The sequence below is a fragment of the Paramisgurnus dabryanus genome, chromosome 1, assembly GCF_030506205.2.
Source record: "Paramisgurnus dabryanus chromosome 1, PD_genome_1.1, whole genome shotgun sequence".
Lineage (NCBI taxonomy): Eukaryota > Metazoa > Chordata > Actinopteri > Cypriniformes > Cobitidae > Paramisgurnus > Paramisgurnus dabryanus.
Window position 1 is genome coordinate 62118801 of NC_133337.1, and position 72089 is coordinate 62190889.

The window sequence follows — 72089 nt, forward strand, 5'->3', positions numbered from 1 at the left end:
CCAAATTATTAACATTTATGTCTTTTAGGCTAACAGTAAAGTGCAGAGTAAGTTTTGTTTCTGTAAATCCTCAGCCATGATTTTTACCACTTTATTAAGTTTTGCTTTGTAGAAAGCATTTCTTTGAAGTGAATTTCGTTTTTTATAAATTGTATCTTAATTTTAATTAATGTTTAATCAACCAAATGCATGTATTTATTAAATAAAAAGCAAATATAGCAGAGTATATAATTACCGGTCCGTGCATGAAGGCGCCGGCACTGCGCGTTCACTTGCATTGCATTGTTAATTAGAACGCACCTCATCATAAATAAATAAAACTCAGCGTAGGCCTATATGCCTCATACAAGCATTAAATATCTTTGCTGCATTTGTTCTAAAACAAAAACAGTGCGAGACCTGCTTTGGCCGGTGCTTTTACACATTCTGAAGGTGCCCGTTTAATCCATTGGTTTTATCGTGTTGCAGTCTATTAGGCAACATTCCGCATAAAATGGGTTTAGATTTGGAAATACATTACATCTATATTTCAGTGGTAACAGAAAAGGTGATGATGATCATCCTATGTCTTTAATATTACTACCCCAAACTAAAGCGCAGTCTCTGAGCTGTCATTTTATTAAATGAGCCGCGGCAATTTTCAAATGAGCTTCACAAACGCCTTTATTTTCAAGTTCAACGCGATACCTAAACTATTTCGAAACTAAGCACGGCGCCGTTTGCGGGACTCATGTTTCGCGCTGTAGGGGATTTAAAAAGTATTGTGAGGTCTGTGTGTGTGTGAGCCGGAGGCAGAGCGCAGAGAGATGCGAGTTGCGAAATTGCAGGCGCGGCTCGAAATGGCTGTTTATTTTAAATAGCATAGCATATTTTAAACTAATAGGCCTATCAGTTAACCGGTTTCAACCGGCCAATGAGGCTCGGTGGCCGGTCAAGAAAATTTTTCGTTTTCGCCATCCCTAACATTTGGTTGTATTAAATGGCATATTGCACAGAGCCCCCGTGAGTTAATGTATAGAAAAAAATAATGTTTATGTTGTTTTCTTTAAATATGCTTCTGAGGCTGTGGTCTGTTGCATGAAGCTATTTGAACAACAAACTCTTAATTTTCAAAATTCAGAGTAAGTTTGGAGTCAACAAATCCAGATAAATCCAAACTGGTTTAGATCAGGATCAGATGTTGGACAATGCTTGGTTTAAACTTTGTGTTTTATCTAGAGTTTGCAAAGCCTGTGCACCTGAAAGTGAAACCTGCTTCATGCAACAGAAAATGTACTTAACAAAAGGAAAACAGTTAATAGCAATGAAAGTTTAGAGGCTGAGGAAATTCTAGACGTTTATTCATAGTCGTATGACATGTTAATGTTTTTGCATGCGCCGAATCAACGCAAAGCTCTCTCCATGTGTCGACTATTGAGGGCACTTGTCGTCTTAAATAAACCCATGCACACACAGACGGCGCAGCTTAAACAGTCACTCCACATAAAAACGTTACGTTGTTTTTCATTGATCTATTCCATACACTATGAGATACAATAGCGCAACTCTCCCTAAAGTTTACACATCAATATTTGAAGGATATAGGGAGGATTACGTCTGATTGGAACGGGACCGGACACATTCAACCTGTCTTTGCATACAGCTACTCACTTAGTGCCTTTTTAGTGTTAAATTGCTTAAAAGCACTTGAAGGTTAACATTTTAAAACACGTGTAAATTATAAACTATCCCTGTTTAATCCGCGATCGAATCGCATGCGGGTTGAAACGTGGGTTCTGATCAACATGATCTCACAAAGTTCTGATCCGTATGGATAAACTGCGATCTAACACACCACTATTTATTACAAACGCAAAGGCAAACGTGACTTTATATATTCTTTTAATGTACCGTTAGGTAGTCTTCAACTTTAGTAATGAGCATTCTCGACAGTAACAGAGAGGAGCTAGCTCTAACTTACTAATCGCAGGTTTCCACATTCAAGGAAACATATCAAAACTCAGCTCACTCACCTATGACTTTGTTGTCCTTTTTCACTATCTGCATAAAACTCCTTTCTCCGTCCTCTGTGTTTTTCCTTGTTTTTCCTTGCGTTTTATTGGTGCCACCACCGTTCGTTACTATAAGTGTGCACCTACTAATTGACTCCGATAACAACATGTCACGGTAGAGTGGTTCCTCGGGTCTAGACAATTTTTCATAGGCGGAGCCTCCACAAAAATTTATATTTTAATATTTTAAGCTAATAAAAAAAATGTAATATAAATTAATCAAAGCCCTGTAAAATATGAAGTTTTATTTTAAGAAAAGCAAAACCACTAGTACATAATTAATACTGACGAGACTGATGGTGTGGGAGGGGGGGCACTTGGGGTGGCCAATCAAATTGTGGGGGTGGCCCGTGCCCCCCCTGGCCCCGCCCCTGGCCCCGCCCCTGACGTTTTGTAAAAACGTAAAGCATTTACAAATCTTTCATACCATATAGATTGGTGTATAATTTACCATTTAATCGATAATGTTTCCATTCTAACTCTACCCCAAACCTTACCCTAAACCCAAACCCTTTTATACCAAAAAAATGTAAAATATAATGCATTATTTTTATATTTTGCAATGTAATGGACATAAATATGTAACAATAGTAACAATCTAGCATTTAAAGATATTTTAAGCTGCTAATACAGTCCTACCCTATAAACCTACCCATCACAGTTTATTAAAATCATGTACTGTAAAAAATAAAAAGCATAACAGACAGACAAGTGTAATCACAATAATTTATTCATTGCGAAATTTCAAAAGCAGTACCAAAAGTAGTTAAAATTAGGATGTGCTGCAGCCGTGGTCCTCTCTGGAGTAAATGAAGTACAGGGAAATATTAAAGTTATTAATCAATGAGAACATTAATCCAGCTTCTCTCTGTCAAGGTGTGCATTTTTAAATTTCAAAAGTACATCAACTGTAAGACGGCAATGTCACAAATCTGTGACGTAGCATGCAAGAGCCAATGAGTGTTTGAAATCACTGCCGTAAAGCAATGTGTTGGAAAGCTTCTTGAGGTGCAATATTTGAATTTAAACTCATTACAAACGTGAGATTTAATGTTTACGGTCTCTGATAATAACTGGGATCAAGATAGCTGGATAAAGAATTGAATTTGGATCTGTTCCTCGCAATGGTATGAATTTTAAAGATGTGGATTACAAAAAAAATGTATTAAATGAACATCTTTTGTGAATTTATGTTGTGTTTTGGTGTAATTATTATTGCATAGGAGAAAACGACATTGTGTGTCATGACAAACAAACTAAATATTACAAAATGGTTAAATGATTACAGAAATGTCATTCATTTTAAGGTTTTAAAGTGTAGTCCTGTTTAATATTGTGTAATTCTCTGAAAGTCATAAACATTTCATTAAGGTAAATGTAAACTGTCTTAAATAAATAAGTCAGAAAATACAACTGAAAACATGTCATTAATATGAGTAAGTAACAACAATGCCTGTAATTTTAATATTTATGAATAGGAATACGTACAAATTTGTATTGTAAGATGTTAATACGTAAATAATTAACATATTATTCCCGTCAACACATTGATATGTACTATTTTAAAGATCTAAGTGCATGGCTTTTAATTGCTGTAAATGAACGAATAGCCTTCATGATCAGTGTAGTGTGGTGTAGTCTCAGCATATCCACAGGTACAAAGTCATCATATACAATAAATCCATGGGGTAGCATAAAAAAATAGAAAATAAATGCAATATTTGCATTTGTTTAAAGCAAAGCATTCAATTACTTACCCGGCTACAGGTGAAGCAGCTCTTTATGCCTTTTAACATCTCATTATCGGTCCTCATTTATGCCCAAGAGATTGAATAATAATCTTTTACATTTTAATCCTTTAAATTTTTCATATTTAAAAACTTTTGTGTGCTGCTGCGCATCCATTGTGTGTAATAAGCAAATGCGCATTGTCGTCCCTTTTAGGTGCATATTACTAAAACGCTTTTTAAACATAACATAAACAATATGGCCCAATTGACTTTAGATTTTACACCATGTTTTAGTTGGTCAATGGTTTAGTCAATTTTAGTCAATTTTCAACAATGTGCCTGAACACACCTGTTTTTTAGACAAAAATGCCCATGGTTGCAAAAATGGGTGCAAAAATGGGTGCAAATGCATTTGCTATTTAAACAACATGGGGCTGAATGTAAAAATGATAACTGCGCCATGCTGAAACTAGCAAAAACATGTTGTTTCTACACCTGACATTAGAGGAGTTTGTTTTCTACAGTTTACCCCTGAGACCCTTTGTGGGATTTTTGCTGCTGTCTTCTGTCCTCTACTCCTTTTCTAAATAAATCTTCTATTTGCATCAGATTCCTCTGTGTCATTCCTAACAGAACACTTGTGTCGCACATTGCGCTGGGTGCATGACAGGGCTCTATATGTTTCAGTATAAACAGTGCATGACAACATAAGTAAATGTACATGTTGTACATGTAAAAATACACACTTATTCTCATGAGATCATGTTCTCTTTGGAATAATCCACACTAATGAATCACACACAGAAATGTGAATTATGACCCTGGCCCTGCCTGTAAAAACTCAGCTAAAGTAATTTTTTGTCATTTACGGTTTTCTACATAAAATCATCCTACATAATGTAAATACATACAGTGTAAACATAACCTCGATATTGTTAATATTGGCTGAGTAAGATTATGTCAAAGATTAAAATCAATGAGTCCTGATCCCATCATTAGATTATGAGACTTTAGACTGGATTTCACAGACAGGATCACATATTGCTCTGGGCCCCTAACATCAATACTAGTTGAATTGTTGGCCACAGGGCTGCCTGCATCTCTCTTCCTTCACATTGCTCTTACAGCTCTGGTCCTGTGAATAACACAGCCAAAAAAAGGACAAACATCCGTCTAATACTAACGGATCTAATTGAGAAAGAAAAAACACAATGTTCATGAAATGTTTCAAATGTTCAAAGTCATCCAGTTTGTCTCTGACTCATGTCCTCTCCTGATTGTCTCAGTTCAATATTGTCTTTTGAAGAAAGACTTTTCACTGTCTTCAAGTTCAATATAACCTCAATTCTTCCTCTGTACATCAGTCTCTTTTTACTTTGGCCTGTCACCTTCTGTTTGACTCAATCTATCAAAGTAGACAGTGAAATATAGCAGCCAGTAACACAAGGTGAAGCGTAAGAACTGTGACAAAACTGAACCTATTAAACTGTAATATCTTTATTGCAAGGCAGCATAATACATTGTTAGATTTAATGGTCAACCTTTACATAACCTAAGAAAAAGATATCATAAAACCTGACAAAAGAAAGAGCAAATTTTACATTTCTGCAAAAAGTGCAGAAATTTCTGCAAACCTTTGAGTGTTACTGAATGTTGCTGTGACTTTGACAATACAGCTACTTAACTAAGTTACCCAATAACTAACTTATACTCAATCTCATCACACTCACACACATGTTTGCTCTATAAAAGCTCATCACTACATCACATATTGATGGCATGAATCTCATTGATCAGATCATTAAATGTGCTCGCGGCGAGAAGCATAAGTTCCTTTTAACGTCACAGTCACATTCCTCACATATACATATTCTTGATTACTGATTGATTTATTAATCAATGTTATATTGAAGTGATGATGCTGTTGTTGAGGAGAGGCCAGAATCTGTGGTGTTTGGTTTCTGTGTGTAAGGCCATGTTTACATTAGAGCATTTGCGTTTTAAAACGGCATTTTAAAATGAAAACGATCCTCGTTTATACTGGCATTTTAAAAAGAATCTTCATCCACACTATACACCACCATAAACACATGAAACATGACCAATCACGTAACTGGGCATGCGCATAAAAGTGTAAAATAACTTATTACTCTAATAATAGCTTACCTTTGCACGTTTATGCAGCCTAGGGGTGTGCGATATTGACAAAAAGTCATACATGGGTCCTTTGCTGGCAACTATAACAGACACTATTTTTGAACCTATAAAAATGTGTTTGGGAAAGTCTTATACTGTTCTATTTCCCCCCTACAACATATTAATATGATTAATAGGTTAATTTTGATTTTATAACTAAACAGAAAGGTCTTTATGATTTAAAAAGAAAGCATTCAAGTGAACAGTACTAAACAGTAGCGAACTTGAAGCAAAAATAAATTTCAGCAAATGCAAACTTCAATCAAGCATAGTAAGAGGTGAAGTATTGCTTTAGCCTACCAGAAATGTTTATTGCATTCATTTTTAAAAGTGTGCGAGGTCGGTGCACTTCCTCCGCTAGCAACACACAAATAGCTAAAAGCGCAAGCTCCTAAACGAGCATTATATTAATGACGTTGAGTTTATTGTTTTTATTAATTTATATTCACAAAACGTATCAACAAAACATCGATTAAAATTAAGAGACAAATTATCTGAAACGAAATTCATTTTAAAGTAGCAAACAAAACTTACATTAAACTGGAAAATAATGTCTGACCCATTACAATTCTCCCTTCATATTGGCCTTTACAACGCCAATATGGAGTTTAAAATTACAGTCTATCTTTCGTAAGCTAACTAAATTTAAACAAAACATAAACACACTTATACTGTTCTAGCTCCCCCTACAACGTATTAATATGATTAATAGGTTAATTTTGATTTTATAACTAAACAGAAAGGTCTTTATGATTTAAAAAGAAAGCATTCAAGTGAACAGTATACTAAACAGTAGCGAACTTGAAGCAAAAATAAATTTTAGCAAATGCAAACTTCAATCAAACATAGTAAGAGGTGAAGTATTGCTTTAGCCTATACCAGAAATGCTTATTGCATTAATTTTTAAAAGTGTGCGAGGTCCGTGCACGTCCTCCGCTAGCAACACACAAATAGCTAAAAGCCAAGCGCTTAAACGAGAATTATATTAATGACGTTAAGTTTATTGTTTTTATTAATTTATATTCACAAAACTTATCAACAAAACATCGATTAAAATTAAGAGACAAATTATCTGAAACGAAATTCATTTTAAAGTAGCAAACAAAACTTACATTAAACTGGAAAATAATGTCTGACCCATTACAATTCTCCCTTCATATTGGCCTTTGCAACGCCTATATGGCGTTTAAAATTACAGTCTATCTTTCGTAAGCTAACTAAATTTAAACAAAACATAAACACATTAAACCCAACAATACTCAAACATTCATATAAAACAGACATTATATATAAGGATACATGTTAAAACAATCCGATATAGCGTTTAAAATAGCTGGTTGGTAGATACTATTTTTGGCAAAACCTCCGTTGCAAACCAACATTTACATGAATAAAATAATTTTTACTTTGAAAATGATGCGCTGTCACGTTAATATCAGCTGTTCGTTTACATAAGACTCCGTCTACGTTCATTTACACTCAGAGCAACGTCTGAGTTCTCAAACTAAAACAGGGTCTTCAGCGTTTGCGAACGAATCCGTTTATGAGGGTCGAAAACGGTGATGTAGTGTAGATGAAAGGCGTAAACGTAGCAAAAGTAACGCGTTTTAAAACATAAACGCATTAATGTAAACATAGCCTAAGATATCTGTTCAAGAGATCAGCATTGGGTTTGCTTGTGGAGATACCCATAGAGCTATAAAATGTCCAGGTGGTGCTGATAATCAGGATTCAACCTCAATATCTTCATCTCCCAAATTCCAGATCACTAAAGGTCTACTGAATCTTTGTAATACCATATACACTCACCTAAAGGATTATTAGGAACATCTGTTCAATTTTTCATTAATGCAATTATCTAATCAACCAATCACATGGCAGTCGCTTCAATGCATTTAGGGGTGTGGTCCTGGTTAACAAAGAATGGTGTGAAAAGTATCCAGTATGCGGCAGTCCTGTGGGCGAAAATGCCTTGTTGATGCTAGATGTTAAAGGAGAATGGGCCGACTGATCCAAATTGATAGAAGAGCAACTTTGACTGAAATAACCACTCATTATAACCAAGGTATGCAGCAAAGCATTTGTGAAGCCACAACACACACAACCTTGAGGCGGATGGGCTACAACAGCGGAAGACCCCACCGTATACCACTCATCTCCACTGCATTAGGAAAAAGAGGCTACAATTTGCACGAGTTCATCAAAACTGGACAGTTGAAGACTGGAAAAATTTTGCCTGGTCTGATGAGTCTCGATTTCTGTTGAGACATTCGGATGGTAGAGTCAGAATTTGGCGTAAACAGAATGAGAACATGGATCCATCATGCCTTGTTACCACTGTGCAGGCTGGTGGTGGTGTAATGGTGTGGGGGATGTTTTCTTGGCACACTTTAGTCCCCTTAGTGCCAATTGGGCGTCGTTTAAATGCCACAGCCTACCTGAGCATTGTTTCTGACCATGTCCATCCCTTTATGACCACCATGTACCCATTCTCTGATGGCTACTTCCAGCAGGAAGTCACAAAGCTTGAATCATTTCAAACTGGTTTCTTGAACACAACAATCAGTTCACTGTACTAAAATGGCGCCCACAGCCACCAGATCTCAACCCAATAGAGCATCTTTGGGATGTGGTGGAACGGGAGCTTCGTGCCCTGGATGTGCATCCCACAAATCTCCAAGATGCTCAAGAATCTCTTCAACTGCAAGATGCTATCCTATCAATTCACGAGTTCGCCCTTACATCTAATCTGATTGCGAAAGTAATGTCGTGGATTTTTCAGGAGAATCAGAGACGGTTGAGATGTAAAATTCTCTTCAAAGTATTTTATTGTATCAGACAGCTTGAAACACAATACTGGTCATAGGGTGTACACCTGGTAAAATGATAATGACAATGACCCCGTTCTGAGTTTTTCAGTATATTATATAGTGGTCCAATAGCCCTGCCTTTCTTTCACTCTGTACTATCCCAATGCTCAGCAGACTCCTGCCTTTAGGCCCCTTAGCTCCTTCTCATAACTCATGACAACCTGGTGATGCTGTGACTTTATCTCTATAACATTCCAAGCTGGTACATAAATCCTCCCATGGGTGGTAAAACTCAGTGTCTTTGTTCTCTAACACCATCATACAACTATTTCGCTATCCTTACCAAGGACACCCTTATCTCCTCCAGGCCCAGCTATGGACCTACACATTCATGTTCAAGCAACAGAGAGACAACTTTATTTATGTAGACATTAAAAACATACCATATAAAAGATAATACTAATCTGTAAGATAAAACACTCAAAATTTCTCTACCATATAAGCATATTTTGGCGTGCTGTCCTGGGGGAGGGCTCAGGATCCCGGAGAACTCCCCCATCCCAAACTGGGATAGAACAGATTAGAGTGGCGAGTTGGGGTGGTGGAGGGATATCCGAAAACAATCTCAATAGACTGAGGTAGGTAGGATGTCTGTATATGTAGTGTTTGGCTGATTACCAAATTAGATGCACCTTTGCTTGATTAGTTAATTATCTGATCGTGCTCCTCCCGAACCTTGTTAATAAAACATCATTTCACGAGTTCGCCCTTACATCTAATCTGATTGCGAAAGTAAGCATATTTTGGCGTGCTGTCCTGGGGGAGGGCTCAGGATCCGGAGTGAAGCTCGAACTCCAAATCCGGGGTATGGCCCAAACCCGGAGAACTCCCCAAAGGAAGCTTGATGCATAGGACAGCAGCCGGAGAGTAAAAATATATCTGCATTCCCCCCCAAAATATGCATGTTGAGAAATATGCCGGCCGAGCCAGCGGCTCTGCTGCACCGGGCAGGGGGATTCCCGTCCGTCGCAGAACATGGTATAGCTCAGGCGACAGACGGGTGGTTCGCCCTGCGACCGAAGGGAGCCGTTAGTCTGCTGCACCGGGAGGGGAGCCCTGTCCGATGCTGAATAGGCATGTTATTAAAGCGGGGTTGACGCGTCGGACGGAGGACTCCTGCTGCGCCCGAAGGGAGCCAGCGGCTCTGCTGCACCGGGCAGGGGGATCCCCATCCATCGCAGAACATGGTATAGCTCAGGCGACAGACGGGGGGTTCGCCCTGCGACCGAAGGGAGCCGTGGGTCTGCTGCACCGGGAGGGGAGCCCTGTCCGATGCTGAATAGGCATGTTATTAAAGCGGGGTTGACGCGTCGGACGGAGGACTCCTGCTGCGCCCGAAGGGAGCCAGCGGCTCTGCTGCACCGGGCAGGGGGATCCCCATCCATCGCAGAACATGGTATAGCTCAGGCGACAGACGGGGGGTTCGCCCTGCTACCGAAGGGAGCCGTGGGTCTGCTGCACCGGGAGGGGAGCCCTGTCCGATGCTGAATAGGCATGTAATTAAAGCAGGGTTGACGCGTCGGACGGAGGGCTCCTGCTGCGCCTGAAGGGAGGCAGCGGCTCTGCTGCACCGGGCAGGGGGATCCCCATCCGTGGCAGAACATGGCATAGTTCAGACGACAGACGGGGTGTTTGCCCTGCGACTGAAGGGAGCCGTGGGTCTGCTGCACCAGGAGGCGATGCTGAAAGATTGACAAAAATAGTGGAATGATAATGAGATGTGTCTTATGTATATGAACTTATGGGCTGTTGATCGGAATAAATGTTTAACCGATCATGGCTGCATGTGCTTCTTTAATGTGAAGATGATTATACCTGATGTAGCTTTTGAAAGCATCTGATGACCATCGACCGAGGGCCTGTATCTGGTTTTGTGATAGACCTTTTTGAGCTGCAGTAGTTGCTGCTCCAATGCGAAATGAGTGGCTGGAAAAATGCTCCACGGGTAAACCTGACAGAGCTATGATTTGTTTTAAGTGTTTTTGGAACCAAAAACGTGTAACGGGATGGTTGGAGTCGTCGACGAATAGAGGGTCCATTGCGAATTTAGACTGGGCATTCCTGAGTTTTAAATAAGACAAAAAAGCCTGATACGGTTGAATTGGGGATGGGAGATTAAAAATGTATATATAATGGCCTTTCTTCTCTTGGTCCGTCTTACTTTGTTTGATGAAGTAAGCGATTGTTTCACTATCGAGAATGGACAAGTCGGAGATAGTTGGGTGGATTTCCGGGTTAAATGTGGAGTTTATTGCAATTTCGGAGCATCCCAGGAAACCGAAAAAAGACAATAAAAACATGGCATTGAGGGTATGAGCTGTATGGATCGAATGATAACCTGTGCGGAGAATTTGGATACATTTTGTGAGGATGTCCAGGGTTATAGGTTGTCTTGAATCTATTTTTGAAGGACGAGAGTGCTGGATTCCTTTAATTAGAAGAGAAGTTTGAGAATTATTTATTTCGGGGGAGGGGAAACCGTGGATTAATTTATGAAAAAATTGGATGCCGCTTAAATATCCTTTAATAGACCCTACTTGGAGGTTCTTAACGGAATTGAGGTAGGAAATAAATGAAGTAATTATGAGGAGAGAAAAATCTGGAAATTGCAGGTTAAAAGAAAGGTGAAATGTTTTGAAACATCTCCATGCTGTTAGATATGAAGGTGAAACTGCTTGGAGAATAGAATCGAGTGACGCATCGAGGAGCACTTTTAAAGGATGCGTTATGGGAATATGAGTTGTGAATAATGAGGTACTGGGGTTGGTGATGGGTCTGCCTCCGGAGCCAGCATTCTGAATTTCTGGAACATAAAACGAGAGAGAGAATCAGCTATTAGATTTTTGGATCCGGGAATATGTTTAGCTGTTATGATAAATTGATCACAAGCTGAAATCCAGAATAGACGTCTTATTAGTGGCATCAGAGCGAGGGAATGAGAGAGGCCTTTATTTATGCAATGTACGGTTGCCTCGTTATCGCAGTATACCAGGATATTGCTTGTCGACCATTTTTTTCCCAATAGAAAAGCAGCAATGACTATTGGGTAGAGTTCAAACAGTGCGGAGGACTGGGGAGAGTTGAGCATTTGAGGGGGCCATGTAGACGCGAACCAGTGCCCCTGAAAAAATCCACCGAAACCGACGGATGGGGCTGCGTCGGTAAATAATTGAATGTCTTCGGGAAGAGAAAGCAGATCATTGTAGAAAAAGGACAAACCTTTCCATTGTTTCAGGAAGGTAATCCATAATTCGAGCTCGTTCCGAATAGCTTGATTAATGTCAGTTTGGTCATCTAATGCATGCACGGAAGATGCCAGTACGAGGAGGTGAGAGATGAAAGAGCGGCCTTGCGGAATTATGCGCATTGCGAAATTAAGATGACCGAGCATGGATAGGAGATCCCGTTTGGAGCAGTTTGGGCTTTCTGCCAGAGAGGTCGCTATTAGGATTATCCTATCGACTTTTTCCTTTGGCAGAGAAGCTTGGAATTTGACTGAATCTAAATTGATGCCCAAAAATTCGATATATTGGGTTGGTCCTAAGGACTTCTCTTGTGCGATGGGAATTCCCAATTCAGAAAAAACCCTGTGAACTATTGTAATGTTTTCGGCTGGAATGGCATCGGGAGGAGATATGATAAGAAAGTCGTCGAGCAGGTGTATAATGTGAGGAATTGAGTAGTTGTTGGACAGGATCCAACAGATTGCTTCTGAAAACATGTCGAAAATTACTACTAAATGACTACTTTTACATCCGAAGTTACTGAGAAATAAAACTTTCCGTGCCAACGTATCCCGAATAAGTGCCATGAGTCTGGGTGAATAGGCATCACTTTGAGTGCAGAAGTGATTTCCACTTTAGCCAGCCACGCGCCGCGACCTACATTTTTAATCATAGAGATCGCTTGGTCTATGTCATGGTAGAGCAAAGAATATTCTTCGCTGGGTATGAGGCTATTTATGCTGGAGACCAGGCAATTATGTGGAGCTGATAAATCGATTATCAAGCGCTTTTTCCCTGAAAATTTCCTGATGCCACTCCTATTGGACTGATGCGAAAGATTTTAAAGGGGGGGGGGGTCTCGAAAGGGCCGATCATGAAACCCGACTCGACTTCTTTTTTGATTAATTCATCTACTGTATCTGGTTCTGCGACCGGGGATTGTAGATTGTCGCAAATAAAACTATGAGACAGCGGACAATTAGTACCGGGATTGAACCCCTGTTGGAGACCGGATAAAAGAAAATTAGTAAAGTTGGTATCTGGGTGAAGTGCAAGTTCAGAGGAAAGACGCAAATAATTGACTGGAGTCAATAAGTAATTTCTAGATTTTTTATTTGAAGCTTTCATGTCAGGGCATATTGTACGGGCATGAGCCCCACCACAATAATTGCATACGTGGAGATATTTGCAGTGTTGTCTCACGCACTTCCCTCTGTTGAAATTCCCGCAAACTTGTTGGGTGTTGGAGAATGGATTCTCTTTGTTAAAATCTGATGATGAATTAGAGGTTGCGGGGCGAGGGACGTAGCTGGTGGATTTAACCTGAGTTGGTTCTGGGCAGGGTATGATGGCTGGGTTAATTTGTGTGCATGAGGTAGTGGAGTGAGAAACTGACCTGCAGGGGCTGCTGGCCATTGGTAGGGAAAAGTAGCAGAAGGAAAAGGTAGAAGAGGCTGAGTTTGAGGGACTGGCGGAGGCATCCTCACGCCAGCGTCTGCAGCCGGGGAAAAAATAGAGGGTTGAGAAACCAAGCCTGTAGCTGATTGGATCGCTGCAGCGATTGGTTGGAAGGAGGAGGGAGGCAGAGCAGTGTGAGAGACGGCTGAGTCTGGGGCGTGGCCCAGACTTGCTGACGGTCTGTTCTGTCTAGGAGCTTGAGGGGAACTGGAACTTGATCTGGAAGAAGATGACGTTAGAAGGAAATGTTGACTTTAGGTTTTACGAGATTTTGTTACCTTTTTTGGGGTGGGTGAATAATTTCCCAAAGAAATATAAAGCTCGTAAAGTTGAGCTTTGCTCAACGTGCGAGAGAACTTAACTTCCGAGTTTGTCAGAGCTTGTCTCAAACCTGCGACGGTCCATTTCAAGATGGGAGGGATGGATGGTGAAGCTGAGGCATATGAAGATGTTGGAGATTGTAAAGGCTGTCTAGAAGGTGGCGGTGAACGGAGATTGCGCTGTGTAGGAGTGCGGGTGGTGGGCCTTTTGGACTTCCGGCCGCGTGCCGAGATGTGTGGCTCGGCAGAAGATCCGGGTTGGCTCGGGAGTTCTTTATAGCTGGTCGGAGGAATTACCTTGGAGCCAGCTGCTTGTTTTAAGCCGGTGGCTTGCGGTGGAGTGTAAAACTCGTCTGAAGGGTAAAGCTCGACTTCAGACATGTTGGCAGTCAGAAGCAGTATATCCGAAAACAATCACAATAGACTGAGGTAGGTAGGATGTCTGTATATGTAGTGTTTGGCTGATTACCAAATTAGATGCACCTGTGCTTGATTAGTTAATTATCTGATCGTGCTCCTCCCGAACCTTGTTAATAAAACATCATTATGGGTCAACATTTCTAAAGAATGCTATCAGCACATTGTTGAATCAATGCCATGTGGAATTAAGGCAGTTCTGAAGGCGAAAGGGTGTCAAACACAGTATAAGTATGGTGTTCTTAATAATCTTAGGTGAGTGTACATTGTATGTTGTGATGCTACTATGGTTTCATCTTCATGTTTGATGTCATTTCAAAGGCCATGGTGCAATGGTTTTAAAGGTCTAAATTCTATATGTCTAAGTGTATCAAAAGTGTAGAACTTAAGGCATAATATAGGGGAGAATCGGGGCGAAAGTAAATGCAGGATGAAAGTAACAAAGTGATTTTCTCTGAGCCCTGACTACAGGTGCGTTCCATTCGACAGGGTCCCTCCGGAGTGTTCACTGCTCCCTACTCCCTGAGCATGGTATATCAGTTGAAGTGGACTTCACGGACAATAACCGCTCATTTGGAACGGCCTGCAAACGTCATCAAAGAAAGTCAACGACGGGGTCGCGCAGATTGATATAACATAAATATACATAGGACTACATTCATATTTTAATTTTTATTTACTATCACATTTAAAATATGTACACTATACAATTAAAAAACATTGAGTACTACGTAATGAAAAAATTATGTTTATTATACACTTTAATTGACTATTGCTGCTATTACTTGACTATTAACAGAATTGAAGCCTTGCTGTTACTGTCATGCAAATATGAAAGTAAACTTTTATTTGGTTAACTACGTGTATATATGTGTTTTTAAACGATTGTCTCATAATTGCATAGCGGTCTGACCGTTCTGACTGGTGATAACGTGATGCGCGAAATGACAGTTGGGTGATTATCGCTCTCCACTTCCTGTGAAGTGATGTATCGATGTTCCCTGATTCCCTATGCCGTGCGCAGTGCCCTTCGAACTGAACATGTTCGCTCCCTTCGGATTGGAATCTCACTTAAGATGGCGGAATTCCCTGTGAAGTCCACTTCGCAGTCCACTTACGGTCGAATGGAACGCACCTTACATTTGCATTTCAAACTATGACAGCATCTGACAAACATTGGGCCCTATCTTGCACCTAGCGCAATTGACTTTGTCAGTGACCAATGTATCATTCGTATTTTGCAACGGCGCACAGCGGGTTTTTCCCTCCACAGACGCACGTCTACAAACTAGGGAATGAACTTGCGCTCCCTGGGCGGTTCAGCGCAAAAAAAGAGGCGTGTTCCGGCGCAAACCATCCCTGATGCTATTTTGCAGTTTCAAAAAACAATTGCGCCACTGACCAGAAAAAAAAAAAGATTAAAGTCAGTGGCGCGTTGCGCGTTGTTCATTATGCTATTTTAAGGGCGCATGCTTGACCATAATGTATAGCGTGCACAACGCGCATACGTTTTGCATCTAATCTACACAGATGCAACAGTTATTTTTGCAAATCATAAATTGTTAAAAAATACACTAAAAAATATTAACACACGAGATAAGGGGAATCATAGTGGTGAGCATTGTGGTGATAGTTTTTATTTACAGTATTGTGTGGCTGCGTTAAAAAATTCTCATGCAAATAACGATTAAAATATTTTCATAAGTTTGTTGTGTGGCTGTATTACGTTTATTTTATGTAAATAATAATTTAAATGTTTTCATAAGAAACCTTAATATATATTAACTTGATTTGTTAGTTTACTTTGGGGTTGGACCTTGCATGTCTTGGGTCCGATTTCAAAGCCCCCAAACCCTTTCAGCGGTGAGGGTGGACGCAGCAATGTCCTCTGCTGGCGTCAGGTCCTGAGGCAGATCCGACTCCCATTACACGGCGTGCCCGATTTATGCTAGCAAGCTTGGGATTCCCCCGTACAAGGACGTCGGTCTCCTTGGCTGTGAACCGCTCCTGGCGTGCGCCTGGTAAATCCGTCATAATAATAGCAACCCGCCATGGAACTTGCGCCCTTGCGTTTAAAGGGAATGTTGGATAGCGTTCTGATTGGTTTATTTGACGTTACGCCCAAACCACACCTATGAATAATGAACCTACTTCAGATCAACCCCTTATTGATTTGCGCCCGGCGCAAGAGTTATTTCTCACGCCGGGAAAATAGCAACAGCGCCCAAGATGTGCCCACAAACTCACTTGCGCGTTGCGCTTCGCACTTGCGTTTCAGATCGTTAAAATAGGGCCCATTGTGTTTTTTTGTCATCGTTTTGCGCATGTAGGTTTTCGACCATGATAAGTAAATTCTTAAAGCTGTCATTTTTTCTTATAACGCATTGTGTTTCTGTTTAATGTTTTACAGTACTGGTCAATCTACAGGTTATTTAGTGCTCTAACACATCCAGAGCTTTTCAAAATAAAAGTAAATCAAGTTTAAATGTTAGGAGTTCCTGTCGGGGCGAAAGTAATACTCATACTGTTGCATTATCTTATACATTTATATTATTATTTTGATTTAATTTAATTATCATAGTGCTCATACTTTGAAAAAAAAATTATTCTCAAAAATTCAAGTTTGTACTGCTTTAGAAACATGTAATGAAATTGAAATTTGACATTTAATTGAATCATTTTTTGCAAAGATAAACAACAAAATATGTTTGCAGTTACATATTAACAAGGTCATAGTCATGTATATTTACTTAAAACAAGTGTAACACAAAAAATCTATCTTGTTCTCATAAGTGATTACGTTAAATAGACAGCGACTTTTGTTGCAACCTGAGTTGTCAACTTGGTCCATCTTTTGTTTTTACAGTCGCAAGCAGAAATGTGTATGAGGATATGTGACAAAATTTTTTTGACCTGACAGTAGGGGTTCTAACAGACCAATTACAGTGCTTGTGGCCCACCAAGAACTGTAACACGTTGTTGCATAACTCAGGCTACGCAGAGTCAGAGTTATGCACAGCCTACGTCAAGTCCTACTCGGAACTATAAATCACCCATAACACAAACTTACCCGAACCCACACTCAGTCCAAAACTTAAGGTTTATGTATTCATTGTAACAGTATGTAACATAAACACAGTTACGAAACTAACAAAAGTAATGATTGCTAAATTAGATATACTGTATATTGGCAAACCTGTGGGCATTTATACATTATTGAACAACAAAATAAGACTATCACTTAAATGACTGTGAACAACCAATACATTACAAGAAACAGCAGCATATAATAGAGGGGTGCAGTGCAATAATTGAATTTTAGAGGCAAATTTTCATATTTGCTCCATTTAATCAAAAGATAAAGTGTCTGAAGAGGCTAAAACTATTGGTTATGTTCAAAGTGCAGAAAATAACGGCAGAGGGAGGTGTTTGCAAAGCACATGTGAATTTGTACCCTGGTAACATGCTCTGTCTGTGGTGGAAATCCATAAAAACTATTAAAACACGAATCACGATTCGCTGTTGGCATGAGGAAGAGGTTCATCTGTGACTATGACAGCAGTGTCTCCGTATGTAAAACGCTGTCCCTTGAAGAGCAGCTGGAGGCAAAACTGAAACAGTGACATCTTTAAGATTACAGCTGGATCATTACAAAAAAAAGTTTTTATATATGCAAAACACTACTAAGCTCAGCTAAGCTAATTTCAGCAAGCCAACAAGGTTACAGCACCAAGGAACTGAAACTTCTTGAAAGAAAAAACCTTGTAGTAAACCAGGCTTAGCTAGGAAGGTCAGTTTTCCTATGACACATTAATATTACATTTATGTCATATAATTTCTTAGTTAGTAAATTAAAATACAATAAAATGTTAGCAATATAATCAGTGAATTGACTGACTGATTGTAATAAACTGCTTCACTGGACTAAGAAACGTGTAAATCACAAGTGGCATTAATTAATTTAAGTTCTTGAAAAACAGGATTGACTAAATGTCAAAGTTTTGCCTTGGGAATGTAGCTTAATAAATGCACATGTACAATGTACAGCAGGTGTGATATAAATAGATTAAATTGATCTCAGACAGTATAAAATCCCTCAGTTATAACCAATTTCTCAATAGTGACAAGAAGTTTACACACATGCGTCACAATAAAAAATGGTTCATGGTGGATTCCTTATTTAAATGGCGGGGTTTGTTAGCAGAAAAACTAAGCAGAAGAAGAAGACCACCAGTTCAAAAATTTGCATTCTTTTTATTTATTGATTTTTTTTAATAAAAGCTTTGGTTTTCTTTAAATGTCATTTTTTCATTCATGGGGTATTAAGTCAAATTTAATAGGGTTTTAATTGCTGAATGTGTATGAATACAGGATCACTGTTATATCAAAAAGTACTTACAAGTACTGATTTATTTAATAATATTCAGAAAAAAAGTTTGCACTCCAAAATAATGTATTTGTTACAAACAAGATATAAAGAATTTACAAACGTTTTGAGAGCTGAAACGTTTCAGCACCTGTAAGAGCGCTTGGAGATTTTGATAAAAGTAGCTTATTACTTAAAAATGGTTCTCATCTCACCATATCCCGAGGTACAAAGTCGTCATATACAATAAATCCATACGGTATAGTGTTAACTAGTGATGTGACATCTGAAGCGAAGCTCCGGAGCTTGTGTCGAGCAAAAAGGGGCGTTCCAGATGAAGCCCCGATTCGAGGCTTGTATCGTTTCCGTGAAAATCACGTGACGATGACAAACGAGGCCTCGTTTTCTGTTGAATACGTCATTGCTTCACTCTGAGTATCGCCTCCGGATAAAAATGTTTCGAAACTCGCGCCTCTTGTGCGTTTTGCAGTACGTTGCATTGGTTTTGAGGTGTTGGTTGTACGTATGGCGAGTTTGTAGTGAGTTATTATATATCATAGCCTGTATTATATATTATATTACACTTAGTTTAGACGATTATATTAGAGTAAATTATACATAGCCTAGGAAAGTAGATCATTAGAGTAAATTAGCATATATCTAGTTCTAATACCTATAACACGTAATTATTTTGCTATATATATATTATGATATATATAGCCTATATTAGTATTAGTTTTATTATTATATATAGTATTGCTGTTATTATTATTATTATTATTATTATTAGACTAGACTAGGACTGAGGATCCATTGGGATATTGAAACAAACAGAAGCTCCAATATCCCAATTTGTATAAGCTGGCACTGACCGTCTTATGTTGTCCAGCATCATCAGTGCCCTGTGAAAGGGTGTTTTCTAAGGTTTGAGAGGAGCTTTCTAAAAAGAGAAACCGCTTCAATCCAAATACTGTTAAAAAACTTTTGTTTTAAATAAAAACCAGTAAACACTTTTCCGTGTTGCAGTTTGCTGTTTCACACTTCCAGTCCCATAAGCACTGCACTATTGCATTCCCAGTCAGCACTGCACTCATAATAATTTATTTACACTCATTCGGGGCATTCACGGTTATCAATAACCCAAAGAACTACTGAATAGTTTAACACAAAGTTGTGTTTGTATGAGTTGTGTGTACATAGGTTAACACAAGCAGAGTAATATACTTTATTTAATACACAGGCAATAGATAAAGCCCACACCATGAAAATTTGGTTGCTCAGAATGAATAGATTTGTGTGCAATACATTGCTTTCCACAGCAGGTGTCACTAGAGAGCACACTGTTCATGAGGCTTCGGGTAACTGAACCTTTTGGCGAACCAATGGGCTGGAAAGCCTCAGTGGTTCAGGAAGCCTCATTTGGCCATCACTAGTGTTAACATTCATTTGAAAATAAATGCAATATTTGCACTTTTTAAAAGCAAAACATTCAGCTTACTTACCAGGCTGATCATATACTAGTCACCAATCCTGGTCGTGGAGGGCCGGTGTCTCTGCAGAGTTTAGCTCCAACCCTAATCAAACACACCTGGAGCAGCTAATTAAGGTGATTCAGGTATGTTTGATTAGGGTTGGAGCTAAACTCTGCAGAGACACCGGCCCTCCAGGACCAGGATTGGTGACCACTAGCTGATCTCAGCTTCATGCCTTCTAAAGTCCTGCAATCTGTCCTTATTTATGTCCGAGAGAAACCTAACCCCAACTGTCACATACACATATATATATATATATATATAGCAAGAAGGAAGATATCCAGGACAGGGGCGGATCTAGAAAATTATTTATGGGGTGGCAAGGGGGTGGCATGAGAACTACAAGGGGTGGCAATGAAGTAAGCGTCCTTGCATGGTTGTCGTGGATTCAAGAAATTATATACTGTATATACTATATTCGGTGAACACTGGACCTCAAATATTTATAACATTAATAAACGCAACAACAAATGTTCCTATAAGTAAGTACCCAAGCAGCTACATTTAGCATCTCTGTAGCACCCTTTGTCTTAATACTAAGTTAATACATACAGCTTATCAATATCTAAAAACACTGACTGGTTGAACATAATGGTATAAAGACTGTTATATAAATAAAATAGGATTGCCTAGTTTATATTAATGTAAAACATATTTGAAAGGCAAACATCTCTTTCTCTCATAACCCTCTTCTTTAATCCTTTCACTCACTTGATGATGGATTTTTGTCTTTTCACTTCTTTTTAGCTCTTTGCCATCCATATGTTTCTTTCCTTCATTACTTCATCTATTCCTTTCCCTTCCACAACATATTTTTCTGTTTTATTTGTACCTTCCACTCCCATAGTATTTGATTTTTCTATTATTTTTGGTAAAAAGAATGGTTATCAGCCTTTCTTTTCATAATATCCTGGAAAATGCCGCATTAAGTTGTCTTTCAAGCTTTCTAAACATACACAACACTGAATAGTTTTGTCTCCTTAACGAAGACAAATAAAAACATAAGGAAATATCATAACGAGCGATTTCATATGCACATATGGAATATTTTGATTGCTGCAGTAGATAACAAGACATGACGGGCGGCTAAATCTAGAAAGAACTGCTTAAAATAAATGTACTACTTACACAAACCTGCAGTTCAGTTGTTTTAACTACCAAGCAACTACCTCGTGCAATATTTAACATCAGTTTAATTTTTGTATTTTTATCCTGATGCAACATTTATCTATAAATATGACCGTATTTAGTACTCTGATTTGCTGATGTGATGCTCAACTTAATCACTTTAAGACACTAAAGAGAATTTGTTTTGGCAGCATGTGATGATGTGAGGTGCTTTATTAGATCAGAATTACTTTCTAAAGACGTCACGTGAAGAGACTCTTTCTTCATGGGCATAAGTTGCACGTCCATAATCATTCTTGCCTTTCACCTCAACAATGGAAAAGTACGTTAACGTTTGTGCTTTTTATACTTTGTGCTTGCATCCGCTACCTTTGTTTTGAGCTCGTTGTATTCGCCATCGCTCTGTTGTTGCGGGTTTGTGCGACTCGGATCACGGATGGACTGCAGCGCGAGAACCGGGCTGCATGTGAGTGCCTTGGATGGGGCGATGCATCCTTTCACCGCAGTTTCCAAACGTCTCCAACCACGCCAGAAAAGATCGCTAGATTTGTCCTAGTCGCTTTTTTAATAAAGTCGCTAAAGGGGTCTAAAAAGTTTCTTAATCTAGCAACCAAGTCACCAAGTTGGCAAATCTGCGCGGACTTTTTTTACCCTGTAAAAGACTTTCTGCTCGGACTGACTGCATGCTTGTGTATGAACTCTGCTGCCTCTGGTTGGCTAACGATGGAAATTAAGCCAATCACCATCAGCTATGTGGTTGTCCCACCCCGTCTAAGACACACACACCAATCATCGTCAGATATGTGTCTCCCACCCCCAAACACACGCAGAGAAAAACTACATTGCCTTTCTGGTTAAAAGAGCCTACTCGGGTATAAATTATATATATTAGGATACCCGCGCTGGGGTGGCATATGGGGTGGCAATGCTTTTATTTAGGGTGGCAACTGCCACCCCGTGCCACCCCGGTAGATCCGCCCCTGATCCAGGAATAGGGATGGAGACCCCTACTCTATTATCTCCATTAGCTCATTCTCTGTCTCAGCAGATAAATTGAATCATCTGCAGTTATATACAGAGACCAGTGTTTATTAAACTTTTAAGCAGGGAAAAATTGGATAAAATAATAATAGCTCAGCACTATGAGCTCAGTTAAAGTGTCTAGTAAACAACAACAACAAAAAATGTTTCCCAGTATTATTCAGAACACAGATTATCAGAGATAATTCTGATTATTCAGAGATTATCCTCCGTTATAAAAAAAAAAACGTTGATCCCAGAAAATTACCTAAAAATTGCCAGCATCCCTTCTGTGAGAATGCAAACTTATCCCATAGTTGATTCTCATGAAGGGTACCAAGTAACATTGCAGTAAAATTTTCGGAACGCGTCCTGTGTGAACAAAAAGCAGGGGCAATGTCGCCATGGCCGTGTCGTAGTGAGGACATGCATGTCATCGCAACAAGAAGTTATCAGTCAACTTTTTGACACTTGCGTTTTAAATTTAGATTAGCATTCATACCTGCAAATCTGCAAACTGAAATGAAGCAGAGATCAGGGAGCTTCCCACTATCCATGATGAATCCTTCACCAACAGAACAGAACCTTTTGCGCTATTGGTTTCTTCAGAGAGCTAATGAGCAAACTTGAGACGATCGAGAAAGAATCCATCAATGTTCACAAAACTATTACTATTATAGATTTGTTTAAAAATAATTCCACAGATTTGACCAACAAGTGCAGAAACAGCAAAAATGATTTGAATATAAAGTATACCAGCCGGTGCACAAGAGAGTACACTGATCAGTATTCAATTTAACAAATCTAAATCCAGCTTCATTTATTGGGGAAAAGTCTCTGGCCCGCCTGATTCCATGTGAAGATTTTCATGCTTTCGGTGTCAAGACTCATTTAAGCATTATTAAAGTTTGCCTGCTCAGTTACAAGAGAGCAAAAGAGAAAAACTGCTGGAAGTCAAAGGTTTCTGTTAAAGAAGCTCATGCCGCTGTAACAGCACAAGATACTCTCATTCCTTTTAATTGCCTTTCTGACTGAAGTCTCCCCTTGAACCAAAAAGAGATAGAAACAGATTTATTTTAAGCATGCTCTAGGTTAAGCTGGTGAATGTTGATAAATGAAATTCTTAGAACAAAAAATTTAAAGGTTGGAGACTTTGAGAGGTTGTCAATATGCAGAATGGTACGCATCGATGCAATGTTAAAATAAACTTACCTAAGGATGTGATTTTGAGGCTTGCAGCAGATACGAGACACCTCACACCACATTAAACATAATTTTGTAAGTTGTGGCTTCCAGAGAAACAGAGAGGGGCACATATGACATCTGAATATGTCCAGTGGTGATCACTGGTGTGGAATTGAGCATCGAGTCAACTAAGAACCCTTAAAATATCCAGAATCTGATATTCTGTAATGCTATAAAGTTACAATCCTAGACGTGCATAAAGTTAGACATTCACCTTCAGAGTTTTTGATAGGAACAGATGGCAAACCAGCGACTGTGGAGAGAATCAATTATTATGTCCACAGGGGAAAACGTAAAATTGTATCTACATGAAGATGGCAACATGAGGCTGAAACTTATTGCAGTGGTGCAAAGCGATGCAAGGACCCACAATATGGAAGACCAGCACTCAAAACTCTTCTGTTTAGCTATACTTATGTCATATTATAATTCATATCATAAGCACACAAGGATTATTTTTTACCCAAAAAAAAAAAAATTGACCCATCTGAGGTGAGTCATTTTAACCCAGCATTGAGTCATTTATAACCCGGCATGTGTTCTGTTCAATATTTAACCAACATGGATAAAAAATAACCCAGTTCTTTTTGGAGTGCATAACAACTTGAATGAAAAGGTGAATTAAACAATCAAAGTGCAGCACTTTGGTTGTTTTGAGGTCCACAGGTAAAGCTTGGTGGTTCAGGTTTACCCTGTATGATTTCAAATATCATATGAACAATCTGACCTTCTATGCAAAAAAAAATCACAAACATCCATAAATATATTTAACCCTTTCCCTGTCATTGACGAGTTAATTAAGAGAAAGAGCTTCCCTGCCAATGACAAGTTTTTCCTGCAATCCGCATATCTGCTATTATCCACCAGGTGGCGATCTTACCCAACTTATAAAAATCGTAAGTATTCCCTTAGGGCAAATAGTTCAAACTCTGCGTATATGTCAACCGCTCTGAATCTGATCAAATTTTTCATTTGCTATATTGTATGTTTAGATATTTAAAGAAATACATTTTCTGGAAGGCATTAAACTTTTGTGAAAATCATAAAAAATGCTGGTGCTGGCTGACAACTTAAAAAAAAAAACACTGCCGGGAAAAAAGTTAAAAATTATATTTAATTAGTAAGCAAACCCAACAAAGAAAATGAAGGGAATTAATTGAAGGTTGGTTGCACTCGTGGGTTTCTGTTTAATTTATTTTCAAAAACTTGCTGCGTTTTCAGGATCAAATGAGATTTTGAATCATACACCCTTTGAAATCTGTAGGTGTAACTTCATCTTGCAATATATTTGGGTCATTCTACAAAAAAGGTGGAAATGCTTGTCCCTTGCTTTTGCAGACCCCTTAATCGTTTAATTTGACCCAAAAATTGACCCCATAATGATATATATTTAATAAATATAGACTGTCCTTAACATGATAAGAGAGTTTATTTATGTAATTTTCTTTTGTTTCCTTTTTTAAACTTTTTCTTTAAATGTCTGGTCCTGAAAATTGCCCTGTCCCTTTGATCATACATGGTAGTTGAACTGTGTACTTATTATTTAAAACCATGTTTTTTATAAAACAAATCTAATTTACATTTACCTTTAACCCTGTATGAATTTACTACAACACTGAAATGGTAAAAATACACTATTAATATGAATAATATCAAATAAATATTTGTCCCCCAAATTTATGTCATTGGTGTTACCCTACCCAAAGCACCTTTATTTTGAAACAATGCATCAGCTCTTTGAAGTTTTTCTTGGGGCAAAATGTCAGTGGAAGAAGTGCAGTGGAGGAAGGCAAAAGGTTTGTGAGATGTCTTACCTTATTTGTCTAAAATATCATGATATATCTAAGAATTTTGATATAAGATTTTTTGGATGTCATTAGTGTTTCTCTTTTTTATAGCTGGGAGTGTTAAGATCTTTACATAAAAATACATTATACTGAATAAGTATGTGATTGTTACATCTCTGGTGAAATAGCACATGGCTAATGGCAGCCATTTTGTTAAAATGATTGTTTTTTCTGTAAATTGTCATTAGTGTTACCATCATTGGTGTTACTGTGTTACCGTCTTCTCTTATGAGTACTTCCTAATTACTATTCCTTTAACTGACCAACATAAAAGCATACAAACAAAACAAGATGGAAACATTTTTAAGTTTATAAGTTTTATCATATTCATTATCTATTATTAGATTCTCATTTTGTCAGGTATTGAAGATACAAAGTCATGGATTCTTTATTAAAATGTATTAAAAATTAAACATAGATTAAGCTCCCCGTTTTGCGGATTCATAGATTTGACAAGTTAATTAATGCTATTATAGAAGTTTTGGGTGTTAGGGCATTTAAGCAGATTTCCATCACCCGAATTCCACCTTTTCTGTAGAATGACCCATTTATCTGTGTGTTCCGTTACATTGCTTGTGACATTAAGCTAATACCTCAAAAAGCATTTTTAAATCTCCTTTGCTTGGTTTACATAAAGACTGTCGAGTTGAACGCCCTTAACCGGCTTTACGTAAAATAGAGAGCTCACCTGCTAGTAACGGACTGACAGAATTTTCCACAACAATTTGCTAAAAAAGTTTCAAAAGATCCAGTTCGTTCTCTTCTCATTAAATGAGAACACAGTCTGCTTTGAATGTCGTTCTTGTGAGACCTATAATGTATAAGAATCAATTTGTAATGGATGGCTTGCTCTGAATAAGAAGAATCCCATTGTGAATTCCTTTCCTAAATTAACATGAACCGACAGAAGGTTAAGAGGCAGTTATTTTAATTTATTAAGTCAATAACACATTGATGACCACAGCACAGAAGGTCATTTACTGTAAAGCTACTAAAAGCTATTATGTTTCCTTCATTATTTGGATTCATATTTACATAATTTATGACAAAATCATTAGCAGAGATGTTTGGCCATTGATCTTTCAGGTCTGATGTATTCCCATTTCACCATTTAGCAAATGCTTTTCTAAAGCAACTTACAAATGAGGGAGCATTTTCAATTTTGAGCCATTAATAGGCTTCATTTTTTTCAAGTAGAGATGAAGCTATAGGGAAAGATGAACAACAACAGGAGATTTACATAGTTAAACTATGGAATGTTAGGGATTAGTCAAGTGAATGTTTAATGGTTGTGTTTATAGTTTCTTAAATATATTAATGGGCTAATGTTGTTCCAGATGACTGATTAATGCCAATAGTATTTTAATGTTATTAGATCTTATTCTTTCAGACTGTAGGTGTAAAATACTTGTGTATTTGTACTACATTGAACCTGAATTATTTATTATAGGTCATTGTGAGGAGAGCAGGATTACCAGTCAGTGATGTAGGACACACATCCAGAATATCAGCAGCATGACCTCTGTCTCACATGAACACAGCACTCATCTGTCAGTGTTAATCATATATGAAACACAAGCTACAGATTTTTTGATCTTCATGTTTTTTTGTGTGTCTTTATGTAGTGAAGCTACACATGTCACTCATAACCACCCCTCAGAAGAACACAGGGAAAATTCTTCTTTGTTTAATGATACAACATGTTTCAAACAGAGGTGCTGTCCCCTGGAGAGCCTTTAATGATCTGAACAGTTATATGGGTTTGAGGATAGGTTAATGCATTTCCCCAAATATGTGTTTAAATTAGCACCTCGGCAGCAGGCTGTTAACGTCTACAGTAAGTTACTGGTAAATAGCTGCCAGTAATATTGTCATTTCTATAGAATTTATTAACAGTGTATGGTGATCATGACATTATATTGGGGTAATTTTGCAAAGATGACATGTAGCACCCTACCCTAACCACCAGGATTAATTGTAATTATATTACACATTACACACAATTTAGATTATTCAGGCATTTTGATCAAATAACAAAAATATATATATCTTGTCTGTAACAGTGTTTGAGTTTGTTGGTGTTTGGTTTCACCTTGTTAACATGACAGTTGTGTTTCTCTATATTATAAACTAGATTTTGCTGATTTGTTGATAACTTTGTATTTTCAAGCAATCACTCCATTTGAAGCCAAGCTTGAAGCACTGCGCAACATTACACAATAACCAGAGTATGGTTTTCACAACAAATATATACTGAAGTGCCAGCCTAAAGTCCTGCTAAATGTCATGAAAATACTTGTTGATTATTTCATACTATACAGCACAGTTGTCTATAACGCATTACTTTTAATCCAGACAAACCTTTAGCTTTAACCAGGGCTAGATACCAGTGAGAAACCAGATGAGGTAGGTAGACTGAGAGACTGAGACGAACTGGACAGGCTCCATCGGCTCTCATAACTTGAACCGATCCCCTGGGAAACATCGACTCAGGTCTTTGAGGTGAACTGGACTGAGACTCATCACACAGGAACACATGATAGTGCTCAACCTGACTTACACGCTCATGTGAGTGTGACACATGTTGGGATTATTCACCCTCATCACAACCCCAGACTGAAAGCAAGACAGATGCAGGCAGACAGAATGAGAAATATGAGGAGAGCAGGAGACATTTTTAGTGCGGTGAGAATGAAAGAGGTGAGAGACTTGGGTACCACATTGTTCTTTCTTTGATAATAATAATAATAATAATAGGCGCTTTTCAAGGCACTCACAGACACCATACAATATAAAACTAAGCAAAAAAAAAACCAAAAAAACAAGGTAGCCTACATGATAAAAAAAGGCATCAAACAATTTTTTTTTAAAGCTATTCTTAGTGTTGTACTTCTCAAGAACAGTCTCGGTCTCCCGACCGGTCTCAAGACCACTTTTTAAAGGTCTTGGTCTCTTCTTGGAATCGACCGCATTTTTACTCGGCCTCGTCTCGGTCTCAGACAAAGAGGACTCTGAATTTTATTTCGAGACCGGTCAAGACCACAACTGATGGCACATCACAAATTTATTTTTTATCATTAATTTTATGCAGTTTATTCAGGTTTGGCATATGATGTTGGGATTGTTTAAGCATTGTTTAAATTTCTTCTAATGACAATTTTTCAAATTTTATTACTAAAACCACCTGCATTGTGTTAAGTGGATGGCAAGCCATGGAAAGACAGTTCAGATTAAATGGTTAAGTTGATTTTAGCTCTTTAGTGTTTCTTCACTTTTATATGCTTAGACAAAGATAAATTCCCACAAATCTGCAATGCCTTTGATTATTTTATCAACTTCTCTAATACATACGCACACACGCACGCACACACACAAACACACACACACACACACAGACAAGAAGTGCCTAGTCATACACTCTAAAAAACAAACGGTGCTATATAGCACCAAAACAGTTGCTTTGGATCGTAACGATAGAAGAACCATTTTTAGTGCCATATAGCACCGGTGAAGAACCAGTGAAGCACCAGTGAAGCACCAGTGAAGCACCTGTGTAGAACCATATAGTGCTATGTAGAACCATATGTGGTGCTATATGGCCCCTATATGGTTCTACACTGGTGCTTCACTGGTGCTTCACTGGTGCTTCACTGGTTCTTCACCGGTGCTATATGGCACTAAAATGGTTCTTCTATCGTTACGATCCAAAGCAATTGTTTTGGTGCTATATAGCACCGTTTGTTTTTTTAGAGTGTATGCATATTCCACATTTTATCATAAGTGTTTTAATGCAGTGACTTGAACTGGTCTTGGTCTTGACTTGGTCTCGGCCTGTCTTGGTCTTGACTTGGTCTCGACCCTTTAAAGTCTTGGTCTTATCTTGGTCTCGACCTGTCTTGGTCGTGACTTGGTCTCGGTTTAGGTGGTCTTGACTTCAACACTAGCTATTCTAAACAGATATGTTTTTATTTGGGCTTTAAAAAGGGAAATTGAATCCAGGTGGCGAATGTGCTTTAGTTCCACAGCTTCAGTGCTAAATAACAAAAAGCCCTACCACCAAAGGTACTCAACTTAAAATTATGAACAGACAGTGAGTCTGTAGAGAAAGATCTCAAAGTGTGTAAAGGAATACAAATGTGAAAGTGATCTGAGAGATACTGTGGTGCCAAGTTATGAAGAGCTTTATATTTAAGTACAACTTTGAAATGTGTAACGGAAAGGAAGCCAGTGCAGTTCAAAAAGGATTGGAGATAACTGATTAGAGATACGTTATTGAGTGAAAATCCTAGCTGCTAAATTATCTGTAGTTGATGGAGTTTTTTGATGCCAAATAAAAAGTGAATTGCAATAAATATGGGATGTAATCAATGCATGAATTGAATTTCAGTACTATGTTTAGAAAGTGAATAATGGAGTCTGGCAATATTACGTAAATGAGAAAATGCAGAGTGTGAAATGTTACTAATATAAGAGCTATACAAAAGCAAACCATCAAATATAACCCCAAGACTTTTCACCTGAGTGGAAAAGTTAACCGGACAATAAGTGAAGGTTGAGTTTTAGATAAAACAAACCTAGATCCCACAAGAAGGGCTTCAGTTTTATTGGTATTTAACTTTTAAAAAATTCAGTCATTCAAATATTAACATCTTGCAAATATTTAAGGAGGGATAAGAAGCATCAGGTCTTGAGAAAATGTACACTTGTGTATTGTCGGCGTAAAAATTAAAATTAATATTATAAGAACGAAAAATATTACAGAGCAATAGAATATTAATAATAAATAAAAGGGGTCCCAAAACTGAACCCTGTGGAACACCATCAGAAACTGAAACAGGCTATAAGCAATCATTCTTGTCACTTAAGTATGAGGAAAACCAAATAATACAGGGTGAAAAGTTGAGTGATATAAGCCATTTTTAATAATGCAGGAACAGTAGCAGTTGATAACAAAGGATATACTATAGCTGTAATAATAGGAGAGATTGAATAGAAACAGGACTTGACTGAAATAGTAGGTAAAGGATCCAGTGAACATGTGGAGGTCTTAGACTTCCTAAGATCAGCTTAGTGATAGAATCAGCAGGAGGCAGCTCAAAGTGAAAAAGAGTGCTAGCAGACAAACAAATAAAATATATTTGATTATCATTAGACAGTGAAACAGAATTAAGTATGATGTATACTGTATACAGCTTCTCCTTACATATGTTTTTCTTGATATGTGATGCTGGGCGTTTTTATTCTAGCTCCACGCAAAAAAATTGCATGATCAGAGCAGTGTTGTCATGGGCTGACTATATATTTGAATAATTTTTAATTACATTATAAATTAGTTTAGGCATGCATATTTAACAGTTTGAATGAGAGATAACGTTTAATACCGTGTTGTACGTTTGCGATAAAGTTTTGTTCCTGTGAAGAAGCCTGCTAACGTAACATGAAAAGTACTGAATAGTTCGATAGCCTGCTGATAGACAGACTGGCGTTTGATACATTGCCCAATGTCGTGCAAAAGTACAAAATGTGGGTAGTGAACAATGCAGGGACATCTGTAAAGTTTTGCTTTTTGGATTGGACATTATGAGCGCGTTGTTACATGGTATGTCATTGAGAGCAGATCGAGGGGAGCTCGCTGTGTGTGCGTGTGAGGTTGATGCTGGTTTTATTTAGGAAAAAGAAGCAAAATGACTATTTGACTATTTGTATAAATATGTTTTCACCTACAGTAGCAAGAGCTGAACATTAATGCAGTAAGTTTTGGAGCTTTTTTGCATATTCCATATTTATGTAATCCAATTATTCATGCAAATTTTACATTAGATTCATAACAGAATCAGTTACTTGGCATAATCTACATAAAACACAGCTAAATGATCTTCATCATAATCTCTCTTTCCACACAGCATCCTGCTTTTGCCCATGATATTAAGCCAAGTTTACCATTCTGCAAGTCAGATTAAATTAAAAAAAAAATCTATAGACATACTACGTGTAAACAAATGCATATTAATGCATTGTTCTTTCCTAGAACAACCCATAATACACATAATGTTTTATACTAATGCATAAGCCACCAAGAGTGTGTGAGTTTTTATATGTCTGGTTTCATTTATCAATGTTTATCATTTGTCAGTGTATCATTTTTCTTGTTTTTGCAGAAAAAGCATTTCGTTAGCATTTATTAATGCATTTCATCTATGATTACTAACTAACACTGATATGCATCACTATATTGTCCGGTTTGGATCCAAGTTTCACCTGGTTCTTATTTAAAAATTTAAGCTTGTAAAATGAATTCACAACTCATAACATTATTACAAATGTGAAATCACTCTGAATATAAATATTATCATAATTAAACATGTTAAGACAAATTGCTATGTTTTCACTAGACATCATCATTAAGAGCTCTTATAAAATTACTGATGCATAGCATTATTCTCAGTCACACTTAATATTAGGTGACTGCATACTTACATGACACAAAGCATTGAATACATTATGCTTATTGTGTACGTACTTGTTGCTGTTGTAGGCTTTGGGTCAAGAGTTTAACATAGGCTGGATTTACACTGCAAATGTTGATGCCCAATTCCGATTTGTTATCTGTATTTTTGACGACCTGCTAACATCATCTTTTAATAGCAACTCGTATCTGATATCTGCAATTTACACTAAACACTTGGCAAAACATTCAAGGTAGACATACTGACCTGGTTAAACCACAGAGGAAGTAAAAAATCGCAATATGCAATGGACATAGACAAATGAATTATACAATAGAGCTTTATTTTTGTAACAAGACATAAAACTTCAACATTATTCCACTAAGCAAAGCCGTCGTCCTGCATTGCCCTGCTAGGAAAAGTAATGTTATCGCGGGTGGTGTCCACCTGAGTTGATGTGATTTCCCAGCATCACATTTTCAATGACGCATGACTCATGTCTTGAGATGAGAATATCCGATCTGTCTGTTTGCATTGCGGATGCAAATCCAATTCATATTTAATTTACTTTCACATATAAATGAGGCCTAAAACCGGTCAAAGAATATCAGAATCTATGAGCTTTTTTCCTGCTTACACGTTTGTGGGTCATATCTGATCTGTGCCACATGAGGCAAAATTAATCGAAATTGAGTCACTTTAAACATGCAATGTAAATGCGGCCATAGAGGATGACAGGTTTTGACAGGTTTAACCCTTTTTTTGTCTGCATGATCATTATATGGCCTGTGCCCACTGGCTTAAAAATATATGTATTATATTTTTACACAAAAAATCTGTAATAAAAAACCTGGAGGAATGAATGTAGTTCAATAATAGAATCACCCTTTTTTGTCTTAGTGCCTTTTTTGTCTTCCTACCGGTTGCATATTTGTACTTGTATATGTTGCCTCAATGTCAAAAAAACATAATATTAAAAAGAGTGATATAAGTGGGACCAAAATCTCTTATATTTGAAGTTTGAAAAGGGAAGTGGCACACCATAACGATGCCAACAAAGTAGCACAGACTTTGAGAACAGCTCATCTTGTCCGTGTCCAAGCTGCGTCCCGGTAGCACATCGGTAGCATTCAAAAATACTTCTTTTGCTTGCTTCTTCACTTCTGTTTTTCTTCTTGTGCAATGGTTGGCTAAGTCATACAGCCAATCAGAATGACTCAACTGCCAGACGAGCTTCACCACCGATTTGACATGCTTGATACTTAAGCCAGTCAAGGCTCAAAACCTGTCCTCAAAATGACCTGAATTTGAAGTCTTAGGGCGTTGGCAATAGTTGGTATGAATCTGAGCCAGTCTTCAGGTTTAAGGCACTAAGATTTTATACATAAATGTGCAGTATGTGATAGGCATCGACTCACAGCTCTGAAACTCTTGTAATGGATGATGTATCATGACTATTAATCTCAAGAAGCCAGTTGAATGATCAAACAAAACTCAAATCAAAATTGAACTGGCAAACAAGTAGCAGCAGCACAGCGTTTCTGCGTGGTTTGTATCAAGAAGACAGTTGGTTAATGTCGTGTGATGAATAAACTTCATGCAATTAAGAACCATGGTTATGTAGGAGGTTTATATTACATGGATAAAGCTTTCTGCACCATTCTCATTTCAGCTACTGGGCTGGTGCATTTAATCATGCCATTTTAAGAGAGAAGAGTGTCCTTCACAGAAAAAAACACTGGGTGCGGATTAAAAGTTTACTATAATGCAATGAAATATTGATTTATATGTTGCTTGCAAAATTTAAACCATCCATTCTACAAACCTCTTGTCCCATGCAAGGTCGCATTTAAGATTCAACTCATTTTAACACACGTTTTATCATTACATGTGTTCACTGGAAATCACGCTCATGACCTTAAGTTTAAATGTAAACATTTTGGATAAAATTATTAGTTTTCATAAACATTTTGATGAACATTTTGATATGAAAACGTATGCTGGACATACAGCATCATGTTTCTAGTCCTAGTGTCACAGGTCGTAGCGGACCACCAATACTGTGAGTCACGCTCCTCCATCTATTTCCACCCCGAGGAGTTCCCGAAACACCCCAATGAACAGACAGACAAGAGGAATAAAATTATAACAAAGCTTTATTAAATTAACTCTTTCACCGCCAGCGTTTTTAAAAAAAGTTGCCAGCCAGCGCCAGCGTTTTTCATGATTTTCACCAAAGTTTAATGCCTTCCAGAAAATGTTCTTCTTTAAATATATAAACAGATTTCACGGAGTGACGTCTTTGTGGGGGCGGAACCAAAAGTAGGGAAGATCGGTTCCGCCCAACGATGGTTTCCACCCGGAAGACTACTGCAAACATCGGACTTCCGGGGTTTCCCCGAAGAGCAAATCAGGTCGTATTGAGCGCAGGTGCGAGTAATAAAGACAGCGATTGCTGATAGGACATCGAGAAGGAGGAGCAGAGGACAAAAGGAGCTTTGGAAACGCAAACTGTGTGCTTTTTGGTGTGCTTTGTTGCTGTTGTGCAGACCTGTGTGTGTTTGGTCCACACCGATCCCTTGGGGAAGACAACGGAAGCCTGTTCGTGTTCTCAATAGAAGGAAAGAGGTTGAAGGTGACTGAGTGAAGGAAATATCTGGCGATTTACTTTTGACTGGGCTGAATACAAGAGACTTATATATATATATTGGCGTATGGATGTGTTGACTCATGCAAACGTTCTGAGGATTACTCACCAGAGCTGGCGCTTCTGAAGATCGAAGACAACGGAAGAACTGGGATAGGAAGAGAAGACTGGCAGTGTGTCAACAACGAAGTGTGAGTAACGGTAAATGTATTGATACGAAATATTCAGAAGAAGAGTTACCTGGCATATGTTGTGAGTGTGTCAGTGGTGGACGAATTACACAAATCATGTACTTGAGTAAAAGTAAAGATACCCAGGGTAAAATATTACTCAAGTTAAAGTAGAAGTACTTGCTTAAAATTTTTACTTGAGTAAAAGTACAAAAGTATCTGCCTCAAAATGTACTTAAGTACAAAAGTACTGTGATTTATTATGGCCGTATCATTTTTGTCACAAAACTCAAATTATGTGAAATAACTCTCTTTGCTAACCAATCTATTAATATAAGGACATTAATAAATCAGACACTGATGTCTATTAAAATTATCATAAGCCTAAAACCTTAAAAACAAAAAATTTCCTTTAGCACTAAATGAAATAACAGGATTTGAGAGCAGTAAGTCTCATTTCAAGATTTATTTGTTAAATAATTTAACAGTTTAAGTGTAATAAGAACTTGAATTAAGCACAGGTTCACATGAGTTTTCTTTTACTATCTGGAGGTTGATGGAGCCACCTCACTCTCCAGGTTTTCTTTCCTTGATGATGTTACAGTAACATACCTTTTAATGTTGGCTACAATACCATGCTTTCTCTGCAAAAGAAAAGTCTCCCTTTCTTTGACAAATAAAACAAGCCTTACAGAATATAATTTCAGAAACGTTTCATATGCTTTAGCATGTCATATGTATATTGTAATACATAATTAAATGTATTTATATATTTTGGAAGCAAAACTTTTGAAAATAACAATCTCAGTTAATAGGGAGCACTCCAATCCACCTGCCTGTTTAAGCATCATACACTGCATGGCTAGTCAAAATGTAATTTAAATTTTACAACAGTGTTAATAGTGAATAATTTTAATTTCAAAATAACAGAGCACTGAGCTTCAAATACAATGAACTTAAGTGAAACAGCTAACTATACAGCTAACTATACGGCTAAAAATAGCTTCAGCCTGCATAGCTTAAAGTTCATTCATGATAACGTCGTAATTATTTTAGCAACACAATTAACAGTTTTCTGCAAGCTACTGTTAAGATTGCTCATTTAAAAATATAACCAGAATAAAAATGGCTTACCTCTACGCGTTTCCTTAGATTTGAAAGAGTATTCTTTTAAAACGAAATAGCACAGTTTCAAGGCAGGAAGAGAAGACACGAAGGACTCTTTTATTCAAGGACTTAAAAAAAACTCGCGTAATTAAGGCCATTGTTGTTGTGACGGGTCAGTTATCTCCTCCGTTGATTTTGAATGCAGTTTCATTCTCCAAACGATACATTGGCTGGCTGCTGCACTCGCGTGACTCGCGTAGCTTACGTGAAACAGCGCGGCAACCAAAACAAGTTCAAAACGAAGCGCATGCTGTACCCTGATTGGTGGTTTGACGCCTCACGTGTGCATCTTAGTTTTTTTTGTGCATCTTTAGTTTGCCCAGTTACGTTTTTTATCCACTGATAAATAAAAAGGAACGACCGATTTTTTTAAAAATGTAGTGGAGTAAAAAGTAAGATATTTGACTTTAAAATGTAGTAAAGTAAAAGTAAAAGTCTCCCAAAATAAAAGTACTTGAGTAAAGTACAGATACGCAAAAAAAACTACTTAAGTATGTCATGGTCCTGTCAGCCATGTATGTCTTTTATGTGTTTCATGTGACAGGGTCATGGCAGCCCTCACTGTTGTCTTGTTTTGTGTGGAGAGTCACGTGACGTGTGTTATGTGTAGCAAGTGCTCTCCTGTCTGTAGTCTTAACCTTACCCTCCTGTTTCCTTGTTAAGTCTTGATTAGTTAATTCCCTTCACCTGTTTGTTATTGTTCCCTAGTTTAGTTCTTCCCTATTTAATGCCATTCTGTCTGCTGTCTTGTGCTGGATGATTGTGTGTCATGTGTGACACTGTCAGGAGTCCTTGTCTTGTTTTTGCCCTGTCTTTTATTTAATTCTTGTCTTGTTTACCCCCTCGAGGGAGTTTTTGTTATATAATAAAAGTCTTTTTGGTTGAGAGCTGTCTGCACTTGGGTTCTGTCTTCCCCACCCCTGACAGAATGATCCAGCCATTCTAGAACCCAGCAGACGGCTCTGTTTTTATTTTACCAAGTTTAGTTTCGTCTCCGTCTAGTGTTCCTGCCTGTCAGTCCTGTTCCTGATGTCCGTCTAGTGTCTTGGTGTCCGTTCAGCGAGCTCCGTGGGAGTGTTCCTGGTCGGTGGCCTTGCGGGAGTGTTCCTGGTTGGTGGCCTTGCGGGAGTGTTTCCAGCCGGCGAGCCCCGCGGACGTGTGCCCGGTCGGCGAGCCCTGCGGACGTATGCCTGGTCGGCGAGCCCTGCGCACGTATGCCTGGTCGGCGAGTTCCGCGGGTGTGTTCCTGGTCGGCGAGCTCCGCGGGTGTGTTCCTGGTCGGCGAGCTCCGTGGAGGTGTTCCGGTTGGCAAGCCCTGCGAAAGTGTGACTGGTCAGCGAGCCCCGTGAGAGGGTTCCTGGACGGCAAGCCTAATGTCTGGTTCCTGGTCGGCATGCTGAGCAGTGCTGGGTCCTGAGCCCGTCTCTTGTGCGGAGACCGTCCGTCCCGCTTCTTGTCGTGGGGGTCCGGATCTCCAGCACTGTCGGCCCTTCTGGACTTTGTCGTTTTGTCGTGTTTATGTAATGTTTGGATGTTACCTGGGGACGCCTGGAGGCGTCCCTTAAGGGGGGAGTACTGTCATGGTCCTGTCAGCCATGTATGTCTTTTATGTGTTTCATGTAACAGGGTCATGGCAGCCCTCACTGTTGTCTTGTTTTGTGTGGAGAGTCACGTGACGTGTGTTATGTGTAGCAAGTGCTCTCCTGTCTGTAGTCTTAACCTTACCCTCCTGTTTCCTTGTTAAGTCTTGATTAGTTAATTCCCTTCACCTGTTTGTTATTGTTCCCTAGTTTAGTTCTTCCCTATTTAATGCCATTCTGTCTGCTGTCTTGTGCTGGATCATTGTGTGTCATGTGTGACACTGTCAGGAGTCCTTGTCTTGTTTTTGCCCTGTCTTTTATTTAATTCTTGTCTTGTTTACCCCCTCGAGGGAGTTTTTGTTATATAATAAAAGTATTTTTGGTTGAGAGCTGTCTGCACTTGGGTTCTGTCTTCCCCACCCCTGACAAAGTACAGTAACGAATTACATTTACTTCGTTACTGTCCACCACTGGAGTGTGTTGAAGAGTTCCGGCCCCACTACGGAAGGAAACGTGGGTGAGCTGTGGATGAAGAGTGGAGCACGAGTGAGGAGACCGGCCGGTAAAGCATCCTCAATATATGTGAGTAACCGAATGTAACACACTGAGAAAATTGCTAGCGGGTATATCCATTTAACCTGTGCTGTGAGTCTAACCAGCAGAGTTCGGGCCCCACGGGCGAGAGGAACGTGGGTGAGCCGAGAGTGTAACGAGGAGCATATAGGGGTCCGCTGACTATAACTACGTGCCATTTTCCTCCCTGTAATGAGAACAATGCCCAACCAGCCTCACGAGGGGTCTGAGCCTAGTTGGCCAAGTCCATAATTCACGTGAAGTGTGTGCAGAGTGCTGTGGGTGAGTTGTGACTTTCATTGTGTGTGCACACTAAAGCTTGCTGTGTGGTGCTGTGCTTATAGTGACTGAAGCCGCCCCTGGCCCACTACAAATCGTGAAGAGGTACCAGCACGTTGAGGCCTGGATCACATGAGAGAAGGCAACTAAATTTGGATTCCCTGTGTGCTAGCGAGAGCCCGCGCCGATCCCGAGAGCAGGCAGTGGTGAAGCTTAGCTGGAGATCAGAGTGAGTAGTGGTTGATGTGTATCGTATGGACCGAGGGTCATTATTGGACCGGAAGGAGGGGGGAGCCAGGGAAGCGTTCGGCTCCGCGCAGCCCGACCCAAAGTCCCCACGACACCCAAGCAGCCGAGGTAGACTGGGACGTACCCTTGTCGCCTGGAGGCCCATCGGGTGAAGGTACACGGTACACAACTGTCACTGTGAAAGTCCACTGCCCGGAGGAGCGTTGGGTGAGCTAAATCTTGTGAGTAACTTATCTTTGTGGTGCATAACCTACCTTTGCTTACGGCATTACCCTGAAGGAGAACGAAAAGTTTAATTAGTGTGAATAACTTACCTCTGTGACGTGTACATTACCTCTGCTCCAGTAATCGCCCTGACGAGAACGAAAAGCCCCAGTCTTGTGAGTAACTTACCTTTGTGGTGCATAACCACCTTTGCTTACAGCATTACCCTGAAGGAGAACGAAAAGTCTCAGTAGTGTGAATAACTTACCTCTGTGACGTGTACATTACCTCTGCTCCAGTACACGCCCTGAAGAGAACGAAAAGCCCCAGTCGTGTGAGTAACTTACCTTTGTGGTGTATAACCTACCTTTGCTTACAGCATTACCTTGAAGAAGAAGGAAAAGTCTCAGTAGTGTGAATCACGTACCTCTGCTCCAGTGATCGCCCCGAAGAGAACGGAAAGCCCAAGCCTTGTGAGTAGCTTGCCTTTGTGGTGTGAAACCTACCTTTGCTTACAGCAATACCCTGAGGAAGAACGAAGAGTCTCAGTAGTGTGAATAACTTACCTCTGCTCCAGTGATCGCCCCGAAGAGAACGAAAAGCCCAAGCCTTGTGAGTAACTTACCTTTGTGGTGTGAAACCTACCTTTGCTTACAGCAATACCCTGAGGAAGAACGAAGAGTCTCAGTAGTGTGAATAACTTACCTCTGCTCCAGTGATCGCCCCGAAGAGAACGAAAAGCACAAGCCTTGTGAGTAACTTACCTTTGTGGTGTGAAACCTATCCTTGCTTACAGCATTACCCTGAGGAAGGACGAAAAGTCTCAGTAGTGTGAATCCCTTACCTCTGTGGATTGTGGAAGACCCCCCAAGTGCCCAGTGCAGTCCCAGCAGAGAGAACCTAAGGGCGAGAGAGAGAGAGAGGCGAGAGGATTAGGCAAGTAGTGACCACGTACTGGACCAAGCCACTAATTGTGTTCTCCCTGTTCTGCCTTCAGGAAGAAGCGGAGGGCGCCACGGATCAAAGAAAGCCGTGGAAAGGAGTCCTAGCCCCCGCTCCACAGTCGAAATAGTCCTGGAGGCGAGAAGAAGAATCTTGTTTTAAAACTGCCCTTCCCCCTTCCCCCTTGCTTTTAAATATTTAATAAAGTTGTGTTTTAAACGTAGTATACTCGTTTTGTCTGGTCATTGGGGTGGCTTTGGGAACCTCCTCGAGGTGGAAACTAGGAAGGGGCATGACCCTTTAGCTATCTCGGGTCCGCTCCGACCTGTGACACATACAATATACCAAATAAAAGAACAGACCCTCTGCTTTCAAACAAAAAGAAACGTTTTATCCTACCTTCAGTTGTTCTTTTGTAATCAGCTTTTGAATATGGGTAGGTTTCTGCAAAAACACCACATTTTGAGCAAAAAGCAGAGATAATTCAATTTTTTGTTGACGGACTGTTCATAGAGATCCCATTCAGAGCGATCTTTAAAACAGACACGGACATGCAGCCACTTGCCATAGGGCAATACTTCCGGGTTTAAAAAGTTGTGGAAGGGCGGTATTGCGGAAAGACGGAAAATCTCGTCATTGGCGGGGAAGCGTTTTCTCTTAATTGACGAGAACTCTTTGACTTGCGGGTGGGAGTACAGGTAAGTACACAGGGCTTCAACTCTTTGGCTCACATGTAGACATACAGGTAAGAATGCAGAGTTTCTAGTTCTTCAGCATACAGATGGGAATACAGGTAAGTACGCAAGGCTTTAACTTTGGGCGTAAAGGTAGGTATACAGGTAAGTACACAGGGCTTTAGCTTTTGGGCGTAAAGGTGGGTATACAGATGAGTACACAGGGCTTTAGCTTTTGGGCGTACAGGTTGGTATACAGATGAGTACACAGGGCTTTAGGCTTTTGGGCGTACAGGTGGGTATACAGGTGAGTACACAGGGCTTTAGCTTTTGGGCGTACAGGTGAGTATATAGGTGGGTACACAGGGCTTTAGCTTTTGGGTTTACAGGTGAGTATACAGGTGAGTACACAAGGCCTTAACTTTTGGGTGTACAGGTACATATACAGGTGGGTACACAGGGGTTTAGCTTTTGGGCGTACAGGTGGGTATACCGTAAGTACACAGGGCTTTGGCTATTTGGCGTACAGGTGGGTATACAGGTGAGTACACAGGGCTTTAGCTCTTAGGCTTACAGGTAGGTTCACAGGGCTTTAGCTTTTGGGCGTACAGGTGAGTATACAGGTGAGTACACAAGGCTTTAACTTTTGGGCATACAGGTACGTATACAGGTGGGTACACAGGGCTTGAACTCTCGGACTTACAGGTGGGTATGCAGGTAAGTACACAGGCTTCAATTCTTTGACTTACAGGTGGGCATACAGGTGAGTACACAGGACATTGGCTTTTGGGCATTCAGGTAGGTATACAGGTAAGTACACAGTATTAACTGGGATGGGCATACAGGGGAAGATGCAGCACTTTAGCTCTTCGCCATATGGGAGAGGAGGTAGGTGAGAACACGGAGCTTTAGCTCTTCAGCATACAGGCAAACATACAGAACAGTAGCAATGAGAGGAGACACAGTGATAAACAGGTAAGGGTGGAGGCTTTAACTTTTCGGCTTACTGGTTGAGGGAGGCAAGCGACATCCAATCTCCTTTTTCAGGCGGCTGATCATGACGTCATAGCATGAACTGGCATCTAGAAACTCTCAACCATAGAGCTGTTAAACATGAAGATAACCAGAGAATAACTAAACAGCAGTATGCAAGTAAAGACACTCCCTCTCCTGACACAAGGCACAATAATCAAAGCCAACTCTTACTTCCACGGCCACAGCACCACCACCGGACGATGAGGAAGGTCGACCAGTCCCCCAGTCTTGGACATGTGTTGGAATACTGTTAAGCACCAGCACTCTGCTCTTCTCAGGCAGAGCTCTTCCCTCGGTCTAGAGCACGATCACTGACAAACACAGATAAAAGCGCTGCACTGCAATTTTCCTTGTGTATACACTCAAAAGAAATCACCCACCGCACTCCACACACTCACGGTGATATAAGGCCATTGATACGTATCCAGCCCCGGGTTCCGAGTCCTGGCCAATAGTGCAGTCTAGGCGTGGTGGGACAGACACAGAGGGTATTGAGGTCGCTGGGGACTCCTTCCTCCTCCTCTATCACCTCCAACAAGGAAACACGAATATAAACAGACTGGGTAGATTAACAGACACTGGTAGTTATATTGGCATTGAGGGAAATACATCAACACACCACACAGCAGTCATTCTCACATCAGCTCGAAGTAACACAGGGCAATACCTCCGTTGTTTAGGAGGATTTGGGCTTTTGGCAAGAAGACAACACTAGTACTAGTGGTAGCATCCAAACGGGGAATTTCCCAAAATGTCGGACTGTCCCTTTAAATATCCATACTTCACTTTTCATAATACATGACAAATGTTCAAGAGCATTAACCCACCAGATCTGCTTCATTCTTCCTCTTCTAATGCAGATCCAATTAACTACGTTATTTATGTCCTCTAAACATCCTGTATTCACTTCAAGACAAACCACACAGTCATGACAGCACAATGTAAACAAATGGCTTGTCACTTATCTCTTCCGTGTTTTATGTATAGATCTCCTTCTTCTTTCCACCACAGCCTGTAAGTCCAAACATCTGTTCTCACCACCACACCAGCCACTTCCATAAAGCTCCTGGCGGACACATGGAACAAACTTTGCGTTTCCTGCTTCTCAAACAGCCCTTTTTATAAGTCCTCCTCCCTCTCGATGACCCAATCACCGATCGCCACACTCTCTTCACACACCTTATGCATATTATTTAATAAATTATCATTGCTCGGAGTCAACCGGAACCGGCCAGGTGTTACAATGGAATTGGCCCGGGCGGAAATATTCCCAACACTTTAGTTCCACCTGTACATAGTCATTCCGTGACACGAGTTTTTTCCATAGACTGTAAAAAAGAAAGACGATGCGAGGTTGCTTCCTTCCATTGTAATGAATTGAAGCCAAAAATGTCCGGCAATGGGCACTACCATGTTACGTAAAAACGTCAGTTTGGAACCAGGGAATGCGCAGAAGGAATCGTCCGTGGAGCCAGAGGCGAAGCCGCGGTATCAAATGCTCACGCATCCAATTCAACTATGCCAATCATAACGACATGACCTGTTTCTATAGCATCAAATTGCTAGCTAAAATGAAACATATTACAAAAATGAACAACTGAACATATATCAGTGTGATAACAACTACCTTAATGGACCAAAACCATTAGTGTAATTTTTTTTTTTTTTAGAGCCGATTTGTTTGGATGGAGGGGGCGGAGTTTATGACTTGTACTGCAGCCAGCCACTTGTACATCAGCCAGCCACCTTTTCAAGATGTATGAGGCACACCTGGTTTTGCCATGTCAATATTTGTATGAGTGTACATCATTTATCAAATTCAGTGCTATTAATAAAACATGAAAGTTTTAAAAAAGAAACTGTACTGAGTGCAACTATATTATCACAACCTTTTGTAGAAAAGGTAACCAGGTTAGTTATTTTTCATGGTTCTTGGTTATTCATGGTTATTTACAGAAATTAATGTGTAAAAGAAGCTATTAACACTTAACACTCTGATTGGCTGATGAAGTCAACTGCAATTTAATAGATTCAATAAAATCTATTGCATCTGAGATGTTTTTTAAACCTCCGTAAATTCACTTGCGTCTCTTCTTGAGTGTCTTAAGAGCACTAAACTGTAATGATTTGCCAAGATACTAAAGTCAACCATTAAACGTCAGATTTCAGTATGAACTCAGCTATTTCTCATATGATAATACTATTTAGGAAATGATCTAAGCAATGCTATCCACATTTACTTTCTATACATTTTAATGTATGCACATTAGATTTCTATAGGTGTAATATTATACAGCTGTGAGCTGATGATGTGATTGACAGGAACTCTGATTATCTGCTATCACACATCATACATTCATTCATGGTTTTCCTCTGACTGTTTGCACAGAGAGATCAGAATGACACAAAGTCAGATAAGATGAGCCCCTATCACAGACTACAGCTGATATCTTCTGTGATATGAAGAAGAGCTTTTATCACATATTTTATGACACGTCAACACAGAAGAGTTTAAGTTCAGACTGGAAAAAAGAAACCATGTTTTTACAGCTACAAAACGTAACAAATTGTACACATTTTTCATACCATTAAGGCTGCTGTATAATTTTCCTTTAACCATTTTATCAATAATAATACCACCCTAACCTTACTTTAAACCCAAATAATTTTTATAATAAGTATAGGTACAACACATTTAATGTATCGTCCCTGTACTAACACACCCTCTGTGTTATTATTTTTTGTGCCGCCCACCACGGTCCTGCGACATTAGATCAGAAATGTCTTGTCTGCAAGTGTTCTTTATCACTAAATAGAGTAACATGAGTAACCAACTCATTTAAAGTTCAGTAATTGTAACTGCATTACTTGATTTAAAAAAAATACTTCGTTACAGGTTCATTACCGCTAAAAGTAGTGGAATTACAGTAACGGAATTACTTTGTAACACGTTACTCCCATCACTGTTCTTTAACACAACTTGTGTTGTCCCTTTTATTTTTTTTAACATAAAATAACGCCTTAAATGGCATGACACACACAATGTGTAAAAAATTAACACATCATATGCAGTGTATTTTCTGTTCACACATAGCATCGTACCCAGTGATGGGCAGTAACGCGTTAGAAGTAACGCGTTACTGTAATCCGATTACTTTTTTCAAGTAACGAGTAAAGTAAGGGATTACAATTGCAAAACGAGTAATTAGATTACTGTTACTTCCCCGTTAGCAGACTGCGTTACTACGTTATTTTTTAATCTTGATTTTGTTTCGTGAGACTCTCTCGTGTAGTGACGCGAGCCGAGTGACAATGACATATGAGCGCCGCGCCGTCAGTCAGTGTATTGTTGAACGTGAGAAGACAACATGGAGCGCGGAAGAGAACAAGACTATGCAGCGTTTAATGCTTGGAAGTACCGACATTACTTTGAGTTTAACCCAGTTAAAGGTGACAAAAACATCAGCGTCCGCTGTACACTCTGCGTGGGAATAAAACTTTTATCCACAGCGAAAAATTCCACCTCAGATCTAAGCAAACACCTAGCAAGCCGGCACAGCAATGTGAAACTTACTGAAAAAATCCCTGAACCCCCAGCTGACATGACCGCTGCGGCTCCATCTCATACACGTTCACGCGAAATCTGATGTAAAACAACAGACTATATATCTGTATTTCATGGATTATTGGACAAGCTGACGTGACCGCTGCGGCTCCATCTCACGTTCACGCGAAATCTGATGTAAACAACAGACTACTATATTTCATGGATTATACGCATTTGTGGACAAAAATTGTCATTTGATGAATTGACCACTGGAGTATCATGCATATAGGTTAAGCTGTCATATGTACATAAAACATTGAAAAAGCATTTGGACAACCGAGCCTAAAAATGCAAATAAATAATGTTGCATTAGATAACAAAATAATGAACCAAAATAAAGTGCATTTTTTTATAAATGCTAATTTTTTAAAAGAAAGATAAATGTGTAATTTCTGTGCCTCACTTCACCTGTATAGTCATCATTTTTGGATTTGCAATCAAATATCTACTAATAAGAAAGATATAAGGTGTGTGTGCACACGTGCGTGGGTGCGTGTGTGTGTGTGTACAGATGGACACAGATAGTCTGTCATCTGCTCAGGTATGACTGCATTGACAAAGAGCTTCTATTGATGTTTGGTCTTTGATATGATGTGTAATGCACATGTGTAATTTATATGAAACATTTTAAAATGGCAAAAATTACTTCATGTAAACGTAATGACATGAAATTATATCCAGCCGCAGTGACCTTCATCCAGAAGTAGAAATGCTTCCTAGTGACTCATAAAGACGCACGTTGACACATCCACAATGTGAACAGGTGTAAAAGTGAAGATCAGGTGTAGTTATGATTGCAGAATGTTATTTTAGATGTATTTGACTTACACAGATCAATTAATGCTGCATTGATATTGTAAGGTTATAATAAAGCATTGTAATGACCTATTGAATGCACACTTTGTTAAGGTACAGTATGCAGGCTATTAGACAAATTGTTTAATTTCATGTCTTTTATGGTGATTTTTATTTATTAATCAGTCTTTGACACATCTGACAGACTATAATTCGCAGTAAACCTGCTTTCATTGAAAACACAGTAATGACTGCTTACAGACTTGGTGAATCATTAGTTGATCATTAGCTGTTAAACGTCAGTTTGAACATATTAATATATCTAAATTTGAATGTTAGCTGTGCATTGATTCAAATTAGGGATGCACTAATAAAAAATTCTGTGGGACACTGATATTCAGTAACTGTATATAGAATGACGTCTGCCAATACCAATAGTTTTGCCTTTTATTCCTTGTTTCAAGGTATTATGTAAAATCCTCAAAGTGCGTAGTACAAACTACAACTCTGTTGTCATTGTCACCCAATTGACAATAATCACATAGTTTGAGTTCTGATGCATTTTTCTGCCACTTTTGATTGTTTATTTATTTTTCATTTTATTTATTTATTAAGCACCTTTACACAACTTGTCATTGAACAAAGTGCTGTACAAACACATAAACAATCATAAAACATACATCATTAACACTACATAGAATAACAATGAAATAAACCCCTCAGTTTGATAACATACAACTTCAACTACTATCCCCCCCCATTAAATGCTAAAGATAGGAGGTATTCTTTAAGCTTATGTTTAAAAACAGTATGTGTGCCTTCCAATCTGATAGAAATGGGGTAGATCATTCCAAAGTTTAGGAGCTATAGTTACAAAAGCTTGATCTCCACTTCTCTGCCTTGTTCTTGGAGTTGTTAAAACCAGCTGGTCAGCTGACTTCAAGAAATCGTTTTGGTTCATATTTCTTAATAAGATTTGCCAGGTACAACGGAGCCATACCATGCTGTGCTTTATAAACGAAAATAACAATTTTAAGATTTATCCTGTAGTCAATCGGTAGCTAATTTAAAAAGCTCAATACTGGGGTAATGTGGTCTCGCTTACGAGTACCTGTCAAAAGTCTCTATTTGGTTCTTGCTGTTCTTTTTCAGAGGGAGATACATTTGCATATCATCTGCATACAAGTGAAAGGGGATTCCATGCTTGCTAAAATTTGACCCGAGAGGTAGCAAATACAAAGAAAACAAGATTAGGCCGAGAATGGACCCCTGTGGAACCCCACTGAGCAGATAAGCAGGTTGTTAATGATCTTGACTGATATTTACCGAAAATGTTCTATTTAAAAGAAAAGACTTGAACCATGCAAGCACTGTACCTTGAATTCCTACTACATTTTCTATGCGTGATAGTAAAATGTTGTAATCAATGGTATTAAACGCAGCGCTAAGGTCTAGTAAAACAAGAATGTCATGGTTCTGCCTTCTTGTCCTTTGTTTTATCTAGTCTTGTGGCAGAATCATGACAGACCCATGTTTTGTGTGGGATCACGTGGTCTCAGTATTGGTTTTACTAGACCACGTGTTCCCGGTGTCTTGTCACTTTTACCCCGCTCCCTTGTCATCCTCCTCTTTATTGTTTAACCCATGTCACCTGTTGTCCTCATTAGTTCTCCCCTATTTAAGGTCCTTGTGTTTGTTGTCTTGTGCTTGTGCATTGTTCCAATATCCTGTGAGTACGCTGTTTCAGAAGTCTTGTGTAGTAGAGTTTAGTGTATTTAGTCTAGTTCATTGTTTAGTGTAATCTGTTTAGTGTTTTAGTGTAGTATAGTTCTTGTCCTGTTAGGTGTTCTTTCCCTGCTGAAAAAACCAGCATCAAACCAGCATGGACCAGCATGGGAATTATGCTGGTCTATGCTGGTTTAGCTGGTGGTCACAGCATACCAGCACCAAAACACAACATATGCTGGTATGACCAGCATGGGATGCTGGTGCTAATGCTGGTTTATCTGGTGCTAATGCTGGTGCTGATGCTGGTTTAGCTGGTGTTCACTAGCAAACCAGCACCAAAACACAACATATGCTTGTCTTGCTGGTATGCTGGTTTTTTCAGCAGGGTTCCTTCTGTTTAAGTATCTTGTTTGTGTTGTTTTGCCCCCTCGTGGGCTTTGTTTTCTGTTATTTAATAAAAGAGTTTGTGTTCATCCCCATCTCCGTCTGCACTTGGGTTCCTTCCTTGTAAACCATAACATAGAACTGCTGAAAACCCTGAATCGACTGCAGTCAGGAGGTCATTAAAAACCCTGATCAAGGCAGACTCAGTACTGTGAAAAGCCCTAAAACCTGACTGAAAAACTTCGTTTTGAATCAAAAAGCTATTCAAAACGACCTTTTCCAAAACCTATAAAAAATTGATCTTTAAATTGCTCTATTGCACCAGCATTTAAAATGTGTCGTAGTTGACTTTGAGCTTTATAGGTTTTTCAACTTTACGTGGTGTCAACATCTTAAAAATTATTGACTTATGGTCAGAGAAAGCTTGATCTGATTTTTTAACATCAGCAATAGATAAATCATAAGTCAAACTAGGTCTAAAATATGACCTTGAACATGAGTGGGTTTATGCACGTGCTGGATAAGATTAAAAGAATCAATTACATTAAAAAAATCTCTTACCAGTAACGGTCTAAGTTGCGTTCAGTAAAAAAGTTTTTTAAAATAAATGTCTTATTTGTTAACAAACGCATCATAGGTAATCAAAGCAGAGGAGTTAATCACAAATAAAACAAAGACAAACTCGGAAAGCGAGAGACGGCATGCCAAGTACACCGGCGCCATCTTGAGCTTCACAACCTGGCTGATATATTGATGCATCTCTAATTAGAAGATGGGTATACAGCATGTCAAGAAAACCTCATTGTGCTTGAATGTGCAGGATCTGAAATGCAAGAAAAGATATCAAGTGTGAACTGTCTGATATTAAGTGTTGGTTGTCATGTGGTTGATGAGATGAGTGACAGCTCACTCTCTCTCTCTATCCCTCTCTCCTCTGAGACTATGTTGAAATGAGCTCTAGTGCTTAGGGTTTGGAATCATCTCTTTCCTCCATCTCCCTTCAACATCCTCAACAGCATCTGCCACCCAAACACAAAGCCAGACCCCTTCAATGTCACTCTCTCTCTGTGCAAAATGAGATCTGTTAATATTTGAAGCAGACATACTCTATAGACTGACTGTCTGTGTCTCTTAATGTGGGTCGCACTAGGGTTGCAAAAGTTTGGGAATTTTCAAGGCTGGAAACTTTCCATGGCAATTAACGGGAATTAATGGGAATGAACTGAGAATTTAAATAAAATATAGTTTATAAAAATTTCCAAATAATTCCTATAGATTCCTGTGAATTCCCATTAGGTTTCCAGTTTGGAATATTCCCAAAATTCCCCAGATTAAAGGTGCTCTAAGCGAATTCACGCGTCTTAGGCCATAAAAAATTTTTTTGTTTCATACAGTAAACATCTCCTCACTATCTGCTAGCTGCCTGTCCCCTGAACACACTGTAAAAAAATGCGGTCCCTGTAGACAGCCCAGGCTCCACAAACTGCAACAAAAACAAAGTGGTCAAACCTACCACCACGAAGCATAACAAAATGTTCCAGCCAATAAACGAAAGAAGGATTTGGGAGTGGGGGTTGGGCGCGTTCATGACTCTTTCAGAAAGCACGGAAGGGAGGGGGAGGAGTTGGCTATGCTCCGTTTTGTTTGACAACACTTCGAACGTCAACAAGAAGTGGCGTCACACAGATTCGCTTAGAGCACTGAGAGTTCTGATGGAAAGTTTCTGGAAATATTCCCACACATGTAGCTTGTGTGGTTGATCCGTGTGGATGAGCATATATTTATCTGTTTTCTTACAAAAGATGAGGGTTTTTTAGAACCTTTTTAAAGTAGTTAAATGATGTGTTTTAATGTTTGTTCATTCAGCCTGTAAAACAGTCTCATTAATATGCTGAAATTATAAGGCATGTATGATGCCTAGATTGATGACAGCGCATCAAAACATTACAGCACCATTAGATAACACAAGTCTTATTGGTATGCATTAAAGTCTTTGGAATCACATTAGGAGTGAACTTTTTACCTCACACTAAACCCTGATTAATAATTAAAACTGTTCTTAACAAATGAATTGCAAATATCCATCACGTTAAAGTTTATGTCTTTCTAATTCTTTCTAATCGCATTTGGTAAGCGTAAAGGACTTTGCTTTACTATATGGCAGCCTTCATAATTGTGGCGTTTATTTAATTTGTGTTTGTTGGGGAAGTCATGCACCATCCAAGCAACTAAATTATTCAATGGGAATGTAAATAAAGAAGCATTGCTTTATAACCTCATAGTTCAGAGATAAATGTTGCATTTGTAAGCCAGTAAATATAAAATGACAATGAATTAAACTAACTTAAGTAAATGCAACTAGCCATATAATCAAACAATCCAGATGAGATGTTCCAGCTGTATCCTGAGATGCCTGAAAAGCACAAAATAAGAAGATACATAAAAAGTAAAGAGGGGAGTGTATAAATGTTTAATTCTTGCCCTAGACAGAGTAACTTTGTCAAAGAGAATATCTTCATGTCTCATTCAGGTTACTGGAAGATTTCTTTTTTTTCCCGATGTATGATACATGTCATGTGTACAAACAGAAGATTCTCCAGGAACACAACCTCTTTTATCAGTTTTTACCACTCTCAGACCCTCGGGCACTACAGGTCATTTAGCTCTTATGAGGAGGATAAGTGCTTGTTAGAGCTGAGGGCTCTGGGTTATGCCAGGAACGAAAGGGATAACAGTCAGCCACCCCTCAGGCTATTTGCTCATTTATATAAAACATTCAGATATTTTGATATGATCCCGCTTGGCAAGAAATCCAGTGAGCTGAGAACAGCTTGGAGATTGTACTTTACTAATAATATCCAAGTTTTGTGTATTGTGCCTTAACATATATAAAATCATTTAGTTTGTGTTGTGTGTTTTATTAAACCGATAAGCACCGCAATAAATGTTCAAGATTCCCATTTCCATGAACACTGGGACTTTAATATGAATCTAATATATAATAATGAATACTAGAATTTAAAATATTATTTAATATAATCATTTACAACAGGGTGGTTTTCCGGACAGGGCTTATCCAGACTAAAATGCATGTTATAAAACGGGCAGTTCTGGTTCTTCATTCTGATTGGTTGAAACGCGTTCTAAGCCGTGATAAAATACACCGGTAACCTCACGGTTCAGACCACATTACATAAGTATCACTGCGCCACTGTTACTGCGTATTGATTTATGAAAATAAACACCACAGTCTTATATTTTTAATTTGTCTACAATTGCACTATTAATGGCGATATCCAGATGAATGTCAATAAATATTGTTGAGTCATCTCGTCGATAAAGAGAAAACGTTGTCTGAGGATTTTATAACTCAAGTTCATACGTCCGCTATTATCCACTGGGTGGCGATCTTACCCAACTTAAACACTGACGCATTCACTGAAAACACCGTGTAGTACTGTTCATGGCTCCGTCTGAATCTGATCTCTTACTAAAGTTCTTCACAAAAATGGAATTATCTCCGCTTTTAATAAAAAAATTTGAGAGGTGATAAGAGATCAAATGAAGGTAGGATGAAATGTTTTTTTGTTTGTTTTTGTTTCAAAGCGGATGGTCTGTTCTTTCATTTTGATATTTTATGTTTATATAAAGAAGATAATTTTCTGGAAGGCATTAAACTAAAACTGGGTGGCAACTTAAAAAAAAAACGCTGACGGGGAAATATTTGATTATCACTTCAACAGTTGCACGATATAAATGTTAATGTATAAATTAGATGAATGGTGATTTATAAAATAAACACCACAGTCTTAAATCATATTTTCATTGTGTCTTTGCTGTGTCTGTGTTGGTTGGGAACTGCGCTCTGTTTCAGTCACACTTGATTCTGAGGAACTACTTTGTTTGGCGGAAGAGTAATATTTGTACTAATATAATTACAACTTTTTTGGGTTTTATTTTATAAAATCCCGCTAACGTTATGCATATGAAGTAACCGTTTTATAAACGCAATAAACCCCTCGAAGCGTTGGGTTACCAGTGCATTTTATAACAGCTAAGGTAACAACGCCCCTTAGCTGTTATAAAATGCACTGGTAACCCACTGCTTCTCGGGGTTTATTGCTTTATTTGAGATGCCTTAATAGAAAAACACCTTATACTGACAAATTTTAACATATATCATTGTCATTGTTTTACACACCATTATTGTTTTTACAAGGTTTGTTTGTAAAAACTATTTAGATGTCCTAACTAAGACCTAGTCCTGGATTAATCTAAACCCTGTTTTGGAAACTGCCCCAAAATATACCTTAAACTAGAAATGATATATTAAAGAGGCATAATTTTCTTACTCTCATGTTGTTACAAACCTGAATAAAAGATCCAAACTTATCTTTAGCCCCATTCACATGCTAGGAAAAAAGGAATACTAACAGGGCTCATGAACAGTTTGGTTACAAAAATTTCTCAAAATATCTTCCGTCATGTTCATGGTCAAAGACATTTTAACAGGTTTGTAACAACATGAGAGTGAGGAAATGATGAAAGAATTTTCTTTTTTGGGTGAATCATCCATTTAAAGGGGCTATGGCATGAAAATCAGACTTTTTCCATGTTTAAGTGCTATAATAGGGTTCCCAGTGCTTCTATCAACCTAGAAAATGTGAAAAAGATCAACCCAATCATTCTCTGCAATCACGTGAAAAATTAGGTAATTGAAATTTGGCTCTCCTTATGATGTCATAAGGCAATCTATTATAATAATACCGCCCCTTAATCTGCACTATCCAATCACAGCACCGCCATTTAGTGCAGAGAGAAAGAGACAAAAATAATTGACAGCACAAATGAGTTTCAATTGCAACAAACCACCATCATTGCGATCATCATCATTGCAATTTCATCAGCTCATTTGCATTTTGAAGGACACCCAAAATGCCACATTTTTGCTCACACCTACAAAGTGTAAATTTAACATGTTATAATAAATTATCTATATGGTATTTTGAGCTTAAACACCACATGTGTACTCTGGGGACACCAAAGACTTTTTTTGGCATGGCCACTTTAAGTAATTTTTATTTTGTGCAAAATAATTTAAGCAATATCAACTTTTTAATGAGTAGCTAATCTGATATCTAGTCAAAAAAAATTATAATTTAAAAAAATGTAAATAACTTATTCTAGACTTGTACAGCTAATTTGATTATACTTTAAAATATTATACTTGGTTACACTTTATGTTACAGTGTCTTTGTTACACGTTATATGTACTTACTATAGTAATAATAGTGAATTAGGCATAGTTACATGAACCTAACCCTAAACTAAACACTTACCATAACCCTGTAGTAAGTAGGCCTACATGTTGTTCCATGTTTTTTTTTTTAACTCAACTGGTAGAGCATTGCATTAGCAGCACAAAAGCTTGTAGGTTTGATCCCTTTGGATAAACGTGTTTACCAAATGTATAAATGTAATATTACTCAGTACTTAAATGAATACTTAGTGTGCCTATTAGAAAATAAAGCTATATTGGTTTGATCATGTGCTTTAAAATGTTGCCTCTGTCAGGACTCTGCCTTGAAGTCTTGTTAAATTTGTATTTTGTCATGGTGGCAGAGTTCTGGCAGTCCCTGGCCTTGTGTGGAGGTTCATGCCTTGTTTTTGTGTTTGGCATGTGCCTCCGGTGTCTTGTCCTGTGACCCCGCCCCCTCGTTCTCCTGCTTATTAGTATCATTGGTTTTCTCCCATCACCTGTTCCCGCTCGTTATCTTGTTTGGTTTCTTCTATTTAATGTCAGTGTATCTTTAGTTCTGTGCAGGTTCATTTTGTGCTGTTCCCGTGTTTGGTGTTCGTGTCTAGTCAAGATACCAAGTTAAAGTCTCAGTGTTATTTGTGAAGTTCATGTTTCATGTTGTTTACCCCCTCGTGGGTTTTTTGTTTGTTAAGAAATAAAGTGTTTTCTGTTTTCCCCCTGACATCGTCTGCATTTGGGTTCATCTGTCCTGCAATCCTCACAGAATGAACCTGCCAACATTGAACCCAGCGACGGTGTCGGGGTCAGCTGCCGCCCCCGTTTTTGTCTTGTTGCCGGTCGTGGTGCGTCCTCTCCCGGAGTGGCTTACCAGAGGGGTCCGTGACCGGTTCCTCTCCGAGCTGTGGAGGGCCGCTGTAAATTCTGATCCGGACCTTGGGGAGTTGGTGGCCTCTTTCGGCCCAATCTCCGGCTTGGCCGCTGTGTGGTTTCCTCTGGGGCTGGCCGAGTCCGCGCCGCCCACGGAGCCCGCGCAGTCCTCGCAGCCAGAGCCGGAGCCCGCGCAGTCTGCGCAGCCAGAGCCGGAGCCCGCGCAGTCCGCGCAGCCAGAGCCGGAGCCCGCGCAGTCCGCGCAGCCAGAGCCGGAGCCCGCGCAGTCCGCGCAGCCAGAGCCGGAGCCCGCGCAGTCCGCGCAGCCCGTGCCACCGACCCGTCCAGCGCGGTCGACCCAGCCGCGTCCTTGTCGCGCACCTCCCTGGACTGTTTTGTCCTGAGTTTTTTGTGGACTTTAGTGGTTTGATTAGTTTTGTTTTTTATCCTGTTTTTGGCACCTTTTGTTCCCTTTCAGTCGGTCACTACGACGTCACGTCGTGACCGACGAATTGGGAACTCGCTTAGAGAGACCAATCTGCTTCGTACTCTACTAAAACGCCAATGAACTTGGCATTGAGATATTTGCATAATGCTGGCGCCGCCCCGCCAGGTGCCTTTATAAGCAGCAGGTGCAAATAGGGAAATTAGCTTTTTTCGCTTCGAAAGCCGGCATTATCTGCTACTGAGAAGCTACTCTCTGCTCTTCTGGGAACGGTTGCTGAAGTTGATTGACAAGCAGTACTGACACAGCGGACGCTCGCAGTATTCCACTGCTCTGCATATTTTTTGTTTTGAGTTTAGTGTGTGCGTTGCCTCTCCCTGTGCGCATCATCAGCTGAGCACCTAAAGAGTGATTTCCCTAAAGAGTGATACGTGAGAGCTCTGTGTCTTTTTAAAGACAGCCACTCTCTCGTATATTCGGAGATCAGCGTCCTTTTCAGGATAGCTTTTCCTCTGTGCGATCTTGGATGCGAGAAGTACAGGGATTCCAGTGACGGTCACGAGCGCTGTCTTCGTGCTTGGGCATCGAGCACTCCGAGGCTGCGTTCGTGGAGAGCTTTTGTTCTCTCTGTGAGAGCATAACCCTCTTGGATTGCGGAGACGACTGTCGTTTCTACGGGAACGACGTCCGCGCCTTTGCAGTGCTGAACGCCGTCATGGTGCGGCTGTCAAGCGCTCGCAGGACGCTCTTCGCATCACTACGCTGAGTAGGACGGAGGAGGCGTCCTTCACCTACCGGCCTTCTCATCCTCAGCCGGTTGAGGCTCCGGTGGAGACTGCAGAGGCGTGTTCTACGATGTCTGCCGAATCCATTGGACCTCCTTCTGGTCCCGTCACTTCTGCAGCATCAGAGGGGTGCCCATTTTTTCCCTCCGAGGCGGAGTCGTCCCGGAGATGGCGGCCGTGCCCGCTCGAGCGGCGGAAACGGTAGAGTTGGAGGGGTTAATCCCTCTCCGCCCGAACCGTCCCGCCCACATGATTGGTACTTCGGAGCTGCCCGGGCCTCTACGGTCCTCACCTCCTGTGCCTGCCTTTCCCGACGGCACGAAGAGCTGACGTGATTTGCGGCCGTCTCGGCCGTTCAGCTTTCACCCCTCATCTCCCTCACTAACGGAGCCGCTAAGGGGGATCCCTTCAGTGGAGCGGGGGGTTGCGATGCAGCTGCGTTCCTGGAGGGACCACCCAACCCTTCCCTCCCGTGTTTGTATAGACAGTCGTCCGGTTACGGGCGCTGCCCATCAGGCATGCGGAGACGCGGCTTCAGCCCTGCACGCATTAACGTACTGCAGGTTCACCAAGCGAAGGCTTTAGAGATATACGAGGGAAGCCGCGAACTTCAGTCGTGCGATGTCCACCACAGTGTTCAAGATCGCCACCTTTGGCTATGTCTGGCTTATATGACGGAACAACTTCATGAATGCTCCTGTCTCACAGACCGGCCTCTTCGGCGAGCCCGGGGAGTCGTACAGCTCCGCTGCGCAGACTGAGGCGATCTCCTAGGTCGTACCCCGGCGGATGAGAGCTGCCCTTGGTCCACCAACGCCGGCTCCTCAGTCTGCCTCTCGCCGTCGGCGTCCTGCGGCGGCCACCTCTGTTCTCCTCCTCGGACCCCATCTCGGCAGCGCAGGGGAACCGGTCGTCAGCAGCTCGCCCCGCCCGCTTAGCCGCTTCCCGTGAAAATCGGGAGTTTAAGTGGCCAGAGACGGGCGACCCGGAGTGGCAGAGGATCACTCTTCAGGAGACCGTGATTCGCTCCTTCCCCCGGTAGAGGGTCGGGTGGAAAATCCTTGGTTTGCATATGTTCCACCGGCTGTCCAGCCGGTACCCACTTAACCACACATAAGAGTGCATTCCTCTTTCCTCTCCGGGTCTCCGGAGGATCGAGAGAGCCGTGGGCGTACACCTGCTCACTCTACCTCTCCTCTATCGCCAGCGGGTGTCCTGAGGAGTCCGAGCTCTCCACTGAGGAGACCGGACCACCAGCACCCTCATCGGAGTCTGCGCTCTCCGCAGAGGAGACCAGACGACCGTCACCCTCAGCGGGCTCAGGTCAGTGTCACACACACACACATACTGTAGATGTTTATGCTGTCACGGCAGACGCACCGGCAGTCTCACCTGTCTCGCTTCGCTGCCCCACCGCGGGTACTTCGATAGTGTCGTTAATTCTCCTCGTACGGTCCCGGGATGCTTCGCTTCAGTTCCCAGCCCGTCTCGTTGGGTTTTACGCACTATCCGCCTCGGTTACGTAATACAATTACCGGCACTCCCCCAAATTCTCGGGCATTCGTTTCACTATAGCGAAAGCGTCCGATGCACATGTACTGCGTGCAAAAGTCGATGTCCTGCTGGCGAAGGACATTTCGAGCCGGTCCCTCTTACCGAGAATGATGATAGGGTTTTTCCAGCCTTTATCTCATATTACCCAAAATACGCGGTGGGTTACGACCGATTTATTTACGCTCCGGCTCTACAAGTGTGAACCTTTAGGATGATACGCCGAGGCTCGTATTTCAATATTCAAATCGGTTGCAGCCTTAGACCTGTAGACGTGTACTTTGTGTCCATCTCCCCTCGCCTAGACCGTTTTTCGCTCTGCGTTCGTGGGGTGGGCATATTAATAAGTACACCATTCGAGCTGTCTCTCTCTCCCCGTGTCTCCATGAAAGTGCTAGTCATGGCATTTAAATCTCAGAGAGAGAGAGCGTTGTTCGCATTCTGCTTATATTTACGTCAATGGCTCGTTCTTGGCAAACGTGCGCGAACACAGAGATTTAATGCTTCAGCATCTCGCTCGTTTAAGTCATCAGGTCAGCTGGGAAAAGAGCAACTTTGCCCCGTGCAGAGGATCCTTTTCTCAGTTTGGAAATAGACTCGATCGATTTATTGGCGTGTTTTACAAGAGCGCGCAACCAGTCAGTTCTGACTTGCCTCGGTTTAATTCGAGGGAAGTACGCGGTCCCTCTGAAACAATTTCAGAAGCTCTTGGACATATGACAGCATGCTGCGGCTGTGACACTGCTCGAGCTGCTTCATATGAGACCGCTTCAGCATTGGTTTTACGATCGAGTCTCGAGGAGAGCGTGGCGCAACGGCATACACTGTGTAACCATTACACCTGTGTCATTTCAATTTTACCCCGTGGCAGACCCAGCATTTCTGATAGCAAGATATGCCCCTGAGTCGGGTCTCCTGGCATTCTGTAGCACATACAATGCCCCCAGCACGGGATGAGCAGCCACGTATGACGGGCTTGCAGTCTCAGGGGTGTGCATAGCACCCCAACTGGCCCGAGCGGTGCGCTGTATATCTGGGACTTGTACGCTCCGCTATGGAGATGCGAGGGAAGGATGTATTAGCCGACACCGACAACATTGCGACTGTTGCGTTATTTACCGTTAAGGCGGTTTTTGCGCTCTCGTCACCTGTCGCATCTCGCTCGTCATCTCCTCCTTTGGAGTCAGAAGCATCTGAGGTCCCTTCGTGCCATTTACATCACGGGTTCGCTCAATACAGTGGCAGACGCGCTTTCCCGAGCTGCGCGCCCCGGTGAATGGCGACTCCACCCCCAGACGGTCCAGCTAATTTGGAAGAAGTTTGGTCGTGCGCAGATATATCTGTTTGCGTCGCCGGACGATACCCACTGTCGCCGGTTTTTATTCACTAACCGAGGGCAGCCTCGGCGTGGATGCGTTGGCACACAGCTGGCCGCGGGGGACGCGAAAATACGCATTCACTCCAGTGAGCTTAATTGCACAGACACTGTGCAAAGTCAGGCAGGACGAGGAGAGCCTTTCGTTAGTCGCCCCATACTGGACGACCAGGAATTGGTTTTCAGAGTTAACGCTCCTCGCGACAGCCCCTCCCTGGCGAATTCCCCTAGGAAGGACTTTCTTTCTTTAGGAAGGGGCACATTATGGCACCCGCGCCCCGACCTGTGGGATCTCCATGTATGGTCGTTGAGTGCGCGCAAGGTTTAGGTGATTTATCGCTAGCGGTATCTAACACCATCGACGCGGTACGAGCACCGTCCACAAGACGGGCTTACGCGCTTAAATGAAACCCTTTTCGTCACCTGGTGCTCTTCGCAACGCGAGGACCCCAGAGAATGCTTAACATTGTGCTTTTATATATCCTCAACATAGGTTAGATGGTAGGCTGTCACCCTCCACCATTAAAGTTGATATCGCCGCTATTTCTGCTCATCACTCGCTTATTAACGGCAGATCAGTTGGCAGCATGATTTGGTTATTAGATTTTAAGAGGCGCTCGCAGGCTAAACCCCTCGCGCCCTCCCTCTATTCCTCCTGAGACCTGTCCATGGTGCTGAAGCCCTACTACAGGTTCCGCGTTCGAGCCTATGCAGTCTGCGAGTCTGAAGTTTTTGTCAATGAAAACTCTGACCCTGCTAGCATTGGTCTCCGTGAAGAGAGTAAGGAATTTACATGCATTCTCTGTTGACGATTCGTGCCTTCAGTTTGGTCCTGCTGTCTCACTGAGACCCAGACCAGGCTACGTGCCCAAAGTTCCCACCACTCCCTTCAGAGATAAGGTGGTGAGCTTGCAAGCGCTGCCCCCCGGAGGAGGGCAGACCCAACCATGGCTTTATTATGCCCCGTACGATCGTTACGCATCTACGTGGATCGCACACAAAGCCTTAGGACCTCAGATCAGCTCTTTGTTTGTTATGGTGGTCAGCAGAGAGGGAAAGCTGTCACTAAGCAGAGGATGTCTCATTGGATAGTTGATACTATCGCCCTTGCTTATAATCTGCAGGGCATTCCTTGTCCATTTAATTTGAGAGCTCACTCTACTAGAAGTGTTGCCTCATTTTGGGCATTCGCTCGTGGTTCCTCGCTAACAGACATCTGCAGAGCTGCTGGTTGGGCGACACCTAATACGTTCATTAGATTTTAGTGTTCGTGTCGAGCCTGTCTCCTCTCGTGCCCTTTCCTCGTTAGGGGAAGCACAGAGAACAGGCTCGCAGGTCGGCTTGCAGCCTCCGACTGCTGCTCCAAACTGAGCTCAGTATGGAAGGCCATCAAGGCAAAAACGCGTAATAATTTGTTTTGCCTTCCTCCGCTGCCTTGGCAGCCTGATGTTGCGGAGCATCCGCTGCCAGCCTCTCACTAGCTGCATCCTCGCGAACCTGTGTTTGGCTCGGGCATCCACATTGCGTCCCACCGGGTTCCTTTGTGAGTATTTTCCGTGGGGTTAATCCTACTAGCCCACGTTTCCCTCAGCAGAGCACTGCTTTGCTTACACAGCCACGGCTGTCATTTATACCTCAACTACGGTTGACTTTCGCCCACCAATAGCCCTTAACGGGGCGGTGGCTTCCGCAGCGTCCCTATACCGCTCAGATAGGGCGCTTCCCAGTCGCTAGCACTACTGTGGGGTTAAAGGAACATCTAGTGCCCGGCCTTCTGCCTTAAAACCTAATTCTCCTTATCCTTAAGTGGAACCGGAGGGCTTTACGCAGACACTGGAAGAGGTCAGCCCTCAGTGGCGTTTTGGTAGGGATTCCCAATTCGTCGGTCACGACGTGACGTCGTAGTGACCGACTGAAAGGGAACGTCTCGGTTACGTATGTAACCCTCGTTCCCTGAAGTAAGGGAACGGAGACGTCACGTCCCGTCGCCACAGGGCTGCTCCCTGCTGTTTATCGGCCGGTCTCATTTTCCCGGCTTTCTCAGCGAAAAGAAGCTAATTTCCCTATTTGCACCTGCTGCTTATAAAGGCACCTGGCGGGGCGGCGCCAGCATTATGCAAATATCTCAATGCCAAGTTCATTGGCGTTTTAGTAGAGTACGAAGCAGATTGGTCTCTCTAAGCGAGTTCCCAATTCGTCGGTCACGACGTGACGTCTCCGTTCCCTTCCTTCAGGGAACGAGGGTTACATACGTAACCGAGACGTTATGTCTTATTCTGATATGTTCTTAGTCTAGTCTTGTATATTATCTGTCATATGTTCTCTTGTCTTGTGTGTTCCCTTTTTGGACGACAGGTGGCGTCCTTTGGGGGAGGGCTACTGTCAGGACTCTGCCTTGAAGTCTTGTTAAATTTGTATTTTGTCATGGTGGCAGAGTTCTGGCAGTCCCTGGCCTTGTGTGGAGGTTCATGCCTTGTTTTTGTGTTTGGCATGTGCCTCCGGTGTCTTGTCCTGTGACCCCGCCCCCTCGTTCTCCTGCTTATTAGTATCATTGGTTTTCTCCCATCACCTGTTCCCGCTCGTTATCTTGTTTGGTTTCTTCTATTTAATGTCAGTGTATCTTTAGTTCTGTGCAGGTTCATTTTGTGCTGTTCCCGTGTTTGGTGTTCGTGTCTAGTCAAGATACCAAGTTAAAGTCTCAGTGTTATTTGTGAAGTTCATGTTTCATGTTGTTTACCCCCTCGTGGGTTTTTTGTTTGTTAAGAAATAAAGTGTTTTCTGTTTTCCCCCTGACATCGTCTGCATTTGGGTTCATCTGTCCTGCAATCCTCACAGCCTCTTCCTTGTAAAATCTTTTTAAAAAAGATTGGTAAAAGTTTTAAGTGGGCTAATAATAAGACTATATGGGCTTTATCTTACAGTAAATGTGTGCCCCTTTATAGTATTACAGCCAAGAACACCAATAATACAAATTCTCTCTTGAATCTGATGCATAAGTACCTTGATTTTTCTGTTGAATTTTGGTATAATGCGCAAGCATAAAGTTCAGCTATCGGTTAACTGCATCATTTATGCTTTTATTGCAACATGCTTGACTGCGTGACTGCATTTTAATGTAACTGTGGAAGATAAGAATGAGTCCTGGTGGTGAATTTGCTACAGTAAGTGAAAGTTGAAAGCAGGCACTGGTTTAAACCTGAAGAGTGAACAAGTCTTAGACAGTTAAACATGATGGCACATTCATTCCTGCAGTATTAGCATTCATGATATTACCACTTACACTTACTGGGAGGAGAGATTTCCAGAAGCTGTCATTTTACTTTATTTGCATAACCTGCAATTTTCAACAAATGAATTGCAATTAAAGCATATTGTCATCATGTTTACCCTGACCTGAATACTTTAACTACGATATCAGCCTTTCCTTATTCATAAGTGGTTTTTGTTTTGTAATATTTTGACTGATGAGATCATTCTGAGTAATCAGGATTTTTATACTCTGATGTTTTTAGTACAAAGACTGGAGACAGGAAAGCTTTTAAAGTAACAAATTACACAAACTACATCTGCACCGTGTGTCTTAATATTCATTAAAGCAGTCAAATAACAAATTTTTTAAGTTTACTTGTTTTTTTTTCTTCATTTATGTTACACTATCTGAACAAAAGAAATGTCATAATCTGTCACTAGGGAAGTACTCTTTGAAATATGTACCTAATATGTACAAATTAGGTAAAGATGTACATTTGGTGCCAATATTTACCAATGTACGAGTATGAACTGCAGATGCAAAACCTACTTTTTGTAAGGGTATCGCTGCAGTGACAGCTTTTCTCTGACAGTTGTATATTCTCAAGTGGGTTTTTCTGTTCAGTCACATTTTCCTTTAATAACAGCTTCTTTGTAACGTCCAACTTTATTAGATTTGAACAGATTCACTACATAATCTACACTGAAAAACATTTAGGGAAAGTACAGGGCTGTCAGACACCATAAACAGCCCAAAAGACTTTTGTGCTTCCAAGTATATTGAATCCATATTCATACCATTATCCATATAATATATCACACTGAATATTCAATCAAAAGTGCAAGGATCTTCACAAATGCTAAAAAGTGGCTTCTGTGCCAAAAAGTGAGTAAGTGGTCACATCACTGCTACTGTGAGAGCACTGCCCACATTAATCTGACAGATCTGACAGTCATAGGATCACGAAATGTCCCTGAGGTAAAGCAGGTCACCATTCAATCTCAACAAATGAAGATTTATCCACTGGATATCCAAATAGTTTTTTGTATCAATTTGCATCCATTCAGGCTTGCACAGAGGGAGTCATTTCACACACCGTTCAGTAGATAATGAATGACACCGTGTTGCCATCATGAATCTAAGCTACATCATTCTTTCCAGGTAGTGATTGACTGAAATTGGATTTTTCTTTTCTTCTGTGATGTAAATCTTAAATTAAATTCTAGGGATTTTTCTCCGATAATATACAAGAAAATCTAATTATCTCGTCCAGTAACAAAGGAATTATTGTGTCAATGAATCTAAAAAGAAACCCACAGGCTGGGATGAAAGATATAAATTGTATATGTGAATAAAAAAAACATAGGAACAGAGAACAAATGATGAATCAGAACTTCAACACTGATTAAGTCACGCAAAACCTGGAATTAAAAAATATCTGTAGTTATGCAGTTGTTTTCCAGTAACTTACTGAAGATTTAAATTTATGTTATTTATTGGCAATAGTTTGTTCAAATTTAACATTAAACATCAACAAGTCTTTGTCTTTACAGAATAAAACTATATAATAACAGCCTTATGCAAAGCATTCTGGGAACCAGAAATCCTCATCAACCTTTTTTGTTTTTTCCATCAGATTTTGTTTCCCAGAATGCTTTGTATGAGGCTTTTATTTTAGTTTGAAACCAGCATGGTTGAAATCACAGACATACAAAATAAAGGCTAAATGTCTTACGGCGGAGTCTCTAACATCATCGCCGCTGGCCAACTTGTCACAGGCAAGCTTTCAGGTGGGCTCTGTGGTACCTGATGTAAGGTGAGTGATCTGCATGACCACAAACACTACTAAAATCTTGACGGATTAACAAATGGTTTGCTTTTTTACAAACGTTATTAACGTGGCTATAATTCTAGATGCTTGAACATGTTTCATGAACATTATTGATAATTATACAACAGTTTTCTCTGGTTCTCGAAATCTGACTGGCGTGCGATATTGGACTGATAACATAACAGTAACCACTTCACCGTTTGTATCATTCCGCCACCTACTGGTTCCTTACTTCTTTACACCTACTTCTTTAAATGATTCATTTGTTCATCACTGACTGGAAAAGTTGCACGCACACATGGAAACACACAGACGCGCTGTTTTTAAACACTTTCTGTTTGTCTCATTAAGTTCCCTAGATCTTGAATCAGTCTGAATCTCAATCAGAAGTGATTATCCTGTCGAATATCAGCGCTCTTGGATGTAAACTTAATTGCAATGGAGTCACATCGTGTGGATGGGTAACATACACTTGGAATAAAGCTATGAAAACAATAATTTTCTCTAGAGCAATCTCTCTCCTCCCATTAATAGTACGCAAAACCACCATAGAACTGCAGGTAAGCACTGCAGTTTTTACTTTTGGACACTTCACAATTTATTTTCGCGTGACGTGACTATTAAAACACATTGTGAGATATCGCCACTTTATGCAGCATGCAAAAACATCTCTCTGACACTTATAAAAAGCTGTTTTATGTAGTACTGACAAGAACGAGGTACAGTAATAAAGAGAGTGCTTGTACTGCAAGATTAATGGAAAAGCAAAAGTATATAAATATAGTTTTATTAACTTTTACCTTGCGCCACAACAATAACAACACAAAAGACAGTAAATATGAATAAGAAAACAAGTAATAGTTTCATGACACCAAATACTATGGATTTGATCTCGTTTTTGACCATCAAACACAGATAGGCCTACATCAGAGAAGGGAATCCCTGTCAGAGATGTAGCCCAGATCGGGCTTTGGTCAGCGGCGTGAGTGAGCACTGATGTCCGTTGTTGTGTCTGGGTCTCTGGGTCCGAATTTTTCTGAACAAACATTCAAATAGGCGATATCTTTACTAATCGACTGCAGATTTGAATATTATACATATATATTCTAGACTGAACTAATCTTAAAACTACACTTTGTGACCAAGAAATGGTAATATTAAGAAACGGCTATTCCGTCTGTTGAGTTATTATGACATTCAAAATAGCCAAAAGGTTTACCTGTAATTATGGCGTTCAAATCCATGGGGAAGAAAGTAGTTCCCAAACTAAAAAGCTTTTAAAATAGCCCTGTTGTTGTTTTCTAGTTTTCTTTTTTCAAACGTGTGCCGAACTGTTGTATAAAAGCAATATCGCTCTCGGGGTATTGTGATATAGGTCTATATCGTCACGGCTGTGATTGCCTCTGGCGTAATCTTTTCATTCAAAGAAGCTTGCGAAGAGAAGTAAAAAATCTTTTTAGATAAAGCCTTTGACTCTGCAATATTGGATGGGTCAAGACTATGCACACATATAGATAAATAGTACTGAGGTCTTCTGGATTTAAACTCAAAAATGTTTACAATTCTCACAGATTCAATGATTTACATGAAGTAAAAACATTTTCTCCTGTTACTTACACTGTACCCCAGGTTTTATAGACAAGGCGGCTAGTCCTAGACTTAAACACATGTTTGAGCTGTCTTAAATGATAATAACTTGCACTGACAGATCTTAAAATATGCCAGTGCCATTGATTTGTCTCAAGATACACACACCAGTAACATATTTTCTAAGGCATGTTTATAAAAGATGCTTAAAAATCTTAATTTAACCGAGTCCTGGCTTTAGCTGTGAAGCCAGGCCATATTCTTGATAAATAGACATGGAAAATTATACATTTTCATTAAAAACAACTCATGTTCGTATTAGTTAATAATTCTGGGGACATCACTAATGTAATATAATTTAATGTGCATGATGGCTCATTCACTGTGAAATAGTATCTCATGGCCAGTGATGAGAAATCTCAATAAATACGATGATAGCGTTGAGAACCCTAATTGCAAATTGTTGAATGTGAGCGCATCAAAGAAACCTTTAGACCAACCTGCTGACCCAATGAAAGGCTGACGTTTAAGTGGCCATTCACTACAGCACTTATGCACCACTTCATCTGTTGAAGGTTACAGACTCAAGAGTTGGATTTTGAAGTGCTATGCATTAAATGTGACTTTTTTGACAAAAACCTGAACTGAAAAACATCTTTACAATTGAAGTTTCTAACAGCTTTCATCTGCTTAACCACGGTGTCTATCAGGAACATCTCTTTTGTTCTTCAAAAACACATTGATGCACATCGGTGGCGCGTATTTTTAGAAATCCAGCATGGCCTCTGCCTTGAGTGGCGCTAAATGAAGATTTTGTGCTCTCGCCCAGGTAAAATCAAGGTTGAGCCTGAGGCGGTGAGGTAGGGAGCCGGAGGTGAAGTGTGTTCTGGACTCCTACACGTCTCATGTCACACCGAGCCAGCGTTCCTTTGACTGCTCCTTGTCAACACGTCACCCCGCTGCCTTCAAAACAACAGCAGACACGAGAGATCACAGCTGCCGTCTGTTGAGACAATGCGATGCTCTTCCCATGCTGATTGATGAGAGAAGAACATCTGCTCTTGTTCTCAAATCAAAATGCATTTGACAGAAATTATGAGGAAAACTGGGAGTGATTACGGGATGAGGTTTTAAATCACTTTTCTTTTCAATTGGCACATTTTCTTGTGTCTTTTATGTCTTCACAATGACAATATAGTGCCTGTACAAAATAATAACACATCATTCTTTACTTGTGAAGTATGCAATGGTTTCATCTCATGACATCTAATGAAGAGGCTCAGAAATGGTTGCTTTACACTCTTAAAAATAAAGATGTTTCACGATGCCATAGTAGAATCTTTTTTTGTCTAAAAGCAGGTTAAAGGCGCTCTAAGCGAATTGACGCGTTTTAGACCATAAAAATTTTTTTGTTACATACTGGAAACATCTCCTCACTATCTGCTTGCTGCCTGTCCGCTGATCAAACTGTAAAAAAACGCGATCTCTGTAGACAGCCCAGGCTTCACAAACGGCAATAACAACATAGTGGCCAAACCTAGCAGCACAAAACAAAGCAAAGTATTCCAGCCAATAAACGACAAAAAGGATTTGGGGGTGGGGGTTGGGCGCGTTCATGAAAGCACGGAAGGGAGGGGGAGGGGGAGGCGTTAGCTACGCTCCGTCTGTTTGAAAACAGTTCAAACGTCAACAATAACTAACGTCTTGCAGATTCGCTTAGAGAGCCTTTAAACAAATGGTCTGGTAATACTTTCTATGAAACCCATGCTAATAATGAATTATAGCCCCCTTTATAAGTGTTTATAGGTTATTATTTCTAATCTATAAACATATTTATAAAGAATTATACTATAAGAACATTTATAGTTACATTTATAATATTTGTATTATTACTTATAAGTGATGCATCATCCATTATATACTGATTAACTCTTTCGCCGCCATTGACGAGATATCTCAATCAAAAGAAAACGCTTCCCTGCCAATGACGAGTATTTCTGGCTTTCCGCAATACCGCTATTATCCACCTTCCGCAACTTTTTAAAAGTATTGCCCTATGGCAAGCAGCTGCATGTCCGTGTCTGTTTTAAAGATCGCTCTGAATGGGATCTCTATGAAAAGTCCATCACAAAAATGGAATTATGTCTCTTAAATGTGGTGTTTTTGCAGAAACCTACCCATATTTAAAAGCTGATTAAGAACTACTGAAGGTAGGATGAAACGTTTTTTTTTTGTTTGTTTGTTTGTTTGAAAGCAGAGGGTCTGTTCTTTCATTTAGTATATTGTATGTTTATATATTTAAAGAAAAAGATTTTCTGGAAGGCATTAAACTTTTGTGAAAATCATGAAAAACGCTGGCGCTGGCTGGCAACTTTTTTTTAAAACGCAGTTAATAAGTATAAATTACTCAGTTGGAAACTTCCATGAGTGTATTTTTAAAGACGCAGCCTGCATTGTTATAATGTCATTATATTATAATTACCACTTATTAGTACTTATTAGAACTTCCTGCGTGTTGGCCTCAACATCGCCACACAAGCGCTGTTGTCCAGGGAGGGTTATCGAGGGAGCTTCACTGCCTTTGTGGAAGTGGTATTGGTTTCTTGCTGATCTTCCTTCCCTGTTAAGGATGTCCCCAGCCCCACTCTCAACCCAGAACACAGCCAGCCATCACCCCGCCATACGGAAAATAAGCCAGAGCCCACCACAGAAAGGGGACCTGAGCCTGCAGCAACTGAGCCCCTCATCGCCCCGGAGCCTGAGCCTCAACACATGTGTCTGAATAGGTGCGTCATCTGCCCTCACTTTTTATGATCTGGACTCTATATAATCCCTCTATTTTCAGTTCTTGCCAGTGTCTATTGCAACATCTATGTAACGCCTAAGTAAGTTTATGTTTGCCACATCTGTCTTCCGTGTTCCTGTATTTTGATCTGTGAGTTACTATTAAATCTTTTGGTAACACTTTACAATAAGGTTCATTAGTTAACATTAGTTAACTACATTAGTTAACATGAACTAATAAGAAACTGCATTTATACAGCATTTATTAATCTTTGTGAATGTTAATTTTAGCAATTACTAAAATCTTGTTAACATTAGTTAATGCACTGTGAACTAACATGAACAAATAATGAGCAGCTTTATTTCTATTAACTAACATTAACCAAGATTAATAAATACTGTAACAAATGTTTTGCTCATGGTTCGTTCATGTTAGTTAATACATTAACTAATGTTAACTAATGAACCTTATTGTAAAGTGTTACCAATCTTTTTTTATAGTAATAACAGTAGAGACCTAAAATGTCAATTGAAATGGTAACACTATAAATGCATAAAATTGTAAAAATTACATGTACAAATTACTGTTTCCAATATGTATGAGATACTATCTGATAGGATAGAGAACAGAGAAATAAAGAAAATATAGAAATAAGAGATTCGATAGAGGTTGTGATAGAGTTATGGGTGTCCTCGACTAAGGATTTACATATTCGAATCAGAATTGTCGAATCTTTCCATAGTCGACCGATAGTCGAATCATCTATGTTTGTGTGCATGGGTTGGGAGGGGGCCAGACCAGGTACAAATTGGTAACTTTTATTTTCTTTCACAAGCAGCACACATAAACAACTGTCTGATAAAGTGACCAAAACTGTCTTTCAAGTAATAAACGAAGACAAAACTGACGATGCATTTATATATATATATATTTTTAAGGTAAAATGTAACGCAACGTTTGTTTAATTATTCCTCATAACATTTTAAAGCCACGATCTACAGAACATCACACAAAAATACATTTTGATAACTAAACCTTAAAAAATAACAAAGGTGATCCTGCCTTGGAAACTCCGGCTACAATTAAGTGTTTTTATTTAATTTGGAGATAGCGCGTCAAAGCAGTCATGACCAAAAAAACCCGACAAATGAGAAATGACAAATAATTTGTGATTGTGACTGTAAATGATAAAAACTAATCTTTATACAATTAATTAAACTTTAATTTATAACAAGAAAAACACTGAAATTAATGATTTTATAGACACTACGCGTTATTATTTAGCACAGAAATACCTGCTTGCTTGCTTTGACTTTGATCATCTCTGTATTCACTTTAGATACAGAAAGACCGGATGATATTATTTATTTCAGGAATCTCTTTGCTATAATTTGAAAGTGAACACCGACTGACCATAATATTAAATCACAAGAAAGACATTCGTGTCAGGCAGAAATAGGTTCGGTGCAGATACTAGTTTCCGTTTCATCACCGAAATAAAAAAAACGGCTTACCTGTTCTGTAGTTTAACTTTAGGATAGACAATATAACCACTCTGTTTTAAATACATTTTAAAAACTTATACTCGTCGAAAAACATCCGTTTTTTAATGTTTAGTTTGATGAATTCCTAAATATGAGACACAGAGCACCTAACCCGTTCGGCTAAATTACATGCGCAAGCATGGCCAGCACGCAATAGCGCAACATCGATACAACGAAAAGCTATCCAAAATGTACATACTTAAATTAGATCGGAATTTACGTTTATAATAAATACAATTTTTTTAATAAAATAAGGTCAGAAGTAACAAAGTGCAGAACAAATATGCAAAATGCCTCAAGTGCACGGAAACAAAACACAAGCCAAATAGTTAAATCAGATAACCCAAAGTGATTTATAAATAAAATAAAATATAGAAATTATTAAAAGAACGAAAGTCATAGTTTAATTTGCCAGCTTTGTCTTTTAAATGTCGAAACAAAGAGGCAAGGCTTTATTAACATAGAAACCTCTTATGGACGTGTAGCCCGGTCACAGGGGTTGTTGGATTTATTAACGCATTTTAAAAATATTTATTGAAAGCTGCTACTTCACATATTATTTGCAGCATTATCATAATATGCAGTATATTAATATATTGTGAGAAAGCTGTTATATGTGAAATCAGATAATGTGTGCACCCATATACGGCCAAAATTGAATGATCCTCATTTCATAACACATCTGCGACGATTCGACTATGAGATTGGTAGTCGAATCAGGCTTCTCCTATCGATGCATCGAATCTTCGACTATTCGGGGTCACCCCTAGATAGAGTAATACATTTCTCTTTCTCCTGTTTTTCTTAGCCTTACACCAGCATAAGAAGTGTTTGGGATGTAGCAGATATCATGTATTGTGTTGTAATATGTTGTATTTTCAAAATCCACATCGTAACATCTCTCAAGAACGGTGTTGTACTGTATCTATTGCTTTACTCGTTGTTAGTTTAAAGATTTTTCCAGAGTTCTACATTACCTGATGACTGCATGTGTTGAGAACTGTAAGAGTCTATACTGTAGGTCTGTCTCACAAGATCCCTTAAACAGCTTATCTTTTTTTTATTAGTGATGATGATGCCTTTTTCGGAGTAATTTTAGGATAGAGTCTGTTTCAGCAGAGCTCACAGGCACATAGGGAAGAAATGTAACCTGAGAAATTCAGAGAATCATACACAAGAACTCATTGTGCATTTCAATTAATATTTTAAGTCTTATTCTGTTTTTTACTGAAATTACCCCATAATTAGCAGCTTGACTTGTAACTGAAAAGAGGTTGTAATGTGTAGAGCAATAACATTTTCTTGTACATCCCCAAATCAGAAAAAGTTGGGACACTGTAGAAATTGTGAGTAAAAAAGGAATGGAATAATTTACAAATCTTATAAACTTATATTTTATTCACAATAGATAACATATCAAATGTAGAAAGTGAGACATTTTGAAATGTATACCAAATATTGGCTCATTTTGGATTTCATGAGAGCTACACATTCCAAAAAAAGTTGGGACAGGTAGCAAAAAGAGACCGGAAAAGTTAAATGTTCATATAAGGAACAGCTGGAGGAGGACCAATGTTTAGGCATGGGAATGTTGTCCCATTCTTGTCTAAAACAGGCTTCTAGTTGCTCAACTGTCTTAGGTCATCTTTGTCGCATCTTCCTCTTTATGATGCACCGAATATTTTCAGTGGGTGACAGATCTGGACTGCAGGCTGGCCATTTCAGTACTCAGATCCTTCTTCTACGCAGGCATAATGTTGTAATTGATGCAGTATGTGGTCTGGCATTGTCATGTTGGAAAATGCAAGGTCTTCCCTGAAAGAGACGACGTCTGAATGGGAGCATATGTTGCTCTAAAACTTGGATAAACCTTTCAGCATTGATTGTCCCTTTCCAGATGTGTAAGCTGCCCATGCCACACGCACTTATGCAACCCCAAACCATTAGAGATGCAGGCTTCTAGACTGAGCGCTAATAACAACTTGGGTTGTCCTTGTCCTCTTTAGTCCGGATGAAATGGCGTACCAGTTTTCCAAAAAGAACTTCAAATCTTTATTCGTCTGACCACAGATCAGTTTTCCACTTTGCCACAGTCTATTTTAAATGATCCTTGGCCCAGAGAAAACGCCTGTGCTTCTGGATCATGTATAGATATGGCTTCTTATTTGACCTATAGAGTTTTAGCTGGCAACAGCAAATGACACGGTGGATTGTGTTCACCGACAATGTTTTCTGGAAGTATTCCAGAGCCCATGTTATGATTTCCATTACAGTAGCATTCCTGTATGTGATGCAGTGCCGTCTAAGGGCCTGAAGATCACGGGCATCAAGTATGGTTTTCCAGCCTTGACCCTAACGACAGAGATTGTTCCAGATTCTCTGAATCTTTGGATGATATTATGCACTGTAGATGATGATAACTTCAAACTCTTTGCAATTTTTCTCTGAGAAACTCGGAAAACTATTTTTTGCTGCAGCATTGGGGGAATTGGTGATTCTCTGCCCATCTTGACTTCTGACAGACACTGCCACTCTTACAGGCTTTTTTATACCCAATCATGTTGCAAATTGACCTAATAAGTTGCAAATTGGGCCCGGTTCCCCAAAACGTTCTTATCGCTAAGTATTTCTTAACCTATTCCTTAACCTCTCTCTTAACTCTATGGCACGATTCCCAAAACGTTCGTACGCTAAGTATATCTTCTGTAAGTCACACTTTCGTAAGGTTGGTCTGGACCATTCGTAAGCTCTCTCTTAGCTTTGTTTGAGTGCAAAACGCTATCGCCGCAGTCTTTAGAAATCAGCGCAGCGCAGTACAAGTCAAACTATGGTATGCTTACAATGATTTTATGTTATGGACATTTTTAAGACTTATAATAAAATATGTTTGCAATGGATACAGGACTATTTATGCAGTTGACTTTA